The sequence below is a fragment of the Vigna angularis genome, chromosome 1, assembly GCF_016808095.1.
Source record: "Vigna angularis cultivar LongXiaoDou No.4 chromosome 1, ASM1680809v1, whole genome shotgun sequence".
In the NCBI taxonomy this organism is placed as follows: Eukaryota; Viridiplantae; Streptophyta; class Magnoliopsida; order Fabales; family Fabaceae; genus Vigna; species Vigna angularis.
The window spans coordinates 9,860,858-9,932,946 of NC_068970.1; the positions used below are offsets into that span (position 1 = coordinate 9,860,858).

Here is a 72,089-nt window from a genome sequence, read left to right on the forward strand (position 1 = left end):
CTAGTATTTAACTTACAAATATTTTTCAAGGATCTTACATTTAACACTTTTGTTTAAAGATAAAATCTTTACAAGTCTTTCAAATTTGCTTTATATTGAAAACTTATTCTCTCAATTAGAGTTGTCAAATTTGTATCTTCGTTTCAATAAAACTTTTTAGTTGTCTTTTAAATTCAAATGTGAATTACAACACTTGGTATTTAATTCAGTTGAGTTAAACGATCTAGTAAGTTAATTAGTTTGAGACCAAGAGTGGTTGATAATCATTATAAACTAAGAGTGGTGAAACTCGTGTAATCTTTGTTAAAGATTAGTAAAACTCCTTAAGAATTCTTAGGGAATAGTTAGATGTAATTCAGGTTCAAGGAAACTAGTATACAAATGTGTATTATTGTTTTGTTTTATAGACGTTTTCCTAACCTCTCTTTCAAATATACTAAGTCTAACAAGTATTGCAAAGAGTCTAACTCCTACAAAAGTCATTAAATGTTGTTTTACAAAAAAAATGTTTTAAAATATTATTTAAACTCTCAATTTTCAATGCTTTTCCGGTGGTGAAAATATAGATTCTAGACTAGCTTTCATATTTTATGAACTAAAACAAAATAATCAATAAAAATATTTTATGTATACACATTTTAATTTTAATATTAAACATATAAAAGCTAACTTATCTTTTATTTTATTTTTTTGTGCAGGATAGTCTTATAAAGTTATACTACCCGTTGCTTAGAGTGAAATTTGGTGAATACAAAGCTTTGTGAATTAGATGACGACACAGGTGACGGTAATTTAAATGTAATGTTGTTTTTCGAACTGTGGTGGTTAAATTAGTGAAGCTTCTGGAAATATTCAATATATTTTTTAAATCTTAAAATTTAAGTTAGAAAAAAATGTATGTAATAAAACGTTAAAAAATGTTCAAAATATATTTTTTGTCAAAGAAAATTTTATAAAAGCAATTAATTGATGGGTCTTAAGGGCGTGTTTATTGAATACACTGTTCAAATTCAAATCTATATAAATAAATTACACAGACTAATTTTATTGGGTCGTCACATTACAAAGTTTTTTTCCTTTAAAAAAAAAATTCAAAAGTCAAACGTGAAGACAAGAATTAGGTTTGTGATTAGAATGAGCCCTGTATTTTTCTGGTGAAATCGAAGAATCAACAGAAAAAGAAATAAAAAACAGTTCATTGAACCTGATTTTTTTATCATCACTGGGGATAGCATTACATTACGCCTGTATTTTTATCATCAACATTCTTAAGCAGTGATTCACCAAGGACCCCTCTGAATTTCAGGTACCTTGTTTGAAATGAATTCAATTCACTCTTTTTGTTTTCAATCTTTTTCCTCACCGTCAAGGAGCTGAATCTTATGATCGCCGTGATAGGTTCGGCGATATCGTGTTGCGTTAGGGTTTTCAATCCTCAAAACTTGCTTGATTGAACAGTAAGCATCAATGAAGGGGGAAGTACAGCTTCAGCCTCCACCGGTCATGCAAAACCCTAGTGATTCGGACCCTTTGCTCCTTAATCAGGAGGAGGAGGAGTCTCCGGGAAGCTCCGGTGAGATCAAAGATGACGAAGAAGACGTTGAGGCAGGCTTACTCCCCTGTTGTCGAATTTGCCTCGAAAGCGATTCTGATCCAGGTGAAAATTCCTGCAAAAGCATTCAAATTTATGCCGAATTTTGTCATTTTCGGTTGGAATTGTTAATTTGTGAAATATGGGCATTTCCCTGTAAATAAAATAGAGTCTTCATAAGTAAGTGGCTTCGGAGAGTGCAGTCAAAGTCCTCAGAATAGGAACCAGTGTATCGTCGTCATTATCAAAATTGGTGACATTGTGATCAAATACGATATTTGTGGTCTTCAGTTTTTCCCGTTCCATTGTGAATTGTATTTGTAGAATTGTAGTGTCTGAAATTGGTCCTTGTTGAAACTTTTGTTCTTTCTAAACATGCTATGATTTTGTTTTTACTGTACAATCGAAAGCTAATGTCATGTTATTTCACCTTCAACTTAATTTTTCGTACCGTCAAACTAGAAGTTTGTATTTTGACATTTCTTGTTCTACACGCCTTGGCAGTGGAGGCTGACATTAGAAAATTTAGGTGTTCTAGTTCTGTATGATGATACTTGGAATTATTTTCACTTTAATGCTTGAAATAATCTTCTTTTTAATTTATTTTGGTTGATGAAATGGGATTCGATAAAATAAACTTGGCTATGGAAATCTGAAAACTATTGTCATTTATTTAAAATGTTTGCTGTTGAATTCATGCACGAACTTGTGCCCCATTCCCAAATGCTATACGCAGTGCTTAAATTTAATAAACAACAGCAAAAAAACTCTGTGCTGCACTTTCTCATTTTTTGTCAATGTTGTTAAATGGCTGTGCCATGACCACCTTGGCAGAATGATGTGGTGGTTGTTTGCCATCTTCCATTGATAATAATTTCTGCACTGAATAATGTGATTAAAAGTTACAAGAAGACCAATGATCTTATTTGTCAAGCAAAGATTTGGTAGATAAAATGATGATTGGGCTTTTTATTATTGAAACTTGGGCATTTCCTGTACCTTGACTCCAAACCTGCGCAACTCATCAGATTAGTGCTACATGATGTTAGCAAACAACAATATGAATGTTATTGTTTGGGTGGTTGTATTCTGCACAAAGCTAATTCTGGGTTTGATTTTGTAGAGGATGAATTAATATCTCCATGCATGTGCAAAGGTACTCAACAGTTTGTTCATCGCTCGTGTCTTGATCATTGGCGCTCTGTAAAGGTGTATAATTTGATGCTTGTCTTCACGTGTAATTTAAACTGCTAGTATTAACTTGTTGAGAGATCATATAATAATTTGGAAAAAACTTTTATTTTTGTTGCCTTGTAGGAAGGATTTGCCTTCTCACACTGCACCACCTGCAAAGCCCAATTTCATCTTAGAGTTGAATTGTTTGAGGACAACTCTTGGCGTAAAATAAAGTTCAGACTTTTTGTAGCAAGGGATGTTTTCCTTGTTTTTCTGGCTGTACAGACTGTGAGCATTCTTAGCTCTTCCTTATCTTTCATATTTATGATTATGTTTTCCTTGTTTTTATTAAGCTATCTCAAGGCAGATGTTCTTTGTTTAGAATATCTCATTTTCAAGTCACTCTTACATATGTTACCATGATGAAATTTTATTAGGTATATCTTGTAAAGACTCGTTTTTTAGAAAGAAGATTGTGCCTATACCGTAGGATAGTTAAACTGGACTTTCGTATTGTTAGTTACTACACACAAATTTTTATTTGCATTGGCGTAGCAACAATAGATATGTAACGAATACTAGTGGAAAGACAGGCTTTTGGTCTACATTTTTTAATTTTTTGAATTGGTATAGTTTACAGAGAGAAAAGTAACTGAAGTGGGAGGTTGGAATATAACAGTGAGGTGGTTTCTCTGGTATCAGTTGAAAGTGCAAAGAAGTCCAAAAAAACGTGGAATCCAAAAGAGGATTCACGGATTATAATTGTTTTGTATAATTGTGGTAATGAGCAAGTCTACATAACCTTGTGAAACTTTCATATACTTGACTTTTAGATTTAACTCATAAATTTGTAAGAGTTTACCTAATATAAAAAAATATTAATGATGTATAACATAGTACTCATAGTACAACAATAGTTCAATATTTCCACTTCGTAAGGAAGAAAAGTAGCAAATCCCAACAATAAAGTATGATAGTACAATAGTGCTAAATAAGATTAAAATACATAGATGATTAAATCGTATATAAATTCATAAAAGCATAAGTTCTTAATGTGAAAATAATTCAAAAAAGGAGTTATTTTCTTCAAAAAATTTGAGTTATAATGAAACATTGTCATTATGGCTTAAAAGCCAAGCCAAAAACATTTGATTTTAAACTCTTTGACTCACTTCTTGACTTGAGAGTTTATGCGAGTTCAAAGAGTTTAGTTAAAAAAGGATTTGATAATGAATTAGTTCATTTTTTTCTAAGATCTTAATCTTCTAAAAGTTTAAATGTTAATTCACGATTTTGACAACCTTGAAGAGCCCAATTTATATGAGATGACAGTATTTTAGTTTCAAGAGTCTTTTATTTACTAGGAATTTTTGTAGTTCATAGTTATTGTTGTCAAATGCTCAAGTTAAGTTGTATACTCTTGTAAACCTGCATACACTCCCAAGTTAAGAACAGTGTTATCATATGGTGGTTGTGGCGGTGCCTGTCAAGGAATGGCATGGCGGTTTTGCTAGTCACCACCATTTGCTATTCTGAAGGATATGGCATCTTTCGCCATTTCCATTGTGGTAACTGCTACAGACATGGTGACTATGGCGGATTATCTGCTTTTTCGTTTTATGTTTGTTTATTGAAGACAAGATTTTGGGCTTGGCTCATTCTAAAATAACCCCTTGTTTTAACATGGGAGAGAATGAGCCCTCTTTCAAAATACCCTTCTCCGTCCTTGAGTCTCCATCGAGAAGTCTATGGCAATAACTTACTTTGGTGACTTGAACTGCAGCGAACACTAAGCTCTGATGACCTAAACCTTGAAACTAAGTTTTTCTTTTCTATTTTTTCACGTACCCTCCATTTGTTTTATTTTTCTTTTCCTTCTCATTTATTTCTGTTAGGATATAGGATGATAGGATAGATTGGGTTTAGAAGTTAAGGAACACTAACAGTAGGTAGAAACAGTAATGGAAGAATGGGTTTCTCTATTATTCACCGTAAAAGAATCTTCTTTACAAAGAATGGGTTGGGAGCATAACCTCCCTGGTTGAGAGCATAACCTGTCTCTACAGGCTAAAGACCTGACTTTACACAAAATATACTTGATACCCTCTACAGAGTTACAAGAGCTTTATTTATAACAGCTCTGACCCGCTCCCCCTTTTACAACCGACACCCCCATACCCTTAACTTCTAAACCCAATCTATCCTATCATCCTATATCCTAACAATTTCTCTCTTCTTTTCTCTTCTTCTCGTCTTTTCACATGTTTGTCTTCATCTAGATGTTGTCTGTTTTATAGTTTTCTTTTCTTTTTTCAAAATTTCAGAACCAGTTATTTACTTGTGGCCATTATGCTTGCTTGTAAAACATTGTTCCCAATTATTCCCCATTTATAGGATAATGTCAAGCTCCCAAAACCTAAGCAATGCATCCTAAATATTAAGTGTTTTTTTTAGTTATGGTTAGGACTTTATGTGATGACAATCATGAGAATTTTGTAAATGTTATGAAATTAGTTTGTCATTATGATTTTCTTAACATATTCGTCATTTATATTCAGTGTGTGTAATTTGTGTGTGTAACACATTCGTCATTTATATTTATACTTAAGCAACTTGTGTTTTTATGAATTTGTGCATGATTTGGTCATTATTTAGTTTGATCTTGTTTAGTACTACTAATGTACTATCTTACTTTATTATTGTTGTTACTACTTTCCTATATAATGGAGTTGAAATGTTGAGTTATTGTTGTGTTAAAGTATCATGTTATACATCGTTGCTAGGTATTTCGATATTATCTTTTTATATTAGGTAAACTCTTTCCAAGTTTGCAAGTCAAGTCTATGGATGCTTAACAAGTTTATTGTGAAAACTTTCTAGTTTAACAATCTTGTCATAGCTGATAAACGAACTGGCTGTCACTGTCAATGTCATATTCTTACAATTTTTTCCCATGGTGGTGTCAACATTGATAGATAATTAAGGGCTTGTAAATTAACTTTTTTTATACTTTTAGTTTTGTTTTGAAAATTGGTTGATGTACCTTTATTTGTATGGAACATATTGTCATATTTTGTAATGCTTACTTGCATGTTTTGTCTTAAGCTATGTTCTATTTATTTGCTAGGTGATTGCAGCTATTGGTGGCTTTGCGTACATCATGGACAAAGATGGTTCCTTCAGGAACTCATTTGATGATGGCTGGGATAGGATACTGTCAAAGCATCCTATTCCATTTTATTATTGTATTGGTAAGGTTTTTTGGTCATCTAAGTTATTTGTTGTTAACCAATGGACAAAATTCCTCTGTATGTCTTTTTTATGCTGTCAGCTTTTGTGAAATTAAGTAATCATATTTCTCCATATCGTCATGTAATCCGCTTTGATATTTGCCTCATCCTTAAGGTTTAATGTTAATCTCAAAAGAGTTGCTACGAGATTATTGTTCATACTGTATTTGAGTGGAATTTGGATCCATTCATGTTACACTGTAGTCATGTCCGAGAGACAGACACATAACCAGACCAGTTAAGTTTGATTTGAATTAAACTACATGTCAAATAAGACGGGAGGATCCAAGCCTATCAAAGTCATTAAATAGTATACTCCATCCCTGTTTAATGGCTTTCTGGAGGGGGAAAAGGAGGAACACCATGATAGAAAGTTAGTTTTAACGTGTATAACATTTTAACTGGGCTATTTTGTTTGCATGTTCCTTAAACAGTTCAAATAGTAATACCTAAACAAATTTCATTCAATGGACCTATTTTCACATTTAGTTAATTAACCGTTGGTAGTAATAATTGTTTGGAAGCTCTAGCTTTTGCTTCCTGTTCATCTCTCTCTGATGGTTAATGTTTGTATGTCAGGAGTGCTGGCCTTTTTTGTACTGATTGGGTTTTTTGGTCTCATACTGCATTGCTCCTCCCTCAACACCAATGACCCCAGAATGGCTGGTTGTCAGAACTGTTGTTATGGATGGGGCATCCTGGATTGCTTTCCCGCTTCAATGGAGGCATGCTTTGCCCTTGTGGTTGTTTTCGTTGTCATCTTTGCAATTCTTGGTATAGCGTATGGTTTTCTTGCTGCCACCATGGCCATTCAAAGAATTTGGCAGAGGCACTACCATATCCTCACCAAGAGGGAACTTACAAAGGTAGTAATACCCTACTGATATATTGAATGTCCATGTTGTATCTTTTAAATAAAATCAGCTGCCCAAAATTATTTTCACATTTATTACATTTGATACTTTCTTTCTTACATTTATTGTTGTAAATATTTACAGGAATACATAGTAGAGGATCTTCGTGGCTGTTATTTCCCACCAAAGTTGGACCCAGAACATGAAGGCCGCTTGAAAATGCTCAAGCTTTTGTGATTATAAAGTACTTATCTGTAAAAATGTTTTTGAATGATTACAGTATCAAGTTGTTGCTTTCCCTGACATTTACAGTCTCATCGTTCTCATATCTTTCAAAAAAAGAATCTAGATCTTGCCAGATTCTGTATACTTCAAATCTGACTTGAAAAATGATAAAAGTATATGCAGATATTTGTCCGTGCCTAGGATGAAGCTAAGTAATGATTAGTGGACCTCTCCAAATACCTTATTCATTCATATCGCTCTGTCTACATTTCTTTGTATCACATCACATATGCCCTCCTTTTCAATCGAAAGGCTTCTTGGTATCAACAGATGATTTTTGTTGTTATGTAAGGATGGAGGGCCAAGGCAATTTTACATGCTTACCCAGAATAAATATAGTGTGTTGTTGTGATGAGTCGCTTTATCCGTTTTTATGTTGAGGTGGGGGAGAACATGGCTAGTTGCCGCAAGAATGCTCTGATAACTGATGTACATCTCTAACCCAATTCATAATAGTGCACTGAAAGTTTTTAACGCAATTGATAACGGTGCCGTATGTTTTGTTTCCTGATGTTTTTGTCTACACCATTCAGAAACCCGCCTTATGACAAGGTCCCTCTTCACAGTAATCGTAACTTCCAAAAATGTAAAGCTTTGTATAAAGTAATTCGAAGACCATTTCCAGCGGAAAGAAACCGAAGGGGAAAATATTTTATTTCACATTAGTAAAATTGATATGGCTAAAAGATTTACAGTTGAGAACGGGAAAAAATTACAATGATAGTAAAGACGTTCCTTGTAGGCATACTCTACATATGCATGGCATCCTAAAGTGGTGCTGGAGTTGGACACTTGGATTCTACAACCCCACCAGCACAGACAAAGACCAGATGGTCACCATCTCTAATAACCTCTAAATCTTCAATTTGACCTCCATCTTTGCATAAAACCTTGGCAGGATAGACACCAAATTTTTTGGCTCCAATCTCAAGTAGCTCTTGAAAGCTTCCAGGTAGTAAAACAAGCTTCCCCACAACCTCACCCTTTTCAGGGCAACTAATAATCACTCTAGCTGGACTACCTGCATTACTACTCTTCATGACATTGCTTGCCTTGTTATTCATGTCAAGAGGCAAAAGCAGGTCCTTTTCCCCATTATGTGCTGCTGCCATCATCCCTAAGAGTGAATTATGATAATTGCTGCTCCTACGCCTTGGACGGTTCTGGCTCTGGCTCTGGCTCCAAGAGGCATCCGTTCCATGAAATGAGCCGTCAAGGGGTGAAGGCATGGTTGGCTCACTAGTAAACCTTCCAAGGAACCTGAACCCACTCTGCTTCTCGGGTATGGTAACGAAAGACTGAACCTTAGGGTCCCCAGTGGAGTCAAAAATGGCTTTTATTTCTGTATGAGATTGCTGATCTGCCAGACCTCTGGCGGTCCAGCCGTGCTTGTCCGGCTTGTCAATGCTTGCCCCGTGATCCAAAAGGTATTTCACAATTTCAACGTTCCCCTCCGACACTGCAACGTGCAAGGCTGTGGTCCCACTGTTGATGCTTGGAAGGGTGATATCTCCTCCGTAGCGCCTTATTTCCTTCAGCAACTTCAAACTGTTCTGCTCAACAGCGGTACATGCAAACTGGCCCACATCCCCACATTGCAAGTTAGCTCCATTTTCTGCCAACACCTTCCTCACTGACTCATGTCCTCCCACCATAGCCTCCCATAGTGCCACATTACCGTCCAAATCTGCACGTACAATAATATTGAGTTTTTTTTTTTCTTATAAGTAGAATCACTAAAAGAAAGAAACCGAGGAAAAATGTTTTAAATGATTTAGAGCAACTTGTTGGTCTAATTCTTTTTTCACACAGCACTCCATGCACATGCATGTGATTGATAATGACTTCTTGATAAGTTTAGATATTATTGTGTCATGAGGGGAGTGGGTGTTACAAGGTCCACCTACAGCTTGTTTGATTTACATCGATAATTAATTACTTTAATAATGACGTTATATATTCTAGTACGAAATTCGTGATAGAATTTTAATTACTAAAATCCATAATTAATAGAGATACAATCGACGAATGGGCTCTGAACTTTGTGCGACTTGGGAATAAGATAACAATGAAAATGCCATCTCTCTATTTTTAATTTAAGGAAGACTTCTTCATACTTCTATATTCAACGAAAAAAGAAAAAAAAAATTCAAGTACAGACGAACACCACGAAATAACAAAAGTTTTATTATGTTTTGGAAGCCAAAAGAGGCGTCGATCATTCCGCTTTGGTGACCGTACGGCTCTTCGATTTCTCATAATAGTATGTTGATTTATAATTAGTTTGTTACCGACCATGAGAGACTTCAGTTTCCTAATAGGAGACATGCATAATGGACTCTCTTTCCTATTATTAACAAATTAATAAGATAGATCATTTTCTATTATTAGTTATTACATTGCAAGGACCTTTTTCCCACTTCAACCTCACATTGTTTTCTGAGGACCACTAGAGTGTTGACAAAGATTAAATATCACAAAATGAGGACACAATATGCAAGGATGGATAATTTAAGTATATTAATCCACGAAATATGAGATGCAAATTAATAAATACTTTTCTTGAAAGCAAATCAAGAGGCACATGGATGTAGAAAATTCAAAGATATTAAAATTTATGAGTATGGTGACCTCATCGGGCACAACTTGATTGGTTTAGTTGTAATTGTTAAATAAGTTGCAAAATCCAAATACAGGAAATCTGTGCTACGTTTACAAGAAAAGAAATAATCACACACTGATGACTAACAAAGATAGGCATGTGAGCCATAGGTTATTTATTTAATATGCTGATGCTAGAGACATGAAAGTTTTGGAAAATAAAAGAAATTATAAACCAAGTGTTTGTTTTTAATTTAGTAAATGTTTCATTATTCGATGAAAGCCTTCTATTTTTATACATATAATAGTCATCTAATGTTTTAAAAAATCTTCATTTAAATAATCACTCATTCCGAGTCCTGGGCAGTGGGACAAACGTCTAATGTGGCAGACTTAAAATAATACGCAAGAATACAAATGCTTATTAATTAACTTTGAAATCCTGACTTTGTAGATATTGTCATGCATAGAAGTCTTCATTTTCCACAGTTCTTCAAAATCTTAGCACGTATTCGTATCAAAGTAATTTTCTATCGTAAGCGTGTAAGCAATAGAATTTAAGGAAGTTGTAAGAAATATCGACCTGTAATGTTGGGGTCCGCCCCATAATCTAACAGAAGCAGAACACAGTTTTCTTTCCCTTGAGATGCTGCTATATGCTGATTTAGCAAGCACAAATAAGCACTATAGATTAGAAGAAATAGAAAATAAAAACCATGTAAAGAAGGTAACAAAAAAATTATAACACTATTCACCCACCAAAGCTGTCCTTCGATTGTTGTCGGATTCGTTTGGATCCATTCCTCGTTTCAGCAACTGATGTAACAACAAGTCATCACCTCTTGCTGCCGCAAAGCACACACTCACTGGTAGGTCCATTCTACCACGAGCTAGCATGTTCTCAATCTCCACCAAAACTCCCTCCATGATTGGGTCGTTGAGCTCTTTCAAATGCTGCTTACCATAATAAGTCCACATTCATAAAATTACTCATTGCTCTGTTGAATATGATACTTAATATCGCTTTAAGAAAAACAAGTTTTTTACATTCGATTATCATATTTGAACAAACCTATGTACAATATATATATATATATATATATATATATATATATATATATATATAGCAGGGCCTAGTTTTGCATTAACTAAATCATAAAAATGTGCAACTTCTCATTGTCAATATGCAGTGAATGCTCATGATGTTATGCAGACCTGAAGCAGATTATTCATGATAATGGTTCCGTCCCCCACGTTGGCCTGAACAATATTCAGGAAAGTAGTACGATTTAGCCTCAGCAACTGGCTTAGTCGCTTCGTTCGAACAGTGAAAAGCTGTGGCTTATAACAGAGCACACCTATCTCACCACAAAGATCACCAGTTTTGGCCTCTCCAACAACCTGAAATCAGTTACTCACATTAAGATTTAGTGTCATACTATATATTCCATCACTCTTTCTCATCATGTATTAGTAAGTGAACTTGCCTGTTCAACCCCATTTTTAAGAACTACCAGTTCCTGTCAAACAATTAAGGCATCAGAAACCCTTTTTTGTAAGATTGCTTCAGAGGAAGAAAAATCTCATATTATGTTACAATAAATAAATTTTGAAATGTGGATACACTATTCAAATAAATAAGTTGGACAATTACCACGGCACCAGTGACCAGTATATAAAAGTCAGTGGGGGCTTCGTTTTGCAAGATAACATCTTCTTTGGGTGGAAAATATTCAGCTTTCATCTCTGATACCTTTTATAGTGAGTCAAAAATAGGGCCCTCAGTACTAATTGAAGATTAAAATTAATATTTGTATCAATTGTGAGCAGGGACAAAAAAATTGCATTTACCAATTGAAAGAGCAAGTCATTCGAAACCTCCTTAAACAAGTAGACCTTATCAATCAGAGAATTGAAAAGATAATGTGAAATGCTGGATCTGATGGCCTTAGGAAGAGAATCAAGTGTCTCTTGCTGCTGCAACCCTTCCGAGTCGGTTCTATACTTCAAACACAAGTGGGCAAGCATTTGGTCTTGCAACCGATGAGGCAATTGATTCCTTTGGGCAAAATTTGAGGCAGCTTGGATGGTATCTCTCTGATAATTGAGAAAAATGAAATCATTTTTACATTTTCGTGATCTTAAAATCACTAACTGGGACTATATCTGTATACTTACAAATTTTCTGGTTCGACTTGTGCCGTGGACAACCAAGTTGGTCATATTACCAATCAAATACGCTGTTAACCCCAGATTAAAGAGCATATAGAAAATGTCAAAGGTCATCTCCCTTGAATTCACTGGATGCAAATCTCCATAACCGACAGTTGTTAAGGTAGTAATAGACCAGTAAATAGACATCACGTATCTTGACCACAAACTATGTTCAAGGAAATTATCCATCGTTGAACCAATCCACGTCTTTTTTGGATCATGATAACGTGCAGCAATAAGATAATAGAAACACCCAGCACAATGAACAGCGAAGAGAGTAACCTATAAAAATCACTCAGACAATCAGTGCACTGTTGAACATGTCAAATTCATCTTCCTTTTTAATAAAGATTATAAATATAATAAGTTTCGAAACTTACAGAAATAAGCTTGGCACACCGAACCCAAAAATAGTTATAGTTTCTGTCCTTCTCAAGCCTACTCAAAAATGTATTATTCACATTCACAGTTACAAGCCAAATAAATGAGAAAAAAAATAAAAACGTTGCTTCATCGGAAAACAGTCAATATTACCGAGAAAACAAAGCACTGACTCTCCGAAGACGCCATAGGCGAAGCATATTGAATAAACCGTAAGATTGAAGAGGAGAAGGTGATAACTTTTGTATAAGCTCTGAAGGAATGATGGAGACAACATCGAAGGCCAGCCAAGTCCTTGCATATTTCCAAGCAATCTGTTTCCGATCATCCACGATCAAATAGGTGGTTTTGTCAATGTAAGCCACAAAGAAGGTCAGAACTATATCCACGAAAAAAAATCCATTCACAATATTGTCCGAAATGGAAAGCGGTGGTTCTGGCTTCTTCAAGAATCCGAATTCGAAGGGAGAAACCCAGGCAGTATAAAATACCAGAATAATAAGGAAAGTTTCCCATATCCTGCAAAATCCAACAAATTTTATTTACCTAATAGTAGTGTTACTCATCTGCGTTGGAAAACACAGAAAAGAAAAATATTTTTATACACGAAATTTCAGTTTTAGTTGCAGAGTCAACAACAAAACATATTTATAAGAAATTTTGAATTATTCCTTGACACTTGTTTTCGGTGGAATCCAATGCGGACTCTTCCATTGCATGCACAACAACCACCATACTCTAGTTGTTTCAAATCCAGGGAAACAAAGTCAAACTTCCCAGTTTGACTACTGCCAGATGGAAGCTCGTGCCTCTGCCTTTGAAAACTCAAGTTCAACAAAGTAAACCAAAACCGAAAACATAGTTTTTTTTTTTATATAGGTTGATAACGTTAGTCAGAATGTGATTTATGTAGCCGACCTCAATGGGATAAGGCAGTTGCAATTGGTATATGGTTTTTAATTAATTCAATAATAGATCTCAATGGAACTATTATTAAAAAAAGATGAAACGTAAAAGAAAATGGAAAGAGCGAAATTGCTCTTTCGGTAATCAGCAGGGATCACAAGGAAGAGATCTAGTGCCGTCAATTCAGGTTATGAACAACACGGAAAACGACACAGTAATAAAAACACAGAAACCCGTAAAAGAAAACAGACAGATATTACCATTCAGCAATTAGCAAAATTATAGAATCAAGAAGAGGCCACAAAATTGAAAAAAAAGAAAAGAAAAAGAACGTGAATACTCGACATTGGCAAGGAAGGAACGGCCAGAATACTATCAAAAGGAAGGATTTAAGAATGGAATAGAACAAAAAGTTAGCATCTAACGAAAAACAATTTAAAAGTGCAACAAAACAACTCAACAAGCTTCGTTCCGGGAAAAACAAAGAAACAGAAGCAATAAGCATGAACGCCATGAGTCCTTGTTTTGTTTCCCCTTCTCTCTCGAAAAGAAAAAGAAAATATAAAATACATCGAAACGATGCAGAAATAAAATCTGTTAATACAGCATTCAAACAAAGAAAGCGCAATAAACATTGAAAAAGAAAAAAATTAAATAAAAACCTGTAACGGCGGCCGTAGGGCGATAGAATAAAGCGGCGCAGCTTGATTCTACGGTTGCTTTTGGCCCCGAGAGACGGAAGTATTCCGGTGGAGAGACTGTAGTGGCTGCCATCCCGTGACAGTTCAATCTCTTCTTGGCCGCAGCCCAACATTTTTGTTTATTTCTGTTTAGTTGAGTTTGGTGGTGACCGTGTTGAGACCGTGTGTGACTTTTTACTGAAATGTTAGTGCAAGAGAGTATTATTGGTCGGCATGCTGTTGTGGAAGCGGTTATGAACGTGCTTTTGTTCGGAAGCGATTCTCGGTTGGAGAATGGTGGCAAATGGCAATGAACCACAGCGTCTCGTGTCCTTTATATATACACACCAACCCAACACAAATACGCAGCTCCTTCGTGGATATTTTTTTTTAACAATATTTATTCAAATTAAATATATTTGTAGTAATTATTTTAAACAATTAGAGGGCACGTTTTATTTCGAAATATAAATTTATTACATTTTTACACTTTTATGTAATAAATACTTTATTTTTATATGAAAAAAGTTATTAATATGAATGCTTAGTATAAATTTTAGTTAAGAGTTTACCGAGCGACGGATATATCTGTTAAAAGTAATTAAGTATGCCAATTCAATCAATCTCACTTTTACTTTTTTAATTTACCTCCGTATTTATATGTTTTGTTATAGACTTTTAGTTAGAATTGGCTCAACTGCGATCCAATTATGCCCCCAATATTATTTAGGTCCATTTTTATCAATTTAATCCTTAAATTAGAAAAATACACCGAATGGTTTCCAAATTATCTCAGTCAACATAATACACTCTTCCTTAAAATTACTCTATGAAATAACATACCGATCGGATCATACAGTACATATACCTTTTTATTTTATTTTATTGAACACACATTGTTATTCACACTTTCTTTAGAAGATTATGTCTTTTAGGATTATTTTTCTAAAATTCTACTTTATTAATTATTATTTTAGAAACTTTTATTAGAATGTAAAAGGATGAATAAATGAATTATTATTATCATATTTATTTATTTATTTATTATTATTATTATTATTGTTATTATTATTATGAATAAATAATTAATTTGATTCTTAAATTAATAAAGCATGGTAAATTTACTTTCCAATGAGAAAAAAAATCTATAATTATGTCATTATGTTAAATTTTACGGAACTATTTTATTATTCAAATATAACTTAAAAATTTAACAATAAATTAGTACTATTTTATCATTAAACTATACCAATTTGACTTTTTACACATTCAAAATTATATCATTTTTTCCGTTAAACTGATGAGTCTCACGTATGTAATGACTAAATTGATTATTTATCTTTAATAAAATCATTATATTCATGTAAATATCGTGAAAGGTGATTGTCTCGGATTATATGACTCTGATTATTATTTTTTATAAAATTGGAAAATTATCTGTGTGTATGGAAGTCATTTATAAGTATTTAATATTTGATATGTAAATACATTTTCCTACAAAATGGCTTATATGTAAACAGATGAATTTTCAAGAACTCCTTTATATAATATTAATCAAACACTTACCGGTTAACACGTTTATCTTTCCTATACCAATTTAAATTTTATATTTTGTAAACATTAACTTAATGGGAAACAACTAAAAAAAGAAAATATGACAAATTATAAATTAGCTAGTTAAAGAAGAAAGATATATACAATAACTTATAATAGATAGCTTAAAAAACAATTACAAATTTGGATTATTTAATAAATATTTTTAGTTTGAGTTTAGGAGGAAAATATGTATATTCTAAAAGAATTTTTACCAAAAGTTTTATGTTGATTGAATGGGGATATTTAAGGATTTGTGTTTTTTTAATATGTTAAAGAAAAATAAACTGAAAGTGATAATTAAGATTATTTTATATTAAGTTTTAATTTAATTAATTAGGTATTCAAATGTTTATGTGAAAAATGGTAACTTATGAGAAAATGCGAAGGAAGTATTAAAATATTCTCTTAGTTTATATTGATTGGTTGATATGTGAATTAATCTGTCTCACTTCTTGTTAAATAAAAAAATTTATATTTCAGCTCGATTATCATGAGTTGGCAACTTAGTTGAATGGATCCATTTAAGTATGTTTTGTTCTATTTATTTATTTTATATATTTGTTTCATTATAGTACAATTAATTAAAGTGAATTAATTTGATTTGTATACTTATATCATTACAATCAAACCAATAAATAAAAATCAAAGTGTCAACCAATATAATTAGATAAATAAATAATTTAAACCTTCAAATCATTTAAACATTATTGAACAACATTATGATATTTAAAAAGATCAAAGTGTCAACCTACATAATTAGAACCCTTAGTAATTATAACAAAAAAATAATGAAACATTGACAAAAAAAATCATAAAAGATTATTGTTAATGATTTAAATTCAAACAATCATCACATTTATCCAAACTTATTTTACTTGTAAATTAAATTAATCGGTTTAGTTTGATCAACATCTAAAAAATCATTTTTTTCAACTTAATCCAACTCAAACTCAGTCAAATTGACTCACAAAGTTAAACCCATTTAAAAATCTTTAGGTATGAACTTTAATTTTAGGTTGAAACAAATATAAACACAGAAGGAGAAAATTTAATAAGAGTAATTGTACAAATATAAATTGGAAAAAAATTCCTTCCTTTTACTTGTTAATTTAAACTCTTTTTCTTTTTCAATCTTGCTCGTTTTTTTGCACTAATAAAAACACAAATTTTCGTGTCATTAATTTTTTGTTAAAGTTTTGACTCATGTATGATTAATGGGTTAAATATTGAGATTGTGAAATCAAATGAAACTATAAAGATAAGAAAATTTAGTAAGTTCAACTTAAATGCAAATAATTTTATAAATATTGAGAAATTCTTGTAAATTTTTCTTTTTATCTTTAGATTGTTAAATGGAATTCTACTTTGGTTAATGTTAATTTGCATAATGATTATTTTATTCAATACTTAGGTATTTATGTAGTCTTGGGTTGAATTACAGTAAGGTGACATGAAGTTTATTTATTATTAGTTTTGTTGAATTTTGAAGTTCAAGAATTTTTAGATTTAAATATGTCACTTATATAATAAGGTTAATGTGACTCATTACAATCAAATAATATTATGGAGACTCTTACTAAAACTAGTAAAGAAATTCCAATCAAGTAATATTTTTTCGATTAAACTATATTTTGATAGAGATAAAGGAAGTTTATATTTAAAAAAAATCAAGTAAGGAAGTGTAGTTAAATGATATTCCTTTATTCTAAAGGAAGTGCTTTATTTATTTTTCATACGTTAATTTTAAGAGTTTTAAAATCTGTGTTATACATTTTGTTACATTATTTAACATTGATAAGTACAATTTTGGAAAGATACAACTCCATAATGTTGATGAACTGATGTTTATAATTGCATGTAGTTAAATTATGTATGTAGTTAAATTATAATGCAATCATGTTAGAAGTGATGGTTGTTAATAAGTTGACTTTTAAGTCTAACTTAATCCCACAAAACCAATATGTAAGGTGAGATTTGCATCCACATATATACTATAAATTGACCTTATCTCTAATCAATGTACTTTCAACATAAGGCCAATTTATAGTATATAAGTGGGTGCAAACCTCACCTTACATGCCGATTTTGTGAAGTTGAGTTAGGCGTAAAAGTTCACTTTTTAACATAGTATCAGGGCAAGTTAGAGTATATCTTAATGATGTCTCAGATCAGCTATTATTGTCTAGTCTCACACTCGAGACGTATATACCTTGGCGTGAGGGTGGTGTGTTGGAAGTCTCACATTGATTAGAGATAAGGCCAATTTATAGTATATAAGTGGATGCAAACCTCACTTTACATGCCTGTTTTGTGGGGTTGAGTTAGGATTAAAAGTCTACTTCTTAACAATGGTTAGTTAGGAGAATAATATGATATCAAATGCAATATATGAAATGAAACATCAAAGGTGAAGAATCATCAAGACTTGATTATTGTGTAATAAGCTACTTTAAGGTTGGTTGCCACAAATGTTGAATTGGCACTAGATGATAAATGAATTTTCATATGAATAATTTAATAATCACATGGTTAAAAATATGATACATAATGAATGTTGAGTCTTATAAATATTTTTAAAAATCACATATTTGGTTAAAAATACGATACATATTTTTAAATGTCTCAAATATTCAAACTCAATATAGCATTTTGAATGTTGAGTCTTATAAATATTTTTATGATTCTTTGATTCCTTTGGTCGAAGATTCTTTTGTACGAGTTTTGTTGTTAAACAAATTGTTTCTTTTTTAATATTCAATGTATTGTAAATTATTTTATTTGTTTCTTTTATTGTTTGTCGATATTGTTACTTATGTTCTAATATAGGAACATATGATTGACAATGACTTGTTATAAGTAATATTTATGGATAAATATATCAGTGTATCTTTTATTATGGCTTTTGAAAGAAGGGAGTGAGAGTGTCATATCTATTAGAAGTTTTTTTTTGTTATTATTTTCTCTTTTTAAATTTTTTTTATATGATGATAAATAATTGATAAATTTTAAAATATTAATTCAATGTGAAATTTCATAATAATATCTAATATTATCTTATTTAGAAAGTTATAAAATGTACATATTTTATCATAATTACATATAATGTACATAAAAAAACACTTACTAATTAAATAACGTGTAACATGTTCATTTACGAATTTAGTTATCATACCTTCTAATAGATATTCTTGCAAGTTTAATATATTTTTTAACAATCACTTGTCAACAAATATTACAAATATTTATAAATATTGATTCCTCATATATTTGATAAATATTCCTCCGTCATGCTAAGAAACTAATCCATTAAGATATATTTCTACAATCTCATTATGCTATTTAAATTTAATCATATTCTATCCTAACAATCATTTTCTATATTTCTTGCTAAGATTTAAAATTATAATTACTTTATTATATTATAATCCAAACATTAAAAATAGAACAAATGAATATATTTAAACACATTTCTACTAGTTCGATATACTGAAATAATTTTAGCATAAAAAGTTAATACTTAAATTTATATATATATATATATATATATATATATATATATATATATTTCAAATTTACTTAAAATTAACATTAATAAGGAGTGCTAAAAGATAAAGGAGAACTACAAAGGTATTCTTTCTACATGAATAAATGTTTATAATAGATTATTAAAAACTTAATATGAAGGAAGTATAAAATTACATTGTCATGTAATATCTTAGTTATCATTATAATTAATTTTAGAAACAATATATATTTGATTTGTGTTCTGTTTTTCAAATTTGTCTTTTATTCTTTTGTACTTCGAAATTGACGAATTCCGTACATCAACCTTTTTAAATTTGATTTTAATATTTTTTAATACCTCAGTTTAACATTTAATAATAATTTTTTTATTGTTACAAAGTTAACAGATGATTGAACTCACATCATATGTGATTTTTTATTGTTACAAAGTTCCTTCTATATCAAAGTATAGATAAAAGACTAAATTCAACTATTTTTTAAATTCGAGGATTAGTTGACGAAAAGTTCAAATTACTGGGACCAAAATCAAATTTGTCGAAAAAGTACAAGTGCCAAAATATATGATCCTTAATTTGTTTTAAAAATATTTTGAAAATTAAACTATTATATTCAATAATTTTATCTGTGACAATGATTTAATATAATTTTATGGGTTACTTTAACTATAGATTTCAGAATATATTATTGAGAGTATATTTAGAAAAATTAAGTATTAAGTTATTCATTTTTGTAAAAGATATTGTTATAATAAATTGTAAAAATTATTTAGAGCACTAAATTGAACTTGATTATAAATCTTTTTATTATATGATATAAATTTTTTATTATTTATAAGTTTGATTGAGACTTTGGGTCGAGTCATATGAAATATTATTTGATTTAAGATTTTGGATTGGACGTGGTATAAATCTTTTATATGAGTTTAACATAGGTCTCATTTTTTTGTGTTGTATTCTTAGTGAATATCCTCTTTAGCATACTCATTAGTGATATCAAAAAGATACTCATGGTTGATAATACTTCCATTCGAAAGGAAGTGTACCAATGTGAAAGGATCTACCCTTGTGAGGAAGATGGTTAAAAGTGCAAGTATAAGTTTAAGTTTCAAATTAGATAAAAATGGATAAGTTGAGCATCATATATGTAAGGATAAAAACTTATAACCTTATTGTCATAAGGTTTTGAATTGAAGATAGTGTTAATTTCTCATATAAATTTGGCTAAAGTCTCATTTGTGGTGTTATCTTCGTATAACGAATCTCTTCCCTTAATAGATCCATCATAATTTTATAGTAAATTTTTGTTGAATAAATCTTATAATAGATGTAAGTGAGAAAATGACAAAAATTAAGCTAAGTGCTGATTGCATCTTAAATATAAGTTGGAATTTTTTTTATTTGATCATATTTTTTTTAATATTTTAAGTTTCCTCATTTTAAATGTATTAACTTATCCTTACATTCGTTTCTTATGTATTTGTTTTGTTTTTTCCTTATAGAATGATTATATATTAATATGTGAGAAAAATAAACATAAATGATTGTAGTAGCATAGGAGTTATAGAAGGTTACTGAAGACTTAGGAGTTATGGAAAGTCTATTAAAACTTAGGAGTAATTAAATCCAGTAATGAAATATATCATATTTTGGAAAATGTATAAATTTTGTTTTTCTTTTTAAAATACTCTCTATTACACTTAAATGGTATTTTGAATAATTGTAATGGACAACAATAACTATACATACGTACACAACACACACACACATATATACATATATATATATATATATATATATATATATATATATATATATATATATATATATATATATATATATATTAACTTGTCATAATTTATTTCTATATTTTTTTTCATGTCATTTTTTACAGTGATTCAACTTTATGCATGGAGTAACATATGTAACTGGAGATTCAGAAGACAATAACCTTTCTGATATAGTTTTGTATGTGTATAGCAGAATATAATCATCTGAGTAAACGCTCAGCGTATCATATACCTCCAAACTCAATCCAACATGTGAATTCAGTATCACCACTTGATGCTTTTTATACTTTTTTATTAAAATTAAATAGTAAAAACTGATGCACATTTAATACCTTATCGACTCTTGTCAGAATAGTTTACTTTTTCTTTTTTATTTTAATTAAACCTCCGTGGTTGACTTTCAATTTTTTCGTTTATTGTGGGGGCACTGATATCTTGCGTCCCAACTTTCAAAACATTCAAGATAGTAGATAGAATCATAGAAATTAGCGCAGATTTACTACTGCCTTCCCATTTTTTTAAATATAACTGCATTGTTTTCAGGTTGAAGAAAATAATATATTATTTATATATTTATTATTTGTCTGACTTTTTTTTCTGTTTTATTTTAAATATCAGTCAAGGTGGTGTACAACAAATCAAAATACAATTATTTTTAATTAAATATTTATAAAATTTTATATTTAATTTTCCGTTTTTTATTAATTATCAGTTTTTTTTAGTGCAAAACGTTTTTATTCATATTTTATTTATTAAATTTCAACATAATATATATATATATATAATACGTTTAATTTAATTAACATAAAAGATAAAAATAGTTATAATAGAAAAGAATAAAATGTAATATGACATAAATATATATTCAATTAAAAAAACTGAAACAGATATAATAACTAATTAATTTAAATTTGTAAAATATTTAAAGTATTCTCTTTATTTAGGTGGGAAAAAAAATCTTAAAGGACTAATATAAAAGAATGGAATGAATACCATTTTCATTTCACCATCATTATAAATATATACATCAAAATAATAGGCGTGAACTGATAATAAGTTAATTGTAAAACTAATAAAAAGCTAATTGTAAAGGTATATATAATATAAAATTAATTCACGTTGTTCTAAATTATGAAAAAAAAACGATTAAATTAAAAATACATTTAAAAGATAATACACACGAAAAATAATAATTGAGGGACTAATGAATTTATTATATATATATATATATGATTCTAAATTTTAATGTTAATAATATTTTAATAATTTTCATTATCAAAACTAAAAAAAATCTCCAAACCTTTGCTTACCTATTTCGTTCCTCTTAACTATTTCTCTTTCGTCTTTCTCACTCCAACATTTTCTTTGTTATCCCTATGCTAGTTCTAATTGAAAAAAAATCAAAAACACTCGCATAACCCTAATCTACCTTTCTCACTTATCCAATTTGTTTATGTGATTTGTGAAGCTAAATGTTTTATTTAGCATTACATTCTTCTGACTTAATTTTTAATTAGCTAAACTTAGTTTGATTTTGATCGTGGTTTATTGACGATGGTGTGTCTATAGAGGGGGTGTTGGTAACACAACAAAATTCTAAAATTTAAAACGAAATTTAATAATAATCAGAAGGGAAAATATATAACACAACTCTCTAATTAAAAATCAACATCAACATCATCAATTATTTTGTTATTAAACTGGGAAACAAATGAACTAACAGAGTAAAAGCAACAAATTGTGGTGTGGCAGGTTATTGTGTGTGGGTGAGGAAAAATATGGAGATGAGAGAGAAACAAATTTGATAAGTGAGGAAGGTAGATTAGGGTTAGGAGAGTGTTTCTGATTTTTTTCAATTGGAACTAGCGTAGGGATGACAAATAAAATGTTAGAGTAAGAGAGATGAAAAAAAAAGGTTGAGAGAAACGAGGGAGGTGAGGCAGAGTTTGGGTTTTTTTTTTTAGTTTTGATAATGAAAATTATTAAAATACCATTGACCTTCAAACTTAGAATTCATCATATATTATAATATTTTTGTCTACTAAAACTCGATACACATAGCTAAAATGTACCAACTAACAAACAGTCATACTGTGTATGCAAGTTAGCAAACTCATATATATATATTTCATTATGATACAAAGTGAAAAGAGCAAAAATATTAAATATTAGAAATAAAAGGAAATGGAGAAAATAAGTAATAGATATTTTTTACTAAATTAAGTTGACATATGATAAAAATTATAATAACAATATATTAACAACAACCTTATTAATTAGTAAGAAGCGTATTGAATAAATAATTGAAAATAAAAAATAATAAAACTTTTGTTAATAAAATCAGATAGAATTTCAATAATACTATACCCATGTTTTAATTATTAGTTTATATAATTAATTTATTAGATAAGTTCGATACTAAAGAATAGTTTAATTTTAAATATAATCAAATTTAAAATATCTCATAGATTTAAATATTTTAATTAAAATTTATTAAAATTTATTTTTTATTTAAAATATATTTTATTTTTGTTTAAATAGTTTAATAAAGAATAATTTAACTGTTACATTATTTTTATTTTACTTTTTTCTTCATAGTCAAAGTTTAATAAAATAATAAAATAATATATTAATAGTATAAAGTGATAAGAATAAGAAAAAAAGAGATAAAAACATCATCCAATGTTTCCTTTCTCGTCATAGTTCTCTTTTTTTGTTATCTTAATTTATTCTTCTAATCACATTTATTTCATAAATTAATAATACTATAATGAATAGATGAAGTAAAAAGAAATATTTTGAATAGATCAAATTTAAAAATAAAGTAAGTTTTTATTTACTCTATTAAATTTTCTTTCTTGGACTTTTATAGTATTTTAGTTATTAATCTCAATAATAATTGAGAAGAATGATCCTCTCAATTAAATTTATTATATATATTAAATTTTGGTTTTATTTACACACTTAGGTATACGTTATTATTGAAGATAACTCCATTTCTTAAACTTAGCAAATTGTTTAAGAATAAGTTGTTTTGAAATAAGAGAAACTAGCAAAAATCTTTTAAAATATAATTGTTTTAAGATTTTGATAACATTGAAATGTATCTTATAAATACCTTTGAAGTTTGTTTGATTGGTTAGTTTTTCTATTTTAGATGTTGATTTTTATTTATTCATACTAGAATAAATTATTTGATTTCTTGTATTTATGGTGAAGATGATAAGATTGTGGTAGCTTTCTATGATGGTTTATGGTGTGACTGAAGTTTGATGACATGATTTTTTAATTGTTTTATTGAGATGTTTTTTCTTGTATTGAATTGAGTAATTGGGATGCAATTTTTATAAGGAAATGAGACCACGAAAAATATATGATTTATGTTTGACATGTTTCAAATTTGAGCATTGGTGTATTTAACATATTTTTTAAGACAAGTGAGTCTATATGACATAATAAAGGCTTGAAATAACTTAAATATACTCCATGAACTAACGAGCGGTACCATAGTGAGTTCTAGTGGTCCAAAGTCCCAAACACCACTTTGTGCAACATTTTGGATGTTCGGCACTACCTTGATTTTTTTATTGAGTTATCTTGATAAAATCAAGTATTTTGCTTCGTTAATTGTTGGATCAAGATGAAAATTTGACAACCGATTCAAGAGACGTGATTTTTCGATTTGACCGTGAAGATCTTTGATGGAAGGTTTGTGGTTAGAGAAATGATTTTCTCAATTTTTAGATAATTAATGGAAATATTGTAATTAAATGTTATGTTAATGCAAAAGAAAATAAATGATGACTTATTAATATGTAATTCGAAATAAATAGTGGGTGATATGTGTCTATTATTCTCTAATAAAATATACACCTGTTAAATAAATTATATTCTCTAATAATTTTATTATATGTTTCATCATCGGGTCATGTATATCACATAATTATAACTGGTGGGTAAATCACATATTAACAACAAAAAGAATAAAGTAGTGTAATTATAATAATTCATATTAATTAAGGTAAAACAAATATACTTAATTCTTTTCTTTTAAATTAATAATCAAATATTATATCAGTTATAAATCAAATGTCCACGTAACATGCTTACAATGACTTACACAACACTAACATTGTCATCTTCTTGTCTATATCATAGGAAGCTATATATAAAGATAAGGTAACCTATACAACATGACAAAGTTAATTCAATATTCACAAATTTGATCAACCACCAAAACTTTAAATATAAATTTCATTCAGTTCTCAACAAACATTCAACCAAACATGATATTTCTTTATATAAGTAAAATTATATCAAGGTTAGAATAATCCTTCACAAAGTCATCATTCAATACCAATATAACATTTCTTACTTCAACATCTCTACATTATCCCATCCATCACAATCAAGCATAATACAATTCATATTAAAGTCATCCAATATAATACATCTTCGCCCTTTTATGCAACGAGATGAAAGTCAAATTTTCTTTTTCTAAATTTTTAACTTTTACTTATAAACCAATAATCAATTAAAATTAAATTGATTATAATAAAATATTTATTCTTTTATTCTATCATAACAAATAATAAAAATATAAATAAAAATAATAATTAAATATATATAAATATATTTTATTATTATAATAAAAAGAATAGTTAAAATAAAAATACTAAAATAATAAATAAAATAAAATTAATCAATTTAAATTTTGATATTTTTAATATATTTTTATTCTAAAATATAATTTTGTCTATTAAAATTTATAATAATTTTGTATTTAAATTTAAATTTGGTTTTGATTTTAATATATATATTTTTTAAAAATTATATTAATTTTTTAAGAAAAATATTTTATAAATCTATCAATATAGAATTAAATTTATTTCAATGCATTAATAAAGTATATTACAAATTTTTATTTTACTTTCTCTTTTTTTTCTCCATCCAAAAAATATCACATTTCATTCTCTCTTTTTTTCATTTATTTTTCATGTCCTCAATTTCATTCTTTAATTCAAATATAAAAAAAGTGAGATAAACGAATTTTGAAAAACAAATTGAGATAAAAATAATAGAATTGTAACAATCCCAATTAGCATCTACTTTATCGTTAAATTCATAAATTATATAACTAGTAACATATTTTATCAGTTAAACCCCACTATACATTTAATATATTTTTCTATATGAAAGTTCTTCAAAAGATAATTAGAAAATCCAAAAAGTTCTATTTCATATAAAAATAGCTAAGATAACTTATCTTAAGAAAATGCAAAAAGTTCTACTTCATACAAAAATATATAGTTAAGTTAAAATCTTCTCATTAAATATACATTTCCACAATATAAAACAAACATCAACTTTATAATTTTATTGTTATTTCACTTTATTATCCAATGATCATTTGTTCTCGTATATGAATATACGATCATAACATGTGAAAAATCACCACACACAAGTGAAAATTTAGTAATACTATATAAATCAATAATATAATTAAATAATAACTAATAATTCAATCATCGCATCATATCTTATTATATATATATATATATTAAAATCTCACTCGTTCTATCATATCTCCTCATTTTTCTTGTAAATATGATTTCAACAACAAAAATTGTAACCCATGACTATGTTTTATCCTTAGCTTTAAAGTAATTGTTAATGTCTAAAACCAAATGTCTATAATGTAATTTCGTACTCATGACTCAACCCAAAACATAGACATTTGTCTCCACTTTCGAAAGACCAATGTATCAATCTAATTCCGCACTTGTCATAACTCACTCCTATCTTTCAGGAGTTATAGCTATAGGTTTACATAGGGACACAAATCCCTTTAAACATGATCATGGTAAATTCCTTATATATGCGAGATTCGAGCCTTTCAATATCAAAGCTTTAGATTGTAGGAACCACCTTTAACTTTGACAACTAGATATCTTCCTCTACATGAGTAAGATATTAGCACAATCTGGATAATCTCTACAGAATCCCTTTAATACATTACTTAGGGATAACAAAAAAACTTACGAGTATGAATATCCGCGGATAAAATTCGTGGCGGGTAGTTACTACCCGTAGATATTTATTACATGCGGGTAACAGGTATTTTAATACCCGCTTCTAAACGGATCAGGTGCGAGTATTAAACTATCCGCCCCGTAGGTACCCGCTACCCGCAAAAAATTATAAACAAATATTAGTTTTTATTTCTTAAATTAAATTAAATTAAAAATAAAATTAATTTATATTTTATTAGGTTAAATTTAATTTAATTTAATTAAAATTAAATTTTATTTTATATTTAATTTACTTTATATTATATTATATTTTTTTTTTGTAATTTTATTTAAAAAATGTATAAAATATTTTTTTAAAAATTTTTATGGGTATTTGTGGATACCCGTGACTATTCACGGGTATTTTATAACAAATCAAATATTTTTTTTAGTGGAGTTGCGGATAGACATTGTCCGTAACATTACCTAACACCATATCACATCATATACATATTTAACTTTTATGAACTATTTGAAAGATTTTTAAGACAAAATATGTATATATTTTATTTGATTATGTATGTATATCTTAAATTATGAGACTTATATATTTTTTTTTTGGTATGCTAATAATGCAGGGTGTTACATTAACAATAAGAGTTAAACAAACTTAAATAAAAAAATAATAATAAATATAAATTTTTTATTAAAATCAATTAAACACACTCAAGATAGTTAAAATTTAATTAAATCATAATGTTAAATCTAATAATTTTTTATATTAATTTTCTCATTTATGAATTATTATATTATAAACTGCAATGCACCCATTGAAAAGGTGATGGTGATCTTATTTACATTTCATTACTTTCTCGAGTTTAAGTTCTCAATATATTTTTTTTAATTCTTTCCACGTTACTTGTGCACACTGTAAGGACCTAAATAATTTGGGGGTGGTGTATGGACAAGGATAGGTTGGTAATTGATGTGGTGGGGGCTTCCTGTGATGAGTGGTGTGGTAGGGAATGGCTTCACGGGGAGGCAGCTGTTGAAGGGGTGTGGGAAGCAATTAAGGAAGTCACGGGAATTGGTTTTGGAGAGTAAAGAAGTCCGTGATTTCCCTCATGTTTGGCATCATTCAGCAGGCTGCAAACGTGGAAGATATAAGGGGATGCTAGGTTTTGAAATGAGGAAGGAAACCCTTGCTGCAAGGTTGGTGAAGGAGGTGAAGTTCAGAGTTGCTGGAGTGGGAAAGAAACCTTGGCACTGGAAATCTTGGAGAAGATAGATTTAAAGATTTAGCAAAGGAAGTCTTCAAGAGGTAAGGGGAGCTAGATCTTTTGTTTAGTTGATGATGTATGTTGTATTTGATGCAAATCTGGGAAGAATGGGATGAATATTTGGGTTCTGGTTTCGTTTCTGGGTTTTCTGGAAAACTTGCAGAAATTCTGCAGAAACACCGTTCGTCCAATTTGATTTCAAATTGGACGTTCGTCCTAAATAGCTAACGTTCGTCCAAAATGGTTGAACGTTCGTCAAGGTGAATTTGGACGTTCGTCCAAATTATTCGGTAGTCGTTGGAGAGCGTTCGTTTGTGGACGCTCGTTCAAAGTTGGTGAAGTGAAAAGGGGACGTTCGTCCCATTCGCTATGCGCGTCCGCCCTTAAATCCAAGTGTTCGACATTGAGTGATTCGTTCTGTACGTGAGAGCGTTCGTCCTTTGTTCAATTTTTAGCGTTCGTCCTTGATTTCACCTGTGAGCATTCGTCCATTTGTCCAAATCGAGCGTTCGTCCAAACAGTGAGTGAGCGTTCGTCCGAATATATGAGCGTTCGTCCAAATAGTGAGCTTTCGTCCTTAACACATTGATTTGAGCGTTCGTCCTGGATATAGAAGTGAGCGTTCGTCCTTAAATTGAGTATAGCGTTCGACCTTTATTTGATTCTGGTGGTGAGCGTTCGTTCTTAAGTATTGAAGTGAGCGTTCGGCCTGTTCTATAGCGCTCGTCCCACAGCGTTCGTCCAGAGAAGTGTTCTGCTTGTTGTTAAGCGTTCGTCCAGTAACGTTCGTTCCAGAATGGGTTAAGTGAATAGTGATCTTCCAAATAGTATTTTACAAATATGTTGAATTTTAAGTTCCTTTGCTTTCGGATTGAATTATGTGTACCAATGTTCGGAATATTATCTATGACATGAATTATGTGAATGTATGAGATATGTTGGAATTGTTGGGATAATATGGTGGTATCTGATTTTTCATAATTGGGGTTAAGATTCAAAGTAACAGTAAGTTATGTTATTTAAATATTTCGGTTGCAATTTATGAATGCATGTTCATGTAATCAAGATTGGTTGAAAGGGTATGGTTATAAGTGGTTTATGAGGTACATGGTTCCAAAAGAAATATCATGAGATTTAAAATGGTGGGATTGAATCGGAAATTTAGATCTCTCGGTGGGATCAGTTGGTATATTGAATGAATGTAAGAGGCTTCCATATGGCGGGTTATCCCTACACTCCAACGGTCTTTCATTCTCACTTAGAGAGGATTGACGCGTGTGGTGGGAGTAGAGGGAGGTCCCAGGGTAGACGCTATCACTGGAGGTCTATTCCGCGGTAACGGACTAACCTTGTGTATGGTCGGGTGAAACCCCTCGGCAATGGCTTTGCAAAGCAGTAGAGTCCATCACAAGTGCAGAACCCGCCCCAGCTCTACATACATTCTAGTCCGGACGAGTCGGTCTATGAAGTAACAAGTCGGGGTATAAAGTAACAAGTCTTTAGATGTCAATTTACCTTGTTTGGATGACTTTTGCATGTTGTATGAGTGGGTGGAATTATGGTTTAATGAACATGCTATAATTGCTCTTTTATACGAATATAAGTATGATAATATTGAAATTAACTGTGCTATCTGTATAACATGCTTTTTATATCTAGCTCACCCTTGCATTGTTTTTGTTATGTGCTGTTTGGGTATGTTTCTTTGGCGATGATCATCCACTTGGATGGGAGCAGATGTTGTCGCGGAGTTTCCCTTGGAGCAATAGCTGGAGGTTGTTGATATTGCGGAGTAATCTTCTTAGAATTTCTTGATTAAACACTTGTCGTGTTTAATCCTTTCAATTGTTTAAGTTTAAATTCTTACTCCTTTTATTTGGATGACTGTAATTTATTACATTTAATTACACGTCAAAATTCTGACTGTTTTCTATATTTGAATGTTAACGTCCTTATTATATAATATTGATTATTATATAATCGGGATGTTACATTAATGGTATCAGAACAGTTCGTCCTTAGGATGACCTTTGTGTTGTGGGTTTGCCGTGGCTTCTCTGTGAAGACGTTGGTGTAGATGGTATGATGTACCATTTCTTTCAAGTCTAGATTGTGATGTGTGTATCTAACTAGAAGTTTTGAGAACAGAAAACGTCTTGATAGGAGTAATGAGGGTGCACACTCATGACTTTTATCGTAGATGATTTTCCTTTCTTAATTCTGAAGGGTTTGAGGAGCAATGTGTAAAATACAGAACGGATTTAAGGAGGGTGTAATAGAAGTCGGATCTCCAAGTTAAGGGAACATGAAGCGTGTGAGGAGAATTTGAGTACTATAGGACTGTGAGTTGAATAACCAAATAGAGTGGTTAAGCATTAATCGCTATTGGATAATGCATAGTCAAGTTTAGAAGAATGTTTCAAGATTAGTGGTTCGTATAGAATAAATGTTTGATCATTGGCTGAGATGAGAGATTTCAAATGTTGAAGGAAGGAGTACACCAGAATGCCAGTTTGGTAAGAAAGTATAAGGTCAGAGAATTAAGAGCACAATGGATGGAGAAAGATTTTAGAATAGATGATAAAGGGTGGCTGTAGTATAAGTTGCTAAATAGGGTATCGAGAATGATCAGAGAAGTTTGGGTTGGTTGAGATGTTTAGAGTTATAAAGTTGCATGTTGTGATAAAGTTAATTTTCTTTGGGTATGGTTTTATGGTGATGTTCAGTGTTCGGCTGAGTTTGATCAAGAGAGAAGTGGATGTTGAATGATGGATTGCAGAAGGCAGTGAGTTGGTAAGTTCAGATAAGGTCAGAAGATTAGTGGTGTTGGTTAAGAGTATCTTGAGGTTTGGAGGATTAAAGATAGGGTTTGTTTTTTTGACGATTTCGAGTTGAAGAGGGCAATTCTTGAAGAAGAAGGTTTTAAGTTAATCTGGACGTGATGAGTGCAAGGAGAATTATGAGTGAGGTGGCGTTTGTGGAGTTAATCTAAGGGCTCAAGTTTGAAGTTTATTTGGAGTGGTTTCTTGTCAGGGAAGGAGAACGAAGGTAGTACATCAAGTATAGTTGAGCGAAAGATGGAAGCAAGTGTTATGAGAATTCAAGATGTTTGTAAATTGCAAATGAAGAAGAGATGATGTTGTTCTTTCGTAAGATTGAGATGTGATTCAAGGGAGGTTTGTTATTCCAAGATAGTTCTCTAGTGCTTTATAGTCTTTCATAGAAGCTTCGTGTTTCAAGAAGAAAAGTCACCAGTTATATATCAATTGCGGATCAAATTAGAAAGTGAAGAAAAAGGGGTGTGATGAATATGTGAAAAAGAGAAGATAAAAAGTACTACTATCCACAAAAAATTGATAAAATAATATATATTCACCAGTTATATATACATGACATTATAACAAAAAAAAATTGATAAAATAATATATTGAATATTTAAAAATAAAATCTCTAATAAAAAGTACTACTATCCGCAATATGTCATACTACATATCGTCCACAAACATAGTTATTATCACATAATATCATCTGTTACTGTATCAGTACATTTATAACATTTTCTCAAATATATATACATATATACCAATTTCAACACATTATTGTTAACAAGTCGTATATCATAAATTAAGATTGAAACATTGGCATCAAGATGTAAAAATTGTCAACCATATCCTTTGATGAAGATTATTTTATCAATTGACAACTTAAAATAAAAACTTGTATTGCCGTATTTTATCAAACACTATAACCTAATTCATAAATGGCATTGTTTGATCGTCACTTGAGTGGTGAGTCCCACATGAATGATTGTATTCGATATCATAATTTCTTAATTAACAAATAATTAAACACAAATTCATCATCTAAATCATAATCAAATCTATAAAAAAAATTACAACTATTTTAATAATAAACTCCAAATGAATTACTATTGTTATATACACTTCACCTACTCTAAAATAAAAAACAAAGATATACATATATCAATTTCTATATCGATAATAATTCAACTACCTTCATTTATTAAATGCTAATACTAATTCCCTTTACATTGGGTAACATCCCATTAGCAAAGACTTCTTATATACAAAGTTAAGGTATATCCATAAATATTAAACACCGACAAAATCTCCTAACATACAAAAAGAAAAGGAGAGAATAAGTATAGTCATTAATGAAATTCTATTTTTTTTAAACTTAAAAATGGTTAAAAAAATAAATCTTAATATGTAAAATTCTTAATTAAACAGAGAATGAATATCTATACTTTCTTTCTCTAAATATTTATTTTTTATTTTTTATTAATTTCAAATTTATATTTAAATAAAATAAAACACTTGTAAGATTTTTAATAATATAATTTTAGTTTCAATTTTTATGATTATAAATATTCAATATAAAGAAATATAAAAATCCATGTAATAATAAAAATATTTACTTTCATTAAAGGAACAAAAAGGAGCGGCATAAATATTTAAAACTTATATTCATTATTTTTGTTAGATCTTTCAGCTCTAATATTTCTTTAGAATTATAGATAAATTTAAATTATTGATAGATTTTATTAATGAATTTTAAAATTTTAATTATTAATAGATTTATTTATCAATAAATTTGTTGGTAATTGCATATTTTAAATTTCATCTATAAAATCAATAATTTAAATTTCTCATAATTTATTTATTTATTTATTGATAAAAAGAGATAAATTTCTTATCAAAATCTGACATTGATAATTTAATATTTTGTTTAAAAGAGTAAATTTGATAAAAAGAGAAATTTTTTCATCAAATCTAACAAGAAATTTATTATAAAGGAGTGGATCAAAGATAAAAAAAATGTAGAAAGAGAAGCAGGAGGAAGATATTAAGGAGTAGGAGATATCAGAAGGATAATGATACTTTGGCAACATTTTTTTGACAATATTTTAATATCATCTAGGTGTCATTCTGTGATTGGTCCAAAATTACTCCACAATCAATAATAATAATCATAAACACTAACATGGACCAATCATAGAATGACACGTAGATGATGTTAAAATGTTGTTAAAATATCATTATCCATATCAGAAACATGATGGTAATGTAACAATAGTAAAGTAGGAGAAAAAGAAAAGGAAGAAGACTAAGAGAACGAGGTATAGAAAAAAAAAGAAAAAGGAGGAGTAAGAGAAAGAAAAAGGAAAAAGAGGAATTAACGACAATAACAAGGAGAAACAACACTGATAACAGTACGAAAGAAGAGAAAAAATAAAAAAGAATTAAGAAACTAAAAAATATGTGAAGATAAAAAGAAGAAAAAATATAAAAAATAATCAAATTATAATATTTATTAATATATTTTTTATTAGTAATTATTGACGAGTATTTTAATCGATAATTATAAACGAAATTCTTGTTTATTAACAAAAGTAACCATGAAAATTTTATCGATGTAACTGTTATCATCAATATGTCATTGATAGTTTTTATTTTCCAACGATTTTTAAGTGTTACCAACCATTTTTATAGTTTTCATCATCAACTTATTTATTTATTTTTCTTTAATAAACTTTTGCAAATTAAAACTTAGTGCCAAATTGTTTATTTATTTTCTTTAATGAACTTAATGAACTTTTTTTATATCTTTTTACAATCTAATGGTGTCTTTTATGACGCAAGTATGAAATCACTTCAAATATTTAAGTAAGTATATTTCATTTTTATTTATTTTTCCCTTTGTTTCTTCTCCCGAACAGAACAATTTACCAATGTCAACACAGCACCTAATTATGGTAATAAGTTGAGTAAGTTGGTGGGTAGGTAGGAAGCGTGCACATTATTTGTTTAATTAAAACTTAGATCTTCTCAAAGTCAATTTTACAATAAAGTCTGACATATTTAATGACTAAGCATGCCTTAATCCCTGTCATAAATAAAGTCATTATTTCAGTAAAACAAATTAAATCATTTTATTTTAGTGGTACAAAGCAGTACTGATTGATTTTAATGGAAAGAAACTTCACTCAATATTAACTTAAAGAACTAAAAACACATTTATTTTCATAAATTATAGTGATTAATTTTAAATACGTTGTATACTTTTAATTAGTGCTTAAGAATATTTGATAATATTCATTATGTTTTATTTATTTCATTTGGTAATATTTATATTTGATATAAATAAAAATAAAAATATATACAGCCTCTTGACAAGAGCGTGTGGGGCTTCGATCAAGTTAGAGGTAGGTTATATTACTTATATTTACTAATAATTAAGGTCACAACTTTTCAAAAAATAATTATTTAAGTTTGAATTTATTTTTGGCCTTATAGCTTCAATTGGTTGTCCTATAATTTATGAATGTGCAATTTTAATCCCTATAAAATGTTTCAATTTCATTTAATTACAAACTAAAATATGATATGTATGTTGAACTTTGTAATAACCGTTGTTATCCAAAAATCATATTATAAATGTTTTTTATTGTTTCGCACTGTAAAAATTTTATGCCGAAAGTACATTGTTATTTAACTTTAATAGTATAGAAAAATGTAAAACAATTTTATTTTTTTTATTCCATGACACATAATGATACTTTGCTTAATTTTCATAGTAGTTACATGAAATGTAATATTAGTGATGACTTTTATTGATTCGCAATTTCAAACTTTTTAAACTACAAGTTCATTGTCATTAACTTATAAAAATGTTTGCATGTAGAGTTTAGGGTATTCACGAATTAGATTAGACCATTTTAATTTTTTATTTTACTATCCTTTTGGTTTGATTTAAAATTTAAGCCTCATTTAATTTGGTTTTAAAAAATCCAAGATGAAATTATTTATCCTTTAATATTATAGTTTATAAAAAAATACCAACTATATACAAATTTAGTTGAAATTCAGGAACATATGGACTTAGAGAGTAAAAAACAATTAAAACATAAGTTAAACATATCCTTATTCAGGAAAGCAATTTCATATTTAAATTTGTCTCTACATCAAGTTTTGGTTTTGTCTGTCAATCTGGTTATTCAGATAAAGAAAAATAAATGAATATATTTCATAGTTTTCATGTAATAAAATTTGAGCTTAAGACTTTATTAAAAGAAAATCAAATTTCTTTCCACCCAAAGAACTTGTTGGTTTAAAATTTAAAGAAAGTCTACAAATTGTAACTACAAAAATAAATTTATTAGAATATTTTATGTTTTTAAGATATATTATCTCATTTGTTCTTCTTTCGTTGTTTTATTGTTACGATTATTATAGAAAATATTTTTCACGATTTGTAATTATTTTATTTGATTATTTAATTTTTGAAATCTCTTTGTAGTTATTTGTTTAAAGTGATTAAAGTGATTATTATTACATTAGTTATTTAGAGGAAAGTCATTATAAATTTCAGGATCTAATTGTGTTTCCTTATGCTATTTCTTAAATTAAAAAATTGATGTGTATGACTCAAAATAAATTTAAGAAGCGTATGAGTAATATTGTATTTAATTTTTTGTTAGTGAAATTTTTCAATATTCAAAATATGGATGGTAAGTAGTTTCATTTGTTTTTATATGCTAATAAAATTAAGGTGAATTCTGATAGTGCAACTAGGAGTTGTCTTAGTTTAACTTCATGTACTAATATTTTTAGAAGAAGTGTAATATTGTATCTGATTTTTTGTTGTTGAAAATTTTTCAATATTCAAACCATGGATGATAGGGTAGTTTCATTTATAGGATATGATATGACAAGTTTTATATACTAATAAGATTAAAGTGAATATTGATCTTGCAACTAGAGGTTGTCTTGGTTTGACTTCATGAGCTAATATTTTTAGAAGAAGGTTTGGTGAATATGTGGTGAGTTTTTCAACTTTTTAAAAGGTATAATTTTTTCTTTTATGTTAAGTTTATGGGAAGTCATTTATGTTATAGAGCATGCATGGGGAAAAGACATTCAAAAACTTTGGTTGGAAAGTAGTTTTTCTCTAGTTTACATAATTTTTTTGGGTCAATAAATGATTCTTTGAAATTTTAGAAAAAACAACGTAAGTGATTGTATTTATATATATATATATATATATATATATATATATATATAATTTAGATTTTTTTATGAAAAAAAATATCATGTTAATAAATTAGTTAATTTAGTTTTCATATAAGTGGATTAATATTTGCCTTCGTTTACTTATTTATATTTTTTCATAATAACTATAATTTGTATATGTCTCAAAAGAATATATAAATTTTATCATATGGTCTACATATACTTTATATTTTTTATTATATTTTTTATCTTTAATAAATTTTATATGATGATAAAACATCGATGAACTTTGAAAATCATTGTCATTTATGCAAAAGTTTATAATGAGTTCTAATATAATTTTATTTGGATAATATATTGATGTGTCGTATTTCTGGTACAGTTTGTATTTCTTAAATAATGTTTTTATATATAAAACTAAATAGGTACTAAAAATTTGAAAACCAAATATAAATCATTAAAATTTAGAGAAAGTGAAACACGCGAAATATAAAGATAAAGTGTAATGGAGGAGAAGAAGAAAAAACTGAATTTGATAAATCTCCGTAGAATCTGTTTCCACTTTGCTTGCCACAGAAAAATATATCAACTTTAGCATCATCAATACCTTGAACGATTCATATTTGTCTTGCATACACATGTCATTCTTCTGTGCATCCCAACATAATAATAATAATAATCAGTACTTTAACCCGCGATAAAAAAAGTTTATATGATCAAACTTTATTATCTTTAAACCTAAAAGTTCTATCAATCCAATCGAGCAACAACTCCTATGACTCTTGTTTTTTTTTGTTTTTTTTAATGGTTGTTTGTTTTATTCCTCGATATCAATGTTGCGGTTTGTGACATTTTGTTCTTAATTTTTCTTTCTTGTTTTGCCCTATTTTTATTTGTTTGTAGATAGAGACGATTTTATAAACGTTGTTTTCGAACACTTAATGGACGGAAATCTAAAAATTTAGATTGAAATATTATTACCCATATGTGTTGGTTTGTAATATTAGATTAGCGATAAGTGAGTATATTTATAAATACGTGTACTTATGCCTTTAAAAAATAATAATAATAGTTTGACGTCAACATTTTTTTATAACATTTTCACATTATCTATGTGTTATTTTGTGATTGATCTATGTTGGTGTTGACGATTATTGTTATTGATTGTGAAGTAATTTTGGATCAATCACAGAATAACACATAGATAATATTAAAATGTTATCAAAAAAATATTGTCAAAGCATCTTTATCCTTTATAAAAATCCTTAGGACTTAACTTGTTTAATACAAATATAACATAGCAGAAAATTTGCAGGCTTACTTATTGCCGGCTTATTTATGCTGTGTTCACATGCATGGATAATCCTGTTCAAATATAGTTGTGAAGATGGAATTACAAGATATTGTCATGTTCGTTTTCATCAATTTAGAAAGATTGAAGAGTGATGATTTGTGGGATCATTAAAAATTTCACAAATAAATGAAAGTGAATTTGAAAGTAAATTTTTTTAATCTGTCACATCAATCAAATCTTACACTAATTCTTACAAATTTTACTTTTACTTAACTCTAAATCTACTTAAATAAATAACAAAAAAAATTTACTTTTAAGTTCTCTCAAATCCCCTCAATAACTTTCTCGCAAATCCAGTGAACAAAACCTAAAAGACTTAGGCCTTGTTCTTTTGAGTGGATTTGAGGGGATTTAAGAGAATTTGAAGATAAATTTTTTTGTCGTTTATTTAAGTGAATTTAAAGATAAATGAGAGTGAATTTGAAAATTAAATTTATAAGAATTAATATAGAATTGTATTTTGGAAAAGGTCATTTTCTTTCACTTGCTTTGTTTGAAGGAACGGGGAAGATATTTTGGCGAAGATATTTGTGAAGAGGTGATGGGTTTACTGAGGTTGACTGCAACATCATAATTGGTCCTCCTTTTGAGGAAGTGAAAGTGGTCCATGATCCTTCTTTCTCTCTCTAACTTAACATGCATCCACTCACTACGTAGTGCCAGGAAAGTTCATCCACCATCATGTGTCAGCATAATAACTTCTCTGAATCTTAACATTTCTCATCCCAAAGTTTCTCAATGTTTTAACAATGCACTTCTCAATGAGAGAGAGTCTATGGAGGAGGAAAGAAAAAGAGTATTAACAAAGAAATTTAACCTACCATTATCTTAGAAATCATAATTTTAACTCCCTTGCATTAAAGTGTAGTGTAGGGTAACTCACCGAATCTAGTTAAGATAGATTTTCTGATAAATAAAATTGCTTAAATGGTGATTTTGGAAAACAATCAAGTTATATCCAATAATGAATGGAATGAAAGGGGTCAAAAGGGAAGGGTAAAGAAGTATGGGCCCCAATTTGATTTCATGGCCCATGCACATTCAAATGTTTCACACAACCATTATCTAGATCTTTCATTTCCTTCAAAATTCCTATTATTTTGTTTTACTAGTGAGACAAAGCTCCATAATTCATGAATACTCCATGATCAAGTTAAGAATAAATAAAATACAAAAGCTTAGATCGTTTTTCCAGCTTTTTAAAAATAAAAGTCAAATTAAGTTGAATTGAAAACTAAAAAATAGGTTAAAGTATAGAGTAAGGGCCACCGAGTTTGGACCAGTTGATTCTGGTTCTTTCGTTAGTGCAGTGGTGTTATCTTCTTTCGTCTTGATCCCCTGGAATAAACTATAAAGTATACATGTTTTTTAAGCCCCGGAAAACGAAGGCCGTCGCGGAAAATTTCTAGGAACCACTTGAGCAAAGTTAAGAACATTGAGACATGACACTAGCTAGGGCAGGTTGCATTATGAAGACAAAAGTCAGTATCATAGCCTGGAAGGCTATGAACACGACAGAATTGAGTATCAAGTAACGAATACATAAATTATTTGGTTGTTTTTACGACAATTGATCTAACAATTTAATATTAACCCCAAGGGTTTAGTGGTAGAGTAAACCCTAATGAATAATACACAAGAAAAATTTTGAAACACCCTAATGATTCCGTGTTTAATTTTTATTTGTGTGTGAAAACTCATTTAATAAGCTACCGTCATGATATTTTAAGTGAAATTAATAAACTGTAAGAAAATAAAGGCGTTAATTAGGGGGAAAAAAAGTGGAAGAGTGAGTGGGCGTTGGCAGCAAAAGAAGGTGGTAGTGGTGCATTATTGAAAGAAATGTTTGGAGAAAGTGTTTCTTAGAAATTAAGAGAGCTAAATGTAACTAACAAGACCACGTGAATTAAACTCACGGAGAAACAAATTTATTGTAAAACACTTAACTTTGTTCACTTGAATGAATTTGAAAAAAGGAATTGAGTGAATTTGAGAAGATTTAAAGATAAATTCTTTTGTTGTTTATTTGAGTGAATTTGGAGATAAATGAGAGTAAATTTGGAAACAACGCTTGTGAATTAGTGTAGGATTTAATTGATGTGACAAATTAAAAAAATTTACTTTCAAATCCACTCTCACCTACCTTCAAATTCAATCAAACAAACAATAAAAAAATTTATCTTCAAATCCTCTTAGATCTACTTAATGACTCTCCTGCAAATCCATTCAACTCAACAAAGACTAATAGAGTGTTAACTGTAACTTACAAGACCATGTAAAATGCACTGATTAGTTAAAAGGTCCATGTGAGGCGGACTAGCCACCATTTTTGGCCAATCTTGGACCGCAATTAGGTGGGAAAGACAAAAAACCTTGGGACAATTGCAGCCACTAGAGAACAAAACCTGTGTTTTTTTTATGCATTTTTCATTATTTTTTAATTCAAATTAAAGGAATATATAAAATGAACCTTTCACACTTACGATGTAGATGTTTTCCGGGGAGTACTACAGAAAGAAAAGTGGCCCATTTATATTCGGTGCTTTGTAAAATAAAAGAAAGTGTTTATTTGTGGGAAATGGACAAAAGCTAGGTGTAATTTAAGTGTTTTACATTATTTTTAATATGAAGATTTAGACACTAACGATGTGGTTGTTTTGGGGAGTAATATTCCTAAAAAAAAAAAGACTAGTAATTCTCGACTTGTATTCGATGTTTTGTGAAGGAAAACACAACAGTGATTTACAAAGAAATGGATCTGAAGAAATGGGGTAAAAGCTAGCTATTGGGAAAAGATTATTCATTCACCTTTATTTGTTTAGGATTGACTCTGTTGATAAATGTAGAATATTAAAATTTGTGTATATTAATTTAATTTTTTTATTATTTATATTAAGTTAGCTAAAATATTGTATTAATTTAATTAAAGTGTTGTCGTTTTAAGAAAATTGAAAATATCATTTTTTTTATCGTAATCAGTCGATAATTAATTTTTCGTGTTAGATAATTATGAAATTTAAAAGACCCTTTAATAGTTATGCATGTTATAATTATATATTAATTATTAATTATATCAATTTAATCAAAATATTACACTTGTTTAATGACCCTTGTGTACATTTATTATTTTTCTATTTTCTTGGCATTGCTGCAATACTCACGTGGTATGATTCCGCGGTAGCTGAATTTAGTGTGCAAGGTATGATTCCTTGGCCATCACCACAATCGCATTACTCTTCCTCCGAAACATTTCTTCCTCGTGTTTTGATATAATTGGTCAATTGTATTATAAGTTCTTCATTTACTCATATTCTATTCATAAAGCTTTAGTTTTGGATAAAGCCTTGACTATTTTGTCTTGTTACTCCAATGTTATGTTTGTTGGTTAGGACTTAGACCTGATGATCGATTATTCACTGAATATAATAAATTATGTTATAATATAATCGATTATAATTGTCTTATATAATATAATAAAATAATATTTTAAATATAAATAAGTTTATATATTAATAATATTAATAGTAAACTAAAAGAGTTAGTAATAATAATAATAGATAAAAGTTAATATTATAATAACCACAATAAAATAATAATAATAACACAAATCCAAACATAAAATAATAATATTATTAATAAAAGTAAAATTGAAATTAATATTTAAAATAAAGACAATAAAGTTATTTTTCAAAATTTTCAATTAAAACATAATTTTAATATGTTACATCAATTAAATCATTCTTAAATATTTCCTTCAATATGTAATCTTTATTTCTTAATTCAAACAATATCCCCTTCTTCATCTTCTTTTCCTTGTCAATCTCTCATTCTTTTTATACTGCCTCAAATCACTTCGCAATCCAAAAAAGTATTAATTTTACATCAAAGCATAAGATTTCATATATTTTTTTCATTTAATCAATTAAGCTGATTTGGATATGTGAATAAAATTGATGTTTTTTAGTTAATTAGCTTGTTTTTACTCTTTATATCTTTCTTTTTGCAATTTCATTGGCTTGCTTTTCATCAAATACCTTGTACACATTTATTTTCTTGTCTGTTTTTCAGTGTCACAATTTTCACAAGGCATGAGAGGCTGTGCATTGCAATAAAGTTCTCATTGACTTGTTTTTTATTAAACACCTTTTACACGCTTTTCTTCTTTTTCGTTTCTCTTCAATTCTCACAAAATATATGTTATAAATTGATCTTATGTGTTGTTTTAGATTAATTTATCCCTCTTTTTATATTGGATTTTTAATTTATTTTCCGTTTATATATCTACATTTATGTTCATATATTTATATTTTATTTTTATATTTATATTCCGTTTATATATTGTTTCAAACGATTATATATATGTAAATTGTACTATCTCCTGATTATGAAATAAGAAATATAATTTCTATCCTTTCTTTTCTCATAAAATGGTATCAGAAGAAAATTAATTCTTTATCACGTTCTTCCGCAACAAATTTTTTTCCTGCCCAGATCTTCATTTTCTAGCTTTCGTTCTTGGCTTTTCTGCCTTTTTCTTCTCCTTCTATGGCTACTCCCTCTGTTACTCTCGCATCGTTGCAAGATACAACACACGACTATTACATTCACCCTAACGAGAATCCTTCACTGGTACTTGTTTCCCCGATTTTTGAAGGTCACAATTATCATGGATGGGCTCGCTCGATGTCTATGGCACTACAAATGAAGAATAAATTTGGTTTTGTTGATGGTTCCATTCCTTGTCCAGCTGATACAGATCTCATGGTTCCAACATGGAAGCGTTGCAATAATCTAGTTTTATCTTGGATCAATCATTCTGTTTCTCATGAGATTGCTACAAGTATTATCTGGATTGACTCTGCCGCTGCAACATGGAAGGATCTCAAAGATCGTTTCTCCCAAGGTGTTTCTGTTCGAATTTCACAATTGCATCAAAATCTTTATTCAATGCATCAATCTGACCTAAGTGTTACTGCATATTACACTAAAATGAAGATTCTCTAGGATGAACTTTGCAATTTTCGCCCTATTCTTGAATGTCAATCTTCTGCTTCTTGTTATGATAATTACTCTATTGTTCGCTCTCAGATCCTTCTCATGGATCCCTTGTCTTCTTTACCCAAAAAATTTTCGATGATAATTCAACATGAGCGACAATTACAATCATGAATTCTTTCTCAACCTCCATTCATGGCGTCACAAGTTTCTCAATCTAAACCTTCTTTTTCTACCTTTAATGGCAGAGGTAAACCCTCTCCTGCCAATGATTATGGTCGGGGAAGATCTTCATATCAAGGTTCTCAGGCTCGTTCCTCAGGGGAAAGGTTTGGTGCACCTCGACAATGCACTCACTGTGGCAGGACAAACCACACCATTGATACTTGCATTCTAATACATGGATTACCACTTGATCTCAAATCCAAAAGAGTCCACAATGTTACAACAGATTCTTCTACAATAGTTCCTTCTTATAATAATTCTTCGACACAGTCACATTCCTCAACTCTGGGACTTTCTCAAGAGCACATGGTCTATTGGCACTTTTTCCTCAATCTAATCCCACAGTTCCACATTCTACCAATCTAGTGAGCTCTCATAATGCTTCCACTTCTTCTCAGGCTCAAGGTAATATCTATTCCCAATGGATTCTAGACATAGGTGCTACTGATCATATATCCAATTCTTTGTCTCATTTTATTTCTTTTCATAGAATCTCACCAATTACAGTATCACTATCCAACAATAACTCTTCATTTGCTCATTTTTCTGGCACAATTTCACTTAGCCCCCACCTTACTTTACATAATGTATTGTTTGTTCCTAATTGTCTTTCAATCTTATTTTGGTCACAAAGTTAACTAAATCTCTATCTTGTAAACTTAACATTTCTGAATTTTCCTGTGAAATACAGGACAAGTCAACCCTGCAGATGATTGGGAAAGCTAAAGAAAGAGATGGCTTGTATGTCATGATAGTTCCTGCACCCATACCCCTTGGTTCACCAGCTGCTATTACTTTTGAGAATTCTATTGTTTGTTCTATAATAAGACATTCTATTGCTTTTTGGCTCACTTTGTTATGCTTCAACTCTTCAAACTCATAGAACAAAATTTCAACCTCGTGCAAGAAAATGTGTTTTACTGGGTTTTAAAACAGGAGTGAAAGGCTACCTTTTGTTAGATTTCAACTCTAGGGAAAATTTTCTATCAAGGAATGTAGTATTTTATGAAAATATATTTTCTTTTCTTACTAGTGACAAGCACTCACCTATTGATACACAAAATTCCTTGGATTTTGTCACCAAAATTATTTCACCTCCATCACCTATTTTCTTAGAAGTTACTAATCAACCCTCTTTACTACTTACATCTCCTCCTTCTATTGTTTTCGACCCTGTTATTTTCTCTTCTCAGCCTATTTCTGTTGAACCTGTCACTGCTACTCCACAAAGGAAATCAACCAGGCCAAAACATACACCATCTTATCTGCAAGACTATCATTGCAACATGTTATCTACTTCTTCCGCCACTCAGTCATCCATAGGTACCTTATATCCTATCTCTTCATATCTATCATATGATGCATTATCATCTCTTCATAAATCATATGTCCTTAAGCTTTTCCAAGTTAGTGAACCTAAAACCTATAACCATGCCATCAAACATGATTGTTGGAGAAATGCCATGGATCAAGAAATTGCAGCTTTAGAAAATACCAAAACTTGGGTTTTGACTTATCTACCTAATGGAAAGCAACCTATCGGATGTAAATGGGTATACAAAATAAAGAGGCATGCTGATGGGAGTATTGAACGATACAAGGCAAGGTTAGTAGCCAAAGGCTACACACAACAACAAGGTTTAGATTACTCTGAGACTTTTTCACCTGTTGTCAAACTCACAAAAGTAAGATTGGTTCTGGCTTTAGCAGCTTCCAAACATTGGTATTTACATCAACTAGATGTAACTAATGCCTTTTTACATGGGGATCTAGATGGAGAAGTATACATGTCTCTTCCTCTTGGTTATAAAACTGAAAAACCAGGACAAGTTTGCAAGTTGTTAAAGTCTTTACATGGACTCAAACAAGCCTCTACACAATGGAATTACAAGTTGACAACTACTTTACTCTCTTTGGGCTACATACAATTAAAATCAGATTATTCACTTTTTGTCAAAAATGATTCTGCTCATATTACCATCTTACTTGTTTATGTAGATGATATAGTTTTGGCAGGTGATGACATCCAGGAAATCCAAACTGTGAAGGCTCTATTGAATACAAAGTTCAAGATTAAAGACTTAGGCCAACTCAAGTATTTTCTCGGCTTAGAAATTGCAAGATCTCAACAGGGCATTAATTTGTCACAAAGGAAGTTTGCTCTAGAGTTACTGGAAGATGCAGGATTGTTGGGATGTCAACCTGTTTCTACTCCCATACAGCCAGACACAAAATTTTCCAAGACAGAAGGGAAACCCTATTCAGATGTGCAGGCCTATAGAAGACTTCTTGGCAGGTTACTATATCTAACCAACATAAGACCAAATTTATGTTTCGCTGTTACTCTCAGTAAATTTCTTTCCAATCCTTTGGAAGATCACTATGCAGCAGCAATAAGAATCCTGAGATATATCAAGAACAATCCAGGACAAGGATTATTCTTTCCCTCCAACACAGAACATGCTCTCAAGGCTTTTACTGATTCTGATTAGGCTGCTTGCCCTGACACTAGAAGGTTTGTGACTGGTTTTAATGTGTTCTATGGTGCATCATTAATCAGCTGGAAATCCAAGAAGCAAGGTACTATATCTAGATCATCAACCGAAGCAGAATATAGAGCTTTAGCTTCCACAACATGTGAAATTCAATGGCTTCTGTATTTGCTCCATGATTTGAAACAGCCTCTACCACAACCAGTTCCTTTGTTTTGTGACAATCAATCTGCTATACAAATTGCACAGAATCCAGTCATGCATGAAAGGACAAAGCATATTGAAACTGATTGTCATCTCATAAGAGATAATGTTCAAGCTGGTGTAATTAAGTTCCTGTCCATTCCTACTTCAGCACAACTTGCAGACATTCATACTAAAGTTTTGCATCTAGCACAATTTCAATCTTTGTTGTCCAAATTGAACATTAAGGATATATATGCTGTAGCTTAAGGGGATATTGGAATTAATTTATTTTTCGTTCATGAATTTATGTTCATATATTTATATTCTATTTTTATATTTATATTTCGTTTATATATTGTTTCAAACAATTATATATATGTAAATTGTACTCTCTCCTGATTATGGAATAAGAAATACAATTCCTATCCTTTTTTCTCGTAACACTTTTTGTTATAAATATACTTAATAAAAAGAACATGAAATTACAAAATAAGATTGTCCAAAACTTACATCTATATGTACTTATATTTTCTTTTTTGTAAAACCAATACATTTTAATTAATACATAGATAGCAATGGATGGGAGATTAAAACCAATATTTTTTTTTTGTAAAACCAATACATGGGGCATACATGTATTCTTTAAACACGTGGTTAGTTTAATTATTTTAAATACATTTTGTAATTTTTAAAATATTTAAACTATTTTTGAGATAGTTTCTTTTATTAATTTGTGAACACAATTATGTTTTAAGATATTATGATTATTTGAAACGCTTTTTCTTCCAATTTTTCAATAGGGAAAGTTTGTGTGTGGTTTTTCTTTTATTTTTTTAAGAGTATTATTTTCATTTTAGATGTAAAAGGAGTGATTGATCTTAGTTACTAACCGAGGGATATATATATATATATATATATATATATATATATATATATATATATATATATATATATATATATATATATATATATATATATATATATATATATATATATATATATAGGAATATATATATATATATAGGAATATAATTTAATTTTTTTTTAATTTAGTTTATTTTATATATTTGACTATAATAAAATTTTGACATTCTAAAATATTTCTTGAAGATTATTATTGGCTTAATTAATCATTTCATCTCAATTTTGAGTGAGAAGTTGAAAATATGTTTCCATTTTTATTTTGGTTTCAATCAAGTGAAATTTGTAAAATTGATTTAATTACATTATTTTCAATAGTACCATATCAACATCAATAAAAACATGTAACTTCATAGTTTTTTTTTTTAATTTTTAAAATTTTAATTTTTACATATATTTTAAATTTTTTGTGTACATGAGGTCTGTGGTCGTGTCATATGCAATGGTATTGTTACATATTAATATTAATGTCATGAGTTAGTACCAAGGTTATCTTATATTTAATTTATTTTTTATATATATCTTTTTTATTTTATTCAGTCATAATATTTTTTTTAAACTAGAGTAATTTTTTATTATCCAAACAAAATTTATTATTTATATAAATATTATAATTCTATTTTTATTAAAATTATCTTTTTAACATATTAAATTAAAATGATTAAGTAATTACATATTAAATTACTTTATTGTTTGTAAATATAATTACAATAATAATAATTTTAGATATTATATATTTTTAATTTTTAATTCTATAATAGAAATTGATTTTTAATTTACTTTCATTTTAAATTTTAATATTTTTAAGTGCGACAGATATGTATTTTATATTTTGTTTTATTTTATATCAGACAATATTTTATTATTTATCATATAAATATTATTATATTTATTTAAAAAAATTAAGTTTTATTTTAAAAATAGTAAGTATTTAAAATTAATATATTATTAATTTTTATTTTTATAAGATTAAAATAATTAATTTAAATGGAATTTAATATTATTATTAAAATTTGTTTAAAAATAATTTCAAAAATATCCAATAAAAAGGTCATTTTTCTTATAAAAAATCAGTATAACATTTATTTAAATAATAATTCTGATTCTAATTTGATAATAAAAACATTCTTCATTTTAACATATATTAATATCTTAAAAAAAAACTACGAACAGATGAATGATATATATCTTTATCGTCTTTAACATCATTGTTACAGTATTAACACACAAAAAAATAATTAAATCAAAATTTTAAAAATCATGACATGATTGAAGCAAAACTAAAAATATAAACTTACTTACAATTTTCTAATCAAAATTAGAAAGAAAAGAATAATCAAACCTTACTTATTTTATAAAATATTGATATCTTACATTTTGTGAGTATTTGTTGTGAAAGTTAGAGGTTTTTCCTTATCAACACATACATTTTGTAAACTGGTGAAGGATGACTTTTAATTAATTATTTATTTTAATAATCCAACGTCCAAGGTAATCATAAGAACTTTATTTTTTTATCGGCTAAGAAATTTAATCGACTATTTAATTGAAAGTGGATACAATGTTTTCAATGTCATCACTACTTTTTATTTTCACGGCATATAGTTTTGTCACTCTAAGTCTCGGTATCATTGTGATCATTATTGCTTCCATAACAAGTTCACCAGCAATTTGTGATGAATATTTTAATTATTTCAAAAGATATGATACAAATAATATTTCGAAGGTATATTGATATTTCTTCTATAACATGTAAAAAGTATAATGGATAAGTATACGTAATTTACCTTCAGAATATTAGTTTATAGCATGAGAATTATCTGTATGTAAAATAAAAATATATTACAAATTAATTTTTAAAGTGTTGGATGTGATTAAAAATAAGGTCAATTCATAGCTTATAAATGAATGCAAACTTTATTTTATAAGTTAGATTTTGTGAAGTTGAGTTAAATTTAAAATTCACTCTAACCTCTTGTTTTGGTAGGGATTTTGTGAGACTGAGACACTAACCTTCGACTCGTGCGCTCTGCTTGTCTGCTTTCAGTTTGGACCAATAGGTCACCTTCAATATTAGCCGCTCGGTGAACTTCAGTCTCGATCGCTCCGTCACCCTCTTAAAGAGGGGAGGTACCTGCAAAAGGAACTCCAATTATCAAGTTAGGGGTCGTTTTATGAACTATTTGTTACAATTAAATATTGAAGTCCTTGTAGGACGTAAATAGGGTGTAGTGGAGTATGAGTTGAATGTGTCTGTACCTCAAGTCTAAACTCTTATTTATAAAGTTTAAAGGAATCTGACTAATTAATTTACCTCTTAATGGTCATTAATGCAAATCTTAATTGTCTAACGGCAACCATTACCACATTTATTTGTGCATTAAATCTACTCAACAACTGTCGAGACCAAACAACAAGAGGCTTGTCGAGACCGATCGACTAAAAAACTGATAGACCAATACCGATCGGTTGCTTTCCATATTAACACCTCTCTCTCTATATATATATATATATATATATATATATATATATATATATATATATATATATATATAATAAAGTGGATCTCCGACAATAATATAACTACAGAAAAAAATGCCGACATTAGGTAGGTAATAAGAAGAAAATGATATCAAAAGAAAGTCATAAACAAAAAGCTTAAAATGCGCCTCCTGTCACAAAATATTGATTTTGTGCTGGGATTAATTTGAGAATATCTTAAGCACGTAGTGTGTAAAATTTTATTTTATTAATTAAATTCATAGAATTAAATTTAAATTTTGCTTTTTTATATGATATTATAATTTATTACAAATTTATCTATTATCGAGTTCTCAAATTTAATTTCTTTCACGTGGACAAGAAAATAAAAAAAAATGAATAAAAGAAGATTTGTCCATGTTGAAGCTGGTCAAATTTTCTTGACCGACATACCGTGTTACTAATTGCAACACAATTCAACTCTTACTAAACTACCAATAAGTGGGTTGGTTGCTCCAAACTGCCTCCATCCACTGATTTCTTCTATAATAATAATTATTTAATTATCTGTTTACAAATTATTATTTAACTTGTTTAATTACTTGTTCTAATTAAAACTAATTAAAATCATAACAACAATAAAATTATTAAATTTTTTCATTTTTATATTTATTTATCATATGTTTTATTACTCTCTAATTTTATATCAATAGAGCGAAACAGTTTCTTATTTTTTAAAGACTAGTAGCTAACTTTTTTTTCTAACTTCTCTATAGTTATCACTTTATATCATTATCTTTTTAACTAAAATATTATAGTAAATGTAATAGAAAGATTAAAAGAAACAAAAAATGATAAAAAAGAAGAAAAAGTTTCAAAGTGTAAACAATTAAGTGCAATATTGATGGTGCAAATTTTGTTGAAGAAAACTTCATGAATGTTGGTGTCTGTCTTGGGAGTGGAAGTGGTCAATGCTTTCAAGCAAAAATATTATTGCATTAAGGATTGGTGGAAACACAAGATGAAAAAGTTTGAATCTTTTTGGAGCTTTAAAATGGTTGATAGAACTCAACATCTATAATGCCATTAACAGATGTTGATTGTGTGGTGGAAGATCTACACATCAACAACAATGGTGATTCAGAGTTGCTATATTTACTTACAAAACGTAGTTATTTTTAGTGATATTTCAAATTCACCAAGTAACTTTTTGTGGGAGACAAACTAATCCACTCACACTTTAACTAAAGTGTTTAGATCGTAACCACACTTTTATCACCTTCCATATTTTTTTCTTTCTTTGGATCATAAATAATTACATAAATATTTTTGTAAAAAGTTATATCAATCAAACAATTAAAAAGAGCTTTCATGCAAACAAGTTTGATTATGTTGAAAAAAATAAATCAAAACTGAGTTAATTGAATTAGAATTTAAAGCAAAAAAATAATAATTTAAATCGGTTATTATTATTAGTATGCATTTAAACCGGCCAACAATTTTTAATATTCACTAATTTAGAAAGAGTTTAATATCTGCTGACATGGTTTTTAAGACAAAGAATAGCATTTTTCTTTTTTTATTATTTTTAATACAGATAAAATATGTTATAATGAATTTAAGTTATTTTATTTAAATATAGAATTTTTTATACCATAATCGATCAAAAGCTTGTAAACGAGCCGAACATATTTTACTTCATTTTTTTCTTTACCAACTCAAATATAACAACTCTCGCTTACTTGAAGTGTGAGTTTTCACAAATAAGAGTGGAAGTTAATCCATACTTAAATAAAAAATTCAACGTGGAAGTTAATCCACACTAAATAAAATAAAAGTCAACGTCAGTTTATTAATTTTAAATAAAATACATAGACTTTTTAAAGTGAAAAGTCAATTGATAGTGATGTAATTTTTAACTCAAAATTATTTATATTTAAATCATTTTCACATTTTCATCATTTTAGTGTATGTGTTTAAAATATTTTCAAGTTTGTTTGACGTCATTTTGCTTCACAATTAGCTGAGATGAGTATGACTTATACTTATTTAAAGTGTGACTTATACTTACTTAAAATAATCATAACTATATGTTTAATACCATAATTAAGATTGCATATTAATTATGTTAAAGAATTAAAATATATCACTAATATTATTAAATAAATTAGTTAAAATCATTATATGTTTGATCCATATCAACTAAATAAAGTTTATAAACATAGTATAAATAACACAATTTATGAAATAATTATTATATTTATTATTATCTTATCTAACTATTGATTAAGCGTTAAAGTATATTTTCGAAACGATAGTTAATTTAAAAGAGTCTTGACTTCAAAATTAAGTAACTTCTTGTAAAATCTTTGCAATAAGTCATCCAAGAACATTAATATTCATCAATTTGTTTTGACTAAAGTATAAATAAATATAATCCATAATGTTATTTTAAATTAAAAGATTTTCCTTTTATAATTAGTGAGTATTTTCAAATGTAAACTGAATATAATATTTATATATTGGTTTTATTAGAAAAACACTTTAAAGAAAAGAAAGGAACTGGAATGAAATTGAAAATAAAAAATCGAAGAGATACATATTTGTTTTTTTTGTTTTTGGGGTATTATAGAGATTATTTATATTACAATTGTATATTATTGGGTTTTATTAATTCATCTATGAAATTATATTTATAGAGTTATATTGTAGTACTTAATACTTTTTAACTTTCACTCTGTTTGTGCTAATTTTGTTTTAGTTGTTATTTACATTTAACATGTTCCTTGTCTTTTGACAACCTCCATATAACTGTTTCTTGAAATATTATACATATAACATTTTTTTCATTTTCTTTTGGTAGCGAAACCAATTTTCAAGTACATTTAGTTGAAAATCACTTATTATAAAGTTTTGAGACTGATCTTCATTATTAAGACGTAATGAAGACAGCTGCACTATGAATATGTATTATTATTATAACTATAAAATTAAGCTAAATAAATTTTATAATTTTTCTTTATTTTGTAATTCTTTTTATAATTAAAAAATATTAAGTTTAAAACAACATTTAAATTAAAAAAGAAGTTCACGTAAAATTAATAAAATAAACATTTTAATTTTAATAAAAATTATGCAAACGAAATTTTTTATTTACGTAGTTTTATAATTAAAATGGTTAAGTTTAAAAAAACAGTAAAATAAAAAAATGATTAAATTTTAAGAAACAATTATTTAAATGATAAAATTAATAAAATAATTAATTTAATTAAAAAATATATTTAAATGGAATTTTTTATTTTCTTTATAAGTAGTTTTATAACTAAAAAATATTAAGTTTGAAGAAAATATCAAATTAAAAGAAAAAGGTAAATTTGAAAAAAAGTCACTTAAAGGTTAAAGTTAAAAAAATAATTATTTTTATTTTAAGAAACTTTTATTTAGAAAGTAATTTTTAAAAACAAAATGTGAATACAAAAAAGAAGAAGAGGTAATTTAGGTATACATAATTTAAAGTTGTGAAAAAAAAAAGTTCTCAAATCATAAATAATATTGTGACATATCTCGAGTTATATAAAACGTCTCGAAACCAATATATTCACAAATTTGACTATAATTTTTTTGTATATTTTAATATTACTAAAATAAGTTATCTTTAATATCATCAATATTTTCTCCTCCAATAATAATATATAAGTTTAAAAGTTTATCTATACATAGCAAATAATAAAAACTTATCTCTAAAACACCCGTAATGCATCGACTTAAAAATACTTATTGAGTTAATTATTCCAAATAAATATTTTAAAATATTTATTTTGTCTTCTTTATAAGAAAAGTAATGACAAAATTGCGAAAACAATTTATATTTAACAAGGTTAAATCCACTCTCATCTTAAACTAGAAACTCAAAATTACGTAATTTTTAAAAAGTAATTACGTGTTAGTTTATGTTACTTATTAATCGGATTTGATTTATCGTTACTATTTTTAATTGTTATTGAAGAAGATAAAAGTCTAGTCTATTTAAAGTTTAGGCTTTGTTTTGGACGTGATTTTAGAAGTTTATTTATTTTATCTATTATCAAACCACATTCAAATAAAACGAAAAAGGATAAATTTAATTTTTCATGATTTTTCCCAAAGAAAACTACACCAACCCGTGCTGTTTTAAAAAAAGTAGACAATTCATAGTCAAAGATTGAAGTTGTAAATAGCAACCCGTATTAAAATATTTAGTTATTTCTTTATGAGTTTCTCAAGGTCCTTCTATTCCAACCCAAGACTTCTCAAAGTCTTAATACTTTTCTCTCTTTCAACTACTACTTATTTTTTAAAATAATTTATATAATTTTTCTAGGCCACTTAAAATGTTGGTGTTCATAATTCAAAGATTACGTTGCCGTTTCTTTATTGTTTCGTTAGGAAAGCGTATAATTTTCTTGGAAAAAGCTGTGAGACTGGTTGGTGAAATGAAAAAGCACTTTCATTGCTTCAGAAAAATTCATTTAATCTCGTGAGATAAAAAAGAAAAAGAGTCTTTTTAAGAAAATTGGATAATGAGTGCAGAAATTAAAGCTGAACACTACGTAAAAAACGCGTAAGACTTGGGTTGAATTTGAACCTCACATGACTTTGTACTTAGATGAGGCCTTATTGAGTTCAAACTTTATTTTTTTTTAGAAAAATACTACTTAACAATCAATGGGCTGAAAATCCAAAAGCTTAATCACGGGTTGAATTTTTTTTTTTTTTGCACAAACAAGACATTTTTAATTTTATTCAACAATTTTCATCGGTTACATCACTAAGTTTTTTTACAAGTTAAAGCTTGGAAAGAGTTTGAAAAGAGATATCTGAAGATAATTTAACGGCAATGTAAAAACATAGGAATGTTACTATAACTCTTCTAAGTGGACTCAATTAACTCTTATTTATAAATTTGATGTATTTTTTATAATTTTATGACTTTTAGCAGGCACTATGTTTGATGGAAAAGTGTCCAAATAAAGCTTAAGAACAGAAATTTTAATAATGTCTTAAAATTAAGTCTTAAATGTTTTTATTGTAAGAAAATTTTTATGAAAACTTGTTTTTATATTAAAGCTTTTGTAATTTAGTAGATTGATGTATATGATATGGTTTATCTTTGATTGTATGTATTTTGTCATAGATTGCATTGAAATTTGTTTTTAATCAGAAAACCTCATTTTATATTGAAGTTATAAAATAATCCATTGTGAGTAATTAATTATGTATTGCTATCACTAGCAATTATGAGATTTTGTAAGCAAATTTTTTTTTATCGTTGTGCATTCATTAAAATTTTTGGAAGTATCAAATAATCAATTACCATAAGGGAAGAATTGATTATCACACATTAATATCAGATTTTTGGAAGTATCATTGAGATCTCTGTAAATTAGATTGAAACTCTTCGTTATAAAATATGATGACAATATGAAACATACAAAAAACGTATTTTCAAAATTCTTATCTCCAGGTTGCGGTGATAAGTGTTCTAGGGTTTGTTGAACCCTTGTGTTGTAGCTTTGAGAACTTGGCGTGTTGGCATAGAGCAAAAACTTTCACAAGAAGTGTGATTGAGTGCTATTGTTGTTGCCGAGTTGAAAGTCTATCATCGTTTGTGAAGATTCAAAGGAGGTGGTCATCATTTGTTAAGTATTCGGATGAGGTGTTCATCGCTTGTGGGTTACAAGGGGAATGACTTTCATCTCTTGGGGTAACAAGAGAGGTGTTCTAACCTTCAACTTGTTTATTTTCTTTGTGATTGTAACAGTTTGTTGGTTTGTGCTAGTGAAACGTTAATTCTCGATTGAGATTAACAACTGGATGTAGGATTTGTTTGATCCGAATCAGGATAAAAATTAACTGTGCAATTTTTTCTTTTCCTTACTCTTTAAATATGTTTAAAGAAATTTTTATTTAAGAGATATTTTATTAAAAAAGCAATTTGAGATAAAAAAAAACTAATTCACACCTCTTGGTTTATTTAACATGTTAATGATTACGCTGCACCGCATACAATGAAATAGTTGCATAAACTATATAGAATAAACATCATCATTTATATCTAACATACATAGAAAACAAAGGTAGACTAAATGATGTACACTTTCATGATTGGAATGGGTTAATAAATAACAAGGGAAATGATTCTAAGTTTAAGGTAGAGTTCCTTTCTTTATATATCTATATCTCAAATTGGAATTTTATGTACTTTTATATTATAATATTAAATTATTTCTACGTTTATAGGAAAGGAACTTGAAAAATAAAGTTGGTCAAAATAAGCAAGATATTAAAAGAGATTAAATCAGTTATTGACACAAAATCAATTGTCCAAACGGCATTTGAGATGGCAATGCTACTTTTATGTTTTATATATACAAATTTCTGTAGGTTTTATATGATCTTTTTATGTTTCACATATTCAAGTTTGTTTTTTTTTTCTATTTAATCTAACATCTTATTATCTTTTTTTTTATTATTAAAAAGTGATGAATTATCAAGTACAGTAAGAGTATGGAAGATTACACGTTTATAATCTGATGGAACTTTGCGTATTCTAAGAAGAATAAATTATGGTAAGATCAAATATGAGCTGAATATAAATACTTGAATTATGGATAACAAAGAATATTTGAATATTAATATCGTGCAAGATCATTTGAAAAATGTGGGTGAAATGTATGGAGAAGAAATTTCAAAAGCACATGTACTAGGAACAAAACCAAAAAGGTATAGAAAATGAATAAATAACAAATAAAATATAGAGAGATAATTTATTTAAAAGCAAGTGGAGAATACAAGCAAAATGACAAATGATTTAGAGTTAAAAGTGCAAAAGTTGAATAACACTATTCAAAAGCAAAAAGAAACTAACATTCAACTGTGAATTGCAATATGAACATCAATTAATTGAAGTTGAAGAACTTGCTATGAAAATTCAACGTGATAAAGTGAAACAAGATATCGAAAGAGAGATAAAACGTTAAATGACTATTTTATTAGGACTTCTATCATGGTTCAAATATTCCTTCAAATGGAAATGGAGTAAGTTTTATTATTAATATTTAGTTTTATTAATTAATATGTATATGATTACATCTTTATATTTTTAAAATATTATTAACTAATTCTCTTATTAATATTAATGATTTACTCTTTTTTTTTCAAGATCAAAATCTTTGAAGATACTATATCTATCGTTACTTTTTAATATACATGTTTAGATTTATTCTTTAATATTTTAGTTTGTCATCTTAAATGTAATGGATATTTTATATTTACATTTTATGTTGATTTATTTTAATTGATATTTATTTTTAACTTTTAAATGTGTTTTATTTATTTATTGTAGTGTTGTCAAAATGGGTCACCCGGTCCAACTCGGTCCGACTCACCATGAGTTGGCCACTTAATGAGCTAATCCAACCCGACTCATTTATTAGCGAGTCGAAAATATTTGAACCTGACACGTGGGTTAAACGGGTTAGCTCACTTAATTACAAGTTTTTTTTTAAATTAAAAAAAATTACAATTTTTTTGTAATTCAAATTTAAATAATTTCACTCTAAAATGATGTTAAACTTCAAAAACAATTCAAAATAAAAAAATTAACATATAACTCAAATGTAGTCCAAAAGCAAACTCAATGTATTCCAAAATTAACATACATGCTCTCAATGTAATCCAAAATTAACATACATGCTCGTGGAGTAAGTATCTTTCTTTTTAGCTTAGCAAATAGGTTATGGCTGATCGAAAGGATCATAGCAACAAACTCAATTTTTTTTAAAATCTTCATTTTCACACAAATAAATACAAATTTAAAGTTAGAAATAATAAGTATTAATTACATTTATCAATGATGCAATTGCATAGATTAAGTTGATGACTGGTTGTAATTAATCGTTTTAAAAAACTCTGTTAATTTAATTATGTGACTATCTATACATATTTAATGGATGATTGTAATATAATAATTATATGCTAAACTTCTTTGCTTAATGTTTTGTTTATTACTTTTATATTATTAAATGTGATGTTACCTATAAACTTAACTATGGTCACAACATATAGTTTTTAATAGTGAATATTTACATAGCTATATTTTTTTTACTTTTTAACATGAGAACTTCCCTAGTTTATACAATAATCTAATAACCATATTATTGAGCCCCCACTATGGCACATGAGGATAGATTATCATTTGAAATTGATGGTCCTGATTAATTTTTATATGTATATTAGTAATTTTTTAAAAGTAAAAATATATGGTTGTTTTTTTATGCAGGAATTGAGCACATAACATAGAAGTGTATAATAATGTATGGAATCTCACTTGCATACAATGGAAATTGGAAGGTTGGGAAATGTTCCCTGCAAGATGGGTGGAGCTTGAGGGAGAGAGAAGGCTTTTTCATAAGAACATGATGTGATATTTTCATTAATGGGATGTATGAACAGAAATGGTGATGAATAAAAAAAAAATCTAAGGAGCAAGGATGATTTAGAGTGTTTGATGTGTCCCAAGATGTTAGGAGCTTTTGAAGTGAAGACAAAGGGATAAGGTTGCACGTGTCATATAGAAGCAGAAGCGGAAGAAGAAAATACGGTTTCTCACACCTCACGCTCTGGCTTCTGTTTTGGCATATTCATAATTTTCTTAGGCAGATGGATGGAGTCAAAAGTTGTCAATTAACGTTCCAAACAGAGACATGTGTTATTTCGTTACTGTAGCAACTCAGCTCCACGTTATCTTCGTGGTCGAAGCTGTTCAAGATGCATTCTCCTTTCATAAAAACGACAAATCGAGGAAAGGGCATGGCAATTGGCAATGACAGCGAACGAGATTGTCATCAACGGTTGGGTTTGTCTACTTTTAACAAAAAGGCCAGGCCCAAGGCCCATTCAAACGCGTTCCACGTCACTGACACGCGAGTCCGTTATCTAAATAAAACTCGTTAGAAAAGCGTGTAAGGAGACAACCCCACCGCCAACGCCACGTGTTCTATCTTATCCTTTTCTTCTTCGGAGACGCTATAAATACCTCTCGCGGTACCCCATCAAACCCTAACTGTTACTCAACTGTTTACAAACAGAAATCCGATATCAAACTCTCAAAATGGCCGCCACTTCGATCCCCATCCGAGTCGCCGGAATCCAAGCCTGCGCTACCTCCGGCCACCGCAGGAAGGATGCAGATCGCCGTAGAAACTCCTCCGCAAACTGGTGGACCCCGATATTCGGCTGGTCCTCCGAACCGGACTACATTGAGTCCAGCAGTAAAGAATCGAATACGCAGCCAGCCGAGCTAGAAGCTGTTCCGGCGGCGACGGATTCGAAACGGCCTAAACCGCGATTCGCCGGTGGCTTCACGGAGGAGAAGGCGAAGCAGCTCCGGATGAAGACCACGAAGTCCTTTCACGATACCATGTATCACTCTGCAATCGCTTCTCGACTAGCCTCAGACTTCAAAGCCCGCACCGATCTTTAGCATTTCGCTGTCTTTTTTTACGCGGATTGTATGTAGCCAAATTATAGGGTTTCAATGTACGTAACCGTTGACGCAAAATGATGAAGATGATTAGTGTTTAGATTTTAGACTACTAATCGCTACGGCTATGTTGTATGTAACAAGGATGAAATATGAATATAATTGATTATTACTCGATGAAGTATGATTCGATTCATGGATTTTGTTGCGGTGATTCTGTTTTTGCGAGTTCAGTTTTATTTGTATGATCGATTTGTATTCTCTTTTTCTTTTTTTGCGTGGAGTGTGGAGGAAGTGTGTGATGGCATCAACAATGGTTGTTGGTGGGGCCGATCTGACTCAGATGTAGCGACTAAGCAGACAATGGTAACTAGTTAAGGAACGTTGATAAGAAATAAATTATTAGTTAATTGAGTACTTGGGTGCAACGCAGTTAGAGAAGGTGCACGTAAAAATAGGTGTAGAAAATGCTGCCTTAAGCATCCGTCTAGGGAATATACTCAGGCACTGCCTCCGGGTGTCTCTGTCTGCTAAGAATATTATTTTCATGTTAGTGGGATGTATAAAACAAATTAATTTGGATTTACTGTAGAGGCAAAATGCCAACGGGATCTTTAAGGAATATTTCCACTTGCTTTCATAGCATTCATTTCAATGATAAATTTGAGAAATCTAACAAATTGCAGGGCGGGGGAAGGTGTTTGAGAAGATGTTCTTTTTACAATTCTATTTGCGGTTGCCGAAAAAAAAATGCTGACTGCAAAAATGGGGGGAAACGAAAAAAACAAAACAAAAGAAACGAATGATGAAAAACACAAACTGGCAAAATGTCAAGACGTCAACTTGTATTAGCGTCAAAAAAAGGCAAAAGAAAAAGCAGGACCTGGGACGAAAACTTAAGACAGAGACTCATACAAGAAAAGAAATCGTTTTTCGTATGCATTATCACAATTTTTAGGGGCTGCTTCCGCGAACATTGTTCGCAGTGCAAGCAGAAACATACAAAGTGGCGGAGACATTTACTTTCTACACCTCCTTATTTTCTTTCTACTCCAGTTTCTCTCAAATATCCATTTTACCTTTTGCAATTTATATCTCTTGTCATTTTTGTTCTTCTTTATAGGTGCAGCATTGGCTATGGCACTATTGTTAGCATGCATACTTGAACATGCCACCTTTTGAACATGCATAATCCTAATTATAGTGCATGTTTTTGTCCAAATGCTTCACTCTGTACACTCCTGATCCAAGAAAATAAACTTCTGATCCAAGAAAAATTCGATATTTTGAAAATTTTCACAGCAATGGTGTGGAAAGAAAACATCAACGTGCATGAAGCAATTGTCAGTTGTCAAAAACTGGAAGGCCCAAAAAAAGTAAGGGCCAGCAAAACTGTAACCACTTTTGTTTTGGTTGAAGATGTCTGGAAGGGTCAAAAGAATTAAGAACATCTTTGAGATAATTACTAATTTCCAGTTCTTTTGTTTTTACATGTAAATTTCAAAACAAAATAAAATTGAATTAGTTTTTAGCTCAATTTTAAAATACTTACCTTAATTGTTTAACAAAAACACACGAACTTTAGCTTTAAGTTACAAAAATAAATCATTCAGCTCTTATCTCCTCATATAGACATGTAACAAACAATAACCCTCAACATCATTATTACAAATTGTTTCGGTATGATTATTTAGGACCGAGATACGAACCCTCTTGATGATGCTTTACTACTTTTGAACGTCTGGGATAATTGCTCTTCCTCCAATGATATCAGTTGCTTACCTTCCTGTAACTTGTTCGCACTCCTCTCACTGGTGTAATGTCCTCCTCAATGAAAGTGAGTGGAATACCTACGAAGATACTTCGATGCTAAAGTCAGATATGAGTTATGGAACCTCAGTTCTCAAACAAGTGATCTTTTTAGTCTTAGAGCAAAACCTACCTTTTTTTCTTGGTCTCTGTTGTATTTAACGTAAAAATGTAAAACAAACTGATTACCTTAAAATTAGGTTAGTTGCCCGTGTAATCTGCGTTATTAACGTCAGATATTTTTAACTATTTCCTCTTTTGTTGGACTATTGGTCCAATTACTTAAATGTTGAGTTAATTGGCCCAATATCGTTTGACTGAATTGAGCGTCCGCTGAACCTGGTTTGGTCAGATTGATTGTCGCTTGACTTTTAACGTGCGCTGACCTGATTATCGTGGTTTGACGAACGCTTTTAACTTTGGTTGAATTGACGAGCGTTTCTACAGTGGGTAGAGCGATCGGTCTTGGTTGATAACCGCTCGCTTTGGATATCATACTATACATAATGCCCCCAAGTCCGAGTTAGCCTATTGCGATTTGTACGGGTAGGTTGACTATAGGACTTCGAAGTTGTGGTCGTCGGGGGAAGTAGTTGTTGCGCACCGTTTCATTGGCCAAACAATGCTTTAGGTTTTCCCACTTTGGAGGCAGTTGTAACGTCTCAAAAACTGAGCCGTTAGATTATCTTGATCCTACAGTATACAACGCTTGTGTCAGTTTTTCCCTCATTAATGCGAAAGTATATTTGAAAAAAACCAGAGTCATTCAACCGTCACTTATCATTTCTGCGTCAGTTTCTCTGATTTCCCTCTCCTTCTCTTTCGCACTTATCAGGTAACCATGGATCCTTGCACTGTTTTAGATTGCACTCCAGAGTCGGGGGAAGAAAGGGGGCAAAGTAGCAACGCCGGGAGCGTCGTCTGCCGTAAGTCATCGCGAAATCACCACAATACTTAGTGGTGAAAGTGCGTTTTTATACGGTAATGTCGTCACCAAGAATCCGGAAAATCCATCTTCGTCGTCGCCGAGTGTTAGTGGTTACGACTAGGCATCTCGCGATGTAAGTGATTTCGCTAGTCTGTTTAAGAGCAAACTTGTATTGCAAGATTGGGTAGAGAATAGTTGTATCCTTAGAACTCTAGGTTATAAATCTTGTATAAAGTTGAATGCTTGTCGGGAGAATAAAAGGGTTTTTCACGGGAAAGAGAACTCTGCCGACGATTTCTTTTATATCTACTCTTATCTGTTTTATGATATGTATGTGAGGTTGCCTTTGAGCGTTTTTCAGATGGATGTGTTGAAAACCCTAAACGTTGCCCCCACGCAGTTACACCCAAACAGTTGGGGGTATATCCAGGCTTTCGCACACCATCAGTTGGTCGCGCTCCTTCTTCAGCTCGAGGCCGACCTTCTGCACGTTCCCCAATCGTTTGGGTGTAACTGCGTGGGAGCAACGTTTAGGGTTTTCAACACATCCATCTGAAAAACGCTCAGAGGCAACCTCACATACATATCATAAAACAGACAAGAGTAGATATAAAAGAAATCGTCGGCAGAATTCTCTTTCCCGTGAAAAACCCTTTCATTCTCCCGACCAACATTCAACTTTATACAAGATTTATAACCTAGAGTTCTAAGGATACAACTATTCTCTACCCAATCTTGCAATACAGTTTGCTCTTAAACAGACTAGCGAAATCACTTACATCGCGGGATGCCCAGTCGTAACCACTAACACTTGGCGACGACGAAGATGGATTTTTCGGATTCTTGGTGACGACATTACCGTATAAAAACACACTTTCACCACTAAGTATTGTGGTGATTTTGCGATGACTTACGGCAGAGGACACTCTCGGCGCTTCGACGTTGCTACTTTGCCCTCTTTCTTCCCCCGACTTTGGAGTGCAATCTAAAACAGTGCAAGGATCCATGGTTACCTGATAAGTGCGAAAGAGAAGGAGAGGGAAATCGAAGAAAAAAGAAACTGACGCAGAAATGATAAGTGACGGTTGAATGAATCAGGCTTTTTTCAAATATCCTTTCGTATTAATGAGCAGAAAACTGATACAAGCGTTGTATACTGTAGGATCAAGATAATCTAACGGCTCTGTTTTTGAGACGTTACAACTGCCTCCAAAGCGGAAAAACCTAAAGCATTGTTTGGCCAATGAAGCGTCAAAATGAAACGGTGCGCAACAACTACTTCCCCCGACGACCATAACTTCGAAGTCCTATAGTCAACCTACCTGTACAAATCGTAATAGGTTAACTCGGACTTGGGGGGCATTATGTATAGTATGATATCCAAAGCGAGCGGTTATCAACCAAAACCGATCACTCTACCCACTGTAGAAACGCTCGCCAACTCTATCAAACGCTCGTCAATTCAACCAAAGTTAAAAGCGCTCGTCAAACCACGATAATCAGGTCAGCGCAAGTTAAAAGTCAAGCGACACTTAATCAATCCGACCAAACCGGGTTCAGCGGACGCTCAATTCAGTCAAACGATATTGGGCCAATTAGCTCAACATTTAAGTAGTTGGACCAATAGTCCAGCAAAAGAAGAAATAGTCAAAAACATCTGACGTTAATAACACGGATTACGCGGGCAACTAACCGGATTTTAAGAATAACGTGGATCACGGCAACTAACCGAATTTTGAGGTAATCAGTTTGTTTTACATTTTTACGTTAAATACAACAGAGACCAAGGAAAAAATGTATGTTTTGCTCTAAGACTAAAAAGACCATATTGTGAGAAAAGATCACTTGTTTGAGAACTGAGGTTCCATAACTCATATCTGACTTTAGCATCAGAGTATCTTCGCAGGTACCCCACTCACTTCCATTGAGGAGGACGCATTACACTAGTGAGAGGAGTGCGAACAAGTTACAGGAAGGTGAACAGCTAATATCATTGGAGGAAGAGCAATTATCCCAAACGTTCAGAAGTAGTAAAGCATCATCAACAGGGTTCGTATCTCGATCCTAAATAATCATACAGAAACACAAATTAAATGTCGTCACAACTATAAACACGACTCCATAACTGGCCAATGAGCACCATCAGGCCCACTACTCCAACCTCATCGGTCTTTCAACACCATTGCCACCCCCTTAACATTGTCACTCAAGATCACAACAGTAATCAACCAGTCATTTCCGTGGTTAACACATTATTATTCTTATCACCACTGTCATTATATCAATCGTTACTATTACCACAACCACATCAACTCCATCACGACAAGTCTACTATCATCACATCCTCACCCTCAATTGTCTCCTACCTTTATTATAAACTTGAATTCAGAAAATCTATCTGTATTTAATTTTGTATAGTTTTAAAACTATCAATCAAATCGAATATAGCCTTGACTTTACGCTTTATAACTTAAATGTATTGATGAAAAAATAATATCTTAAGTCACTTGAAAATAAAAAACTAAATCCAACTTATTCCTTATTTCTAATATCTCAATCCAAACATAGCTTGAGTTCAATCAGTGTGTTGTTTAACCAACGAGTAACTCATCTGTTCCATTGAAAATGGAAGGGGGGAATCGGTGCAGTTAACCAACTTGACAGAAACACCAGGCGATCATATATATTCACAATAGACACTGGTTTACTGTGGTTTGTCAAATTGGCACAGCAGTGACAGACATGGTGCCACTTAAATGAAGCACAAACCAAACTTAAATCCGAACATTAACTAGCCTACCCATCTCTTCATGTAAAATGATGACACAAGACATCTAATCCAGCATTTTTTTTTCATTGGAGGAATAAATCAGATCCAATCCAACTACAACTACAGGAAATATGAACGGAATTCACGGTGATAAATGTTATCCATAATGATCCTCAAAATTCACTTATGCCATTTTATTATCCCCAAATCAACATCTAGCTGACAAGAAATAGCATTGATATCAAAAGAGACAAATGAGATAAGTTTGCTTCATTCACAACACTAGAAGATCAAAGAAAGGTCTCCAAAATTCCATATTTATTCTACAAAAAGTAAAATCCGCAAGACAAGATGCATTTTTTAAAGCGAACATAGCATAACAATATTCTAAACTAATGACACATGTTGAAAATTGGCCTATCCAACTTAAGGTGTTACCAGGATGTTGAGCCGCAAATAGTGGTCAAAAAAATTTATTGAGGACACGAGGTTGTGGTGTAAATGATGCTTATGAAATGTCTGAAACATGCTCTGCATAATCACTTGCTCTCTTTATCATAAAGGTCTGTTCTGGATATATCCATTAGGGAGAAACAAGATAAGACAACAACAAAGTAGGTTTATATCATTATGTATCACACAACACCATTCGGCACAGTTACAAACAAAAGGAAAATGTAAAAATTAAGGGAGGATGTTTCTCACAACACCAATTAAGTGTAATTACTAAGGAATTCAATAGTTATACAACTAACAAAATATTAAAGCTTGGGACTTTGGTAAAACATGTATGCGGAGAACAAAAAGTCTTCCGCCCAAACATATTGCTATTTAGTAGTTATTATACTCTAAGATATAAAATCTTTTAAGCTCCAAACTTGACAAAGAGCTAACATCTATGTATTTCTCTGGCTTACACATGTCCAATTTACTGTCATAATTTCATAAAGGTTTGTTTGTGGATCTAACAACAAAATTTTACATTCATAAACTGATCCTGAACCTCAATATAAAAATGCCAAACTAGCATCTTATTTTCCTTTTATCTGGGAATGCCCTTACAATACAGACAGGCTAGTTCGCCAGAACACATAATCCGCATCTATAACACCAACCAACGTTAAGCTTTCTACTACTATCTCCAAATAAAATATTAAAATAAAAAATGTTGGAAACAGCCTAAAAAATAATTAAAATCAGGCATCATGAGACACTTCAATGTAAAAATGCCAAACTAGTATCTTATTTGCCTCTTATCTGGGAGTGCCCTTACAATACAGACAGGCTAGTTCGCTAGAACACATAATCCGTATCTATAACACCAACCAATGTTAAGCTTTCTACTACTATCACCAAATAAAATATTAAAATAAAAAATGTTGAAAACAGCCTAAAAAATAATTAAAATCAGGCATCACGAGACATCAGTTGCATCTACTCAAATGCATTTGACTATGTTTCTCTTTGCCAACCAAATTTGATCTTAGATTGTACTTTGATCAATGGGATGAATCCAACATCAGAAGAATTCCTCACACCCAAAACTCAAGCCTCTCAAAAATATTATGGAAAAAGACACCTTTTCTTTTTGGTGTCTCAAAACTTCACTAGTGTTGATACCATAACCAAATAAAATGGAGTAGCCGTATAATGTTATTTCTCCCTTCCCATTTTTCTCACACGAACTAATAAAGCTGAAAGTTAATTATACCTACAAGAGATACCAAGGGAGTCTTTAGAAGAGTTTATACAGAGCTTATTCGGTCTTATGAAAGTGACCTATGACTCCATAAGATCATCATGTAAGACCATTTTAGCTCATTCTGAAAAGTTTCCAGATGAAGCTTAATCAAAAGAAGCTCTTCATAAGCTCTTATTGAATAGATACATAATTAAACTGTTCATCCAAATTCGCCATAATTCGTTAGAAGCCTTTGCTATCATAATGACTCGACCAATACAATCTCTAGCACTCTCGGAAAAGAAATAACAACTTCAGTTAATTATTTTAAAAAAAGAAGCCACATTAAAACCCTAGAACGCATATCATCTAAAAATACAGCACACCCCATAACCATGTTCAAATATTCAGAATCATTTTGCAATCCAACACATCAAACTCCGACCATCAGTTTCTCAGCTCTTATTGACATTTCCTAGCATGAACGACCCAAATTAAATCACACACGATGGATATGGTAAGATTAAAAGTAATGAAAACATTAAAGTATACACAATAATACCATCGTAGCAGCACCACGAAGATCAAGAAAAGGATACATCAAATAGAAACCATGAGCAAAACCTCCAGCCAACACAGCTGTAAACAAGCGATCTCTCAGGACGGGTTTGTGCCGCAGCGTTAGTCGAACTGAAAAAAGAAAAAAGAAATAAAAATAAGCCCGATAAGAAAAAAACGAATAAAGAAAGTGTTTGAAAGAGAAGGGGTGAAGGGGATGTGAAAAGTAACATACTTAGAGGGAGTACAGGGGCATATATGAGAGGAATGAGGAACTTAATTGGGGGTCCGTTGTTCTTCCTTCTCAAAACAGCTTCTCTGTGGAGGTTAGGAAAAGGTGAAAAGAGAATTGAGGAGATGAAGTTGAAAGTAAAAATTAACATGAGAACAAGAGAGTGAAAGGGGCAGAGGCTTACTGGTTTGAAGGATCTGAGGGCGTGGCCATGGCGGAATCGAGGGATTGGAAATTGGAATGTGGGTCGTTTGATCAGAGGTCACCGCGAAAACAAATTTTCTAAGTTCAAAACAAAGTCATACAACATAACCTAATCCATCACCATAGTTTTATTCTTTCCATTGGTAAAACTTAGCCGCAAATAATTAGGTGATTTCAGTGATATATTATAATTATAACTAGAATTTTAAATTATATATAGAAAAATTAGGACTAATTGAATTAAAAAATATATATGAAAACTAAATTAAAATTAGAAATAATATTTGACATTAATATTAACACATTACACAATCTTGTTTAAGATGACAACGGGTCGGGTCAGGCACTACTCGCAACCCGACCTGCTACTCGCTGGATATCCGCATAAAAAAATTCGTGGATTTTTTTTCAACCTACGGATATTCGTTGGATACTCGTTTTCAACCCACAAATATTTAAAAAATATATTTTGTAAATTTTTTAAATAAGATTTAAATTAAATTACAAGTTCAATTTAATATATTTGCTACATTTTAAAGAGACACAATATAATTTTTAAACAAGTTAAAGAAAAAAAATATTGAACAACTTTTGAAAAAAAAAAAATATGAGGAAGAAAGACACACAAGTCTCAATTTAGTTACAAAATTAACCCAATAGGAACCCTAAACCCAAATTCCAAAAACGAACGCAATCACATAAATCTCCAAACCGCGATAACCACCAGGGTCTTCAAAAATCCAATCTGCATCAATGAACTAAAATCCAAAAAAAACTCCAAACACTCATTCGAATCATAACCCCAAAATCGCGTCACCAATCAACAAGGAAGAAATCAAGAAACGAACTCCCAAAACGCGAATCAAAACGTACAAAAGCTCTTTTTTTTCTTTTCTTCTTAAAAAAAGGTAATTGAAAGGAATCTTTTTCTTCTTAAAAAAAGGTAATTGAAAGGAATCCTAAGTCATTATTATTAAAATTTCCCCTTTTTTAGAGAAATAAAAAAAAATTAATTTTAAAAAATGTTAATTAAATTTTTTTTTTTCGGATAATGGGTATCCACGGATTGGATAGTATAATACCCGCATCTGACCCGTTTAGAAGCGAGTATTAAAATACCCGCTATCAATTACCCGCAGATAATAAATATCCGCAGATAGTAACTATCCATCGCGGGTTTTATCCGCAGATATCCACAGACGCGAATTTTTTTGCCATTCCTAATCTTGTCACATGACATTTACAATACCACTTATTATACTAGTGATTAAAATGTGACAACAAGTTTTTCTAAAAAGTAAAAAGTTAAAAAAATTAAAAACTCATTGACACATAACATATAATTAATGTCGTTAATAATTTTTATTTAAAAAGATTTAATTAAGGTATTTTTTTAATTAGGACCTAATTAAAATTTTGTTTAAGTTATAAGGCAATTGAATTTTTTTTAAAGTGAACACCCATTTGAATGTTCCACCAAGTGAGAATCAAACAAATAATTAATTGTTAATATTATTAAGGTTTAAACCCTCGGATGGTCCTCATGTTTGTATGAGAATCTCAGTTAGGTCTTCATATTTTCAACTGTCTCAATTGGGTCATAATATTTGTAAAATTGAACCAATTTTACCCTATCCGTTAAGTTGTCCCAGACGGTGTTAACTTGAGCTGACGTGGTGCATACTTAAAATGTTGATGAGACAGTATTATATTATGTAATTTTTTTTAGGTGAATAATTTATGACATGGCACAAGATTTAAAATTAGGGATTTAGAGTCTTCATCATCCTCCACTGTCTCCAAAACGCAGCTACCAACGCTATTCTCCATCATTTTTTCTTCTCGTTCTGGGCGGCGGCGGAGGTTGTTTGCTTGATTTTCCTTCGACCCTGTGAGTTGTGCAGAGTAGAGACTTCTGCTGGGGCCTTTCCCTTTGTTCTTAACTTTTTGGGAACAATGACTTAAGTGAGTTTTCCTTGTCAGAACTTGGATGCCAAACACAGAAGAAAACAAAAGGGATTTGTGGTTTTTTTGAGTCAGAAAAGCCAACGCTTTTTGGAGTCGATTTATATCTATTTGATGGGGTTATCTGAAATTAGAGTTGTTGGGAGGGGGATGCAGTAGTGAGTCTCCAAATGAGGTCAACGACATAATCGATCAAGCTGATTCTGGTTAAATTCTTCCTCCTTCATTTTGTGCATTGAAAATTCAGAAAAAGTAATTCCTAACTTTAAACCCCTAGAAATATCATCATCCAAAGAAAAACACATAACACAAGCATCAAAACCCAGATTCCAATATATAAAGCTGAAGATGGAAACACCCACCCTCCAATCATTTTGACTATAATAAAATAAAATAACACGAGGAAAGAAAAAAAAAAGTACCTTGCTTGAAATTTCAATTCTTGAAGATGACAGTAAGTATAAGGGTGACCGTTGACGGTGCCGGTCCAATTAATTCTGGTGAGTGTGTATTTGGGGCAGCCATCAGGATCTGCCATGGACAAGAGCGTGGGAAAGTAATGCTCCTCGAGGTAACATTCGTCGTTGCGGTAACAGGGGATCTTGAATTTCCTCTAGAGGGTTCGGTCCTTGACGACGAGGCGAGTGTGGCGGCACGTGAGGGCGAAGAATTGGGAGCCGACGCGGAATGAGGGCGAAGAAGGAGATGGAGCGGTGGACCGCGACGATTTGAGTGTCGCCACCAACATGACGGAGCCGGTTGTCGTTAGCGTTGGTAGCTGCGTTTTGGAGTGGATCTTTTGGGCCAGTGGGCGTCTCAGCGACAATGTCTCTACGGGGACTATGGTTTTCGTCCTCCGGCTTATCACTGCGATTGGGGATATTTGGGATTGTTCATCTGAGGAAGGGATCTGATATTTGGTGGTTCGAAGTTGTGTTTGGATGATGCAAGGACTGATTGGAGATTGGGGTTGAAGAGGGTTTAGGCGTAATGGTGAAAATGGTGACTAACGGTGGTGACAACGATGGTGGACCTTTGGACTGATTCATTTTTTGGCTTAATTTGAAGATAAGTAAATTCCTAATCTGAAAATTAGTAAAACCCTTTGCCATGTCATAATGGCTTAAATTAAATAAAAATTTCACGCAATCAAACACTTTGAGATCAGCATGCAACACGTCAGCCTCGTTTAACGTCGTCTGTGAAGATTTAACGGATCAGGCTTAGTTGACTCAATTTTTCAAATATTTGGATCTAATTGGGCCAATTTTACAAATATTATGATCCAATTGAGACAGTTGAAAATATGAGGACCTAACTGAGATTCTGATACAAACAAGAGGACCATCCGAGGGTTTAAACCTATTATTAATTATAATCAAATTAATTGTGCAAAAGAATAAATAACATGTATAATATAAATTTTATATTAAAAAAAGTGAGAAATGATAGAGGTAAGTATAACATAAAAGAATACATATTTGATAAGTTTTTGTGGAACGTTATTTTGACTAGCTGATACCTAAATGTCAAATTTGTATGTTAGAATAATAAAATTATTCAGTTTAGGAAATCATTGAGTATTTTTGGATTATTCTATTCCTATATAATGTGAATCTTATTAAGATGCTTTGAGTAAGGACATTAACTAAACCATCCTGGAGGAATTTTCAAGTTGATTAATTTTGAGAGAGAGAGACGGGGTGTCCGACCAAAGTATATATATATATATATATATATATATATATATATATATATATATATATATATATATATATATATATATATATATATATATATTGTTTAATTTGGTAAAAACAATTGAATATCATAAAAAATAATCCAAATATTATAATACACAAAATTTTCATATTTTAAAGTTAAAATTAAAATATTCTATACGATTATAATTGAGATCTTTAAATATTTTACTTTTGTTTTATAAATATTTATAATCTTTTAAAAAAAGAATATTTATAATTTTTTTAGTAAGAAGTAATATGATTTTGGAAGGGAATAAGTTAACCTTTTTAGCATGCTAATAAGGTGTCAAAATGAGTTTAAGTAGGTATTTTAAAAAAAACTTACCGTATCCAAAAATAATTTATTTTTATTTTTATTTTAAATAAAATCTTTTGAAATATAAAATTAGATAACTAATGTTAAATTAAAATTTAAATAAACAGCATAATAAAATATTAATCCAAATCAATTTAGCTTTAAAAGAAAATAGATTTAGTTGAGTTGCATTACAAAATATTAATTTTTAAAAATGGATATTTTTAAAATCTTCATTAGTTTAAATAAAAAATATAAGTATAAAAATTAAATTATAAATAATTCTTTAATAAATTACTATTATTTTTACTAATAACTATATATATATATATTATCGAATTTTCTCTTTAATTATCTTTTATTCATTAGTCAAGTGAAGTTTTCCTTCTCCAAAAAGGTGTTGATCAATACTTAGACATAAATAAAATAAAAAATATATTTTTAGCATTGATTTTTTTTTATAATAAAAGTAGATTTGAAAATACATGAATTTATAATATAATTAAGATTTAATTATGGTTATTTAGGTTTATAATGTAATGGAAGAGGCGTGAATAAAGTAAGAAAGAGTTTGAAAAAGCAAAGGAGCGCGTAAATCTTAAGCCGCGATGCAGTTGGTGCTTTCTCCAGAAGAACTGAATGGCATGGTATGGCGTAAGATTGAAGCCAATTGTGCGTGATTTTCAAGTCCACAGCCCTCCCATGGCAAACTTTATAAGCATCGACCTTCCCCTCCAAACTCCATCTCACACACATCATCCTCTCCTTTTCTAACGTTATTCATTCATCATGGTATGGAGACTTTGCATGCTTCATTTTCATCTTCGTCTTCTTTCGCACCTTCTATATATCTTTAACCTTTTTACTTTTCTCTCCTATATATACACAGGCTTTGCCACAGCATCAACCGGTTGATTATCCCAGTTTCAAGCTCGTCATCGTAGGCGATGGAGGAACTGGTCATATTTCCCTCTCTGCCATCTCATCAATCACTTCTTTTTCTATATAAATTGCCTTTTCAAATGAAACTTATCATACATGGGTGCTTCTGCAGGGAAAACCACTTTTGTCAAGAGACACATAACTGGGGAGTTTGAGAAGAAATACGAACGTATAACAACTCTTTTTTCCTTTTGCGTCTCTTCTTTTACTTCTTGCCATGCCTAACATTTCTTTTATGGGTATTTATTTTATTTTACAATAGCAACCATTGGCGTGGAGGTTCATCCACTAGACTTTCACACCAATTGTGGAAGAATTCGCTTTTACTGCTGGGACACTGCTGGCCAAGAAAAATTTGGTGGTCTCAGAGATGGTTACTAGTAAGTTTAAACAACGCTCCATGGGATGCGCTTCTTTTCTCTCAATCCTGATTTGTTTACATCCAATTTCAATTCGTAATTATTAATTGCATGATTCATAATTGTTTTAACATCTTCTTGTATTTATTATAACGTTACCTTCTAACTTTAACCACCTAGTACTTTTAATATTGTTC

The 72,089-nt window shown here is 30.0% G+C and overlaps 6 protein-coding genes across 8 annotated transcripts in view; 4 read left to right on the forward strand and 2 right to left on the reverse strand.

Annotated features, from left to right (window-relative positions):
- Positions 1-1,054: 1,054 nt before the first annotated feature.
- LOC108345614 (uncharacterized) lies at positions 1,055-7,394 on the forward strand. The gene is made up of 7 exons (XM_017584243.2): positions 1,055-1,306; positions 1,399-1,657; positions 2,715-2,800; positions 2,909-3,055; positions 5,895-6,018; positions 6,637-6,923; positions 7,056-7,394. Exons 2-7 carry the CDS (start codon positions 1,468-1,470, stop codon positions 7,146-7,148), a joined length of 927 nt encoding a protein of 308 aa, XP_017439732.1. The 5' UTR covers positions 1,055-1,306; positions 1,399-1,467; the 3' UTR covers positions 7,149-7,394.
- Positions 7,395-7,829: 435 nt separating this feature from the next.
- Positions 7,830-14,290, reverse strand: LOC108345623 (potassium channel AKT1). The gene is made up of 11 exons (XM_052873646.1): positions 13,961-14,290; positions 12,546-12,911; positions 12,392-12,449; positions 11,976-12,293; positions 11,649-11,894; positions 11,452-11,550; positions 11,285-11,317; positions 11,013-11,198; positions 10,557-10,751; positions 10,381-10,456; positions 7,830-8,883 (listed from the first exon to the last, which is right to left on the reverse strand). The coding sequence occupies exons 1-11, from the start codon at positions 14,110-14,112 to the stop codon at positions 7,964-7,966; spliced, it is 2,649 nt and encodes an 882-aa protein (XP_052729606.1). The 5' UTR covers positions 14,113-14,290; the 3' UTR covers positions 7,830-7,963.
- Positions 14,291-42,108: 27,818 nt separating this feature from the next.
- LOC108329658 (uncharacterized) lies at positions 42,109-42,567 on the forward strand. Its single transcript, XM_017563982.1, has one exon. It carries the CDS (start codon positions 42,109-42,111, stop codon positions 42,565-42,567), a length of 459 nt encoding a protein of 152 aa, XP_017419471.1.
- Positions 42,568-57,953: 15,386 nt separating this feature from the next.
- LOC108324359 (uncharacterized) lies at positions 57,954-58,567 on the forward strand. The gene has a single exon (XM_017557307.2). It carries the CDS (start codon positions 58,015-58,017, stop codon positions 58,384-58,386), a length of 372 nt encoding a protein of 123 aa, XP_017412796.1. The 5' UTR covers positions 57,954-58,014; the 3' UTR covers positions 58,387-58,567.
- Positions 58,568-64,111: 5,544 nt separating this feature from the next.
- LOC108334352 (uncharacterized) lies at positions 64,112-66,703 on the reverse strand. 3 transcript variants are annotated; one of them, XM_017570151.2, is made up of 4 exons: positions 66,549-66,703; positions 66,368-66,450; positions 66,174-66,264; positions 64,112-64,463 (listed from the first exon to the last, which is right to left on the reverse strand). In XM_017570151.2, the coding sequence occupies exons 1-4, from the start codon at positions 66,575-66,577 to the stop codon at positions 64,433-64,435; spliced, it is 234 nt and encodes a 77-aa protein (XP_017425640.1). In that variant the 5' UTR covers positions 66,578-66,703; the 3' UTR covers positions 64,112-64,432. The 3 variants fall into 3 exon arrangements, with proteins under 3 accessions (XP_017425640.1, XP_052729620.1, XP_017425632.1); XM_052873660.1 differs by lacking the exon at positions 64,112-64,463 and adding an exon at positions 65,117-65,604 and having other exon boundaries at positions 66,137-66,264; XM_017570143.2 differs by lacking the exon at positions 64,112-64,463 and adding an exon at positions 65,117-66,049 and having other exon boundaries at positions 66,137-66,264.
- A 4,518-nt stretch (positions 66,704-71,221) lies between these two features.
- Positions 71,222-72,089, forward strand: part of LOC108330816 (GTP-binding nuclear protein Ran-3) — a 2,178-nt gene continuing 1,310 nt past the window's right edge. Inside the window, exons 1-4 of the mRNA XM_017565384.2 lie at positions 71,222-71,383; positions 71,481-71,550; positions 71,646-71,702; positions 71,796-71,913. Of these exons, the coding sequence (XP_017420873.1) occupies positions 71,381-71,383; positions 71,481-71,550; positions 71,646-71,702; positions 71,796-71,913 (248 nt within the window). The 5' untranslated portion in view covers positions 71,222-71,380. The remainder of the gene's footprint in view (positions 71,384-71,480; positions 71,551-71,645; positions 71,703-71,795; positions 71,914-72,089) is intronic.

Coding starts and splice junctions, on each gene's coding strand:
- LOC108329658 (XM_017563982.1), top strand. CDS start 42,109: ATGGCTACTCCCTCTGTTACTCTCGCATCGTTGCAAGATACAACACAC.
- LOC108345623 (XM_052873646.1), bottom strand. CDS start 14,112: ATGTTGGGCTGCGGCCAAGAAGAGATTGAACTGTCACGGGATGGCAGC. Junction 11,199..11,284: donor TTAAAAATGGGGTTGAACAG/GCAAGTTCACTT, acceptor AACTGATTTCAG/GTTGTTGGAGAGGCCAAAAC. Junction 8,884..10,380: donor GGCGGACCCCAACATTACAG/GTCGATATTTCT, acceptor TTGTACGTGCAG/ATTTGGACGGTAATGTGGCA.
- LOC108324359 (XM_017557307.2), top strand. CDS start 58,015: ATGGCCGCCACTTCGATCCCCATCCGAGTCGCCGGAATCCAAGCCTGC.
- LOC108334352 (XM_017570143.2), bottom strand. CDS start 66,577: ATGGCCACGCCCTCAGATCCTTCAAACCA. Junction 66,451..66,548: donor CCCTCAGATCCTTCAAACCA/GTAAGCCTCTGC, acceptor TAACCTCCACAG/AGAAGCTGTTTTGAGAAGGA. Junction 66,050..66,136: donor TTCGTGGTGCTGCTACGATG/GTATTATTGTGT, acceptor CGTTCATGCTAG/GAAATGTCAATAAGAGCTGA.
- LOC108345614 (XM_017584243.2), top strand. CDS start 1,468: ATGAAGGGGGAAGTACAGCTTCAGCCTCCACCGGTCATGCAAAACCCT. Junction 3,056..5,894: donor TTTTTCTGGCTGTACAGACT/GTGAGCATTCTT, acceptor TTTATTTGCTAG/GTGATTGCAGCTATTGGTGG. Junction 6,019..6,636: donor TCCATTTTATTATTGTATTG/GTAAGGTTTTTT, acceptor TTTGTATGTCAG/GAGTGCTGGCCTTTTTTGTA.